This window comes from Vulpes vulpes, chromosome 5 (genome assembly GCF_048418805.1).
Source record: "Vulpes vulpes isolate BD-2025 chromosome 5, VulVul3, whole genome shotgun sequence".
Taxonomy (NCBI): Eukaryota; Metazoa; Chordata; class Mammalia; order Carnivora; family Canidae; genus Vulpes; species Vulpes vulpes.
In genome coordinates, this window is record NC_132784.1 from 64,660,216 (window position 1) to 64,728,018 (window position 67,803).

The following is a 67,803-nucleotide window of genomic DNA, read 5'->3' on the forward strand; positions in this document are numbered from 1 at the left end:
TTTTCCTTCCTGCCATATTGCAAGATTATAGAAATTCCCTTCCCTTCCTGACCCAGAGCTCCCCAGGCTATTCTTAGGGGAAATGGTATCAGGGCCAGGGTTCAGCCTCCCAGACAGCCAAGTGTGGAAGAGCAGAGGGGACCATGGGCTGGGGTGTAACAGAGAAGAGCCATGGCAACTGGAGAGCCCCAGGGCCTGATGTTCCTACCCAAGGACAGGTGGCTGTCACTGAAGGCCTGTCGCAGACAGAGCCAAGGGGGGCAGGGTGGTTGCCTCTGCCTCAGGTGGAGCCCCACAGCTTGCGGCTTGGGGTGGGGGGGTGGCGGGGACATGGCACTCTTGGATCCTGACACCTTTCTCTGTCATCTTCTCCCTACTCAGTTTGTGGAAAACGTTACAAGAACCGGCCAGGCCTCAGTTACCACTATGCCCACTCCCACTTGGCTGAGGAGGAGGGTGAGGACAAGGAAGACTCGCAGCCACCCACCCCAGTTTCCCAGAGGTCGGAGGAGCAGAAATGTAAGCTGACAAGTCAAGCAGGAATCATCTGCTCCTGAAAAGCCTTTCCTGTAGGGCCACTGGGTGCCTAGAGGTCCCCATGAGCCTCGTCAGAACTTTCTTCCTCTCTGTAGCCAAGAAGGGTCCTGATGGACTGGCCCTGCCCAACAACTACTGTGACTTCTGCCTTGGGGACTCCAAGATCAATAAGAAGACGGGGCAGCCTGAGGAGCTGGTGTCCTGCTCCGACTGCGGCCGTTCAGGTACCTCCAGCCTGGGGCCCAGGGCCTGCCCGGGAGCCCTCTGCGTGCCCCAGCTGCCTGTGTGACATCCCCTCTCCCTCCCGCCCCTAGGGCACCCTTCTTGCTTGCAGTTCACCCCAGTGATGATGGCGGCCGTGAAGACCTACCGCTGGCAGTGCATCGAGTGCAAGTGCTGCAACATCTGTGGCACCTCCGAGAACGATGTGCGTGTCCCCTCGCCATCCCCCTCCCCTCTCTCCCCTCCGTGCTGTCCCCCACACCCCAGGGAGGACTTGCTTGGCCAGTGTCTCTTGTGTGCCATCTTGGCTTCAGATGCCGTTCCAGGTGCTCATCGTGCTAAACAAGACCAACAAAGTCCCTGCCTACATGGAATTTACCTCCTTGTGGGGAACAAGCAGTGGGTGAGGAAAGGAGCGACGGTTTTGTGGCATGCTGTGAAGAGAAGGACAGCAGCAGTGGGGCAGTCATCTGGTACCTGAGGTAGATAGTCAGGACTGGCTTTTCCAAGGAGGTGGTCTTGGTGTTGAGATTTGGATGAAACAGAGGAGCCAGTCCAAGGAGATTTGTGGCCACAGCGTGCCCAGCATGCCCAGGAGACAAGCAACCAGGATGGGGCCCTCAAGGCAGACGGGCCAAGTTTACCAAGGCTTTTTGGCTGGCTGGGGCTTCCTTGCAGCAGGAGCACACTAGGAGAAGGGATTGGAAGGCAGCCATCACCAGGTCTGAGGGTTTCATCGAGAGTGATGTGCTGTCTTAACTTTTTTTTTTTTTTAAAGATTTTATTCATGAGAGACACAAGAGAGGCAGAGACACAGGCAGAGGGAGAAGCAGGCTTCGTGCAGGGAGCCTGATGTGGGGCTCAATTCTAGGACTCCACTTAGCCACCTGGGCCAAAGGCGGCGCTAAACCACTGAGTCACCCGGGCTGCCCTGTCTTAACATTATTTTTTTTTTTAAGACTTTATTTATTTATTAGAGACAGAGAGAGAGAGGCAGAGACATAGGTAGAGAGAGAAGTAGGCTCCAATCAGGGAGCCTGATGTGGGACTCGATCCCAGGTCTCCAGGGTCACGCCCTGGGCCGAAGGCGATGCTAAACCGCCAGGCCACCAGGGTTGCCCATGTCTTAACATTTTTATTTTTTTTTTATTTTTAATTTTTTTTAATTTTTTATTTATTTATTTATGATAGTCACAGAGAGAGAAAGAGGCAGAGACACAGGCAGAGGGAGAAGCAGGCTCCATGCACCGGGAGCCCAATGTGGGATTCGATCCCGGGTCTCCAGGATCGCGCCCTGGGCCAAAGGTAGGCGCCAAACCGCTGCGCCACCCAGGGATCCCCTTTTTTTTTTTTTTTTTTTTTTAATTTTGTCTTAACATTTTTAAAAGATAACTTCACTCTTCTGAAAAATAGAATGTAAAGGATGAGTGGAGGCCATGAGCTGAGTTCGGATGCTGGTACAGTTCAGGTGGAATGACAGCGACTCATTCTGGATGGAGAAGGACAGCAGCCTGAATTTCCTATCCAGAAATTCCTGAATCTGCTCTTCCCTGCCATCTGCCCCCCCCCCCCCCCCCCCCCGCCCAAAGCAGCAGTGTCTGCGGAAGCCCCCATCTCTGCCCACCCCTGGTGGGCCACCTGAAGCCCACCAGTCACTCACCTGCCTCTTCCTCTTCCATCTGGCCTTTTCTAGGACCAGCTGCTTTTCTGTGATGACTGTGACCGTGGCTACCATATGTACTGTCTCACCCCGTCCATGTCTGAGCCTCCTGAAGGTAGGTTGCCCTAATCTCTTATCAGAACAAGTATCTTATCAGTAATAGGAAAGGAGTTCTCTTACTAGTAATCTGTTCTTTCAAAATTGGGAATAGATGCTTTGCCTTCATTCAGAATGCTTTCCTAGTATTTTGACTTCCAGGGTCTAATGTTTGCACATTATCACCAGATGCATTTAGAAATGCAGAAAATCAGCAGCCCTTGAGACGACTGGTGTTGAGTGGAAAACAGTTACCAGAAGGAGCGGTTTAACTTCCTTCAACCAGTCCAGGAAACTCAGTTTGTAGTTACATGAGGCTTTGGTAGCAGCTCTTTGAACATGACAGGTTTGAGTGTCCCATTTCTTCCTATTTCCCTTGCCCACTCTGGAAAGGTGTTGAACCTAGAGCCTGAATGGATCACTCTGCCCTTCCAGCAATTTGCTTAATAATGCTCCAAGTTTGTGGAAGCTCTTTAGCCACACCAGTGGTGGCACCAGAAAGTGGTGGTCTCTCTGCAGGTCCCCCTCCAGCCAGATCTCTGTGCCCCAACCCCTCCTTTATAGAAATTCGGGAGCTTACTCAGGAGGATGTGAATGCCCAGTGGCTTTTACTGTGCACAAAGGATGTGGGCCAGCATTACAGACCAGAGAAAGTGGCTCACTGTGTGGTTAAGCTGACTTGTAATATAGGTCAAACTGCTGTCAACCCCCTAGGGAAGGAGGCATGAACAAAGTCTGAGAGTCCTTTGGCAGCTGCAGGGGAGCACACAGCTATTGTCATCTGTCATGCCCAGTTTATAAATCTACTTTGGGGAGAAGTAGTGTGTTCTTTTATTTTTTTTAAACCATAAAATACCAATTTACGGACAAAATTCTCCATGAACTGTAGAAGGGCTTTCCTATTGAAGTACTGTCAGAGGCCAGTGAAGAGCTACAGGCGGCTGAGGGAGAGCCCTCTAGAAGCCACGAGATTCTTAAGTCAGGGTGTCAGCAAACTATAGCCTGCAGCTAGTGTGTATAGCTCATAAGCTAAGAATGGTTTTTACATTTTTAAAGGAGATTTAAAAAAAGAACATGGAAGCAAGACTATATGTGGCTCACAAAGCCTAAAATATTTAACACTCTGGCTGGCTGTTTACAGAGAAGCCTGCCAGCCCCTGTGGTATTGACTTTTGGGTTAGAAAGGACCTCCTTACATTTTGAGAGCCCTGTATCTCTGAAGAGCTTATAAAAGTGTGGATTCTTGCCCCCATATGCATCCACATAAACATATGTATAGTTGCACTTAAAATTTTGAGGCATTAAGAGCTAGCTTTGTTTCTTTAAAAAATACGGGAGAACGCACCCATAAGCAAATTATGAAATGCTTATTTTTCTGGCCAGGGACATTTTTCCCAGTTTTCCTGAGGGGCAGACCGTAACACACTGGGTCATCAGAGTTCATCCGTCCCCTTTTCCTGTCACTGGTCCTCGGCCTCTTCTCAAGCACCTGGTGATGGTGGAGGGGCCCCTCTCATCTTTCCATGATTTTCCCAGAAAACTATCTTATGTGGAGTCAAAACTGGTTTCTCTAAAACCACTATTTGTAATCTTTCTGACCTTGGGGGCCATGAGAACAAAGTTGTTCTTCTGTAATCACAAGTCCAAAGCTGAGATGCTTTTAAAAATTCCATCTGTCCAGGCCCTCATAGAGATTCTGATTCAAGAGGGCCTAGGAGTGTATTTGGAAGTAGTCCTCCAGATGATTATTTCCCTCATCCCTACTGAAAATTATTTTTCATAATCTTTGAAGCCCTAGAGGTTTCTTCTGGCTCAGGATAACCATGAAACTGTGCTGCTGCAGAACATCTCCCACCCTTCTGTAGCTGATCCTGCTGGAAGTGAGGTGGGGAGTAGAAGGGCAGCACATTAGGGTTGTGTGGGACCCATCCTGACCCCTTTGTGCTTCTCTGCAGGGAGTTGGAGCTGCCACTTATGTCTGGACCTGTTGAAGGAGAAAGCTTCCATCTACCAGAACCAGAACTCCTCTTGATGTGCCCGCCCCCACCCCCTGCTCCCCCCATACATCTAGGGCTGTTTCTCTCTTCCTCTCTTGTTTTTCATACCCACCTTTCCCCTCCCCCTCTTTCACAAGTCCAGAGAACCTCGGGTGGTCGTGCCAATCTGCCTTTGGCAGCAGTAAGCTGAGGTGGCAGCTTTGACCGCCTCTGGCCCTAGGCCCTCAGGGAGAACGGAGCAGCACACTGCCCCAAGGTATCCCGTGGCCCAGCTTCTCACTGCTCTCCATGAAGTGCATTCACTCTGCCTGCCTTGGGCCCCTGGCCTTGGTAATCACAGGGTTCAAACAGTGTCCTCCAAGAAGGAGTGGGAGAGCAGCTCACTTTCCTCTCAGCTCCACCTCCACGCTGGTCCCCAGGGCTTTTCCTTCCCCTGGAGGTAAGCCAGACCAGGGCCTCTCTGCTAGAAGCATCTGGGAGTGAGCAACTGAGCAAGCTGAGGCAGCACTTGCAAGGAGCCTCCCAGGCCTCTGTGCTGCTTCTGCCTCCTTCCCCCAGAGTGGCTCTCTACAGTCCTCTTTTCCTGCTACCCAGAATCCTTTGAGCCAGGATGCTCTTGGTCACTCTCCTTGCTCTGCCCTGACCCACTGTGTCCCACCCCACAGGGAGTCACAGCTTCACCCGATTCTTGTGCTCACCTGGCTCGCTCATAGGCGGTTTCTTAATGACCGAAGCATTCCCCGCCCTTGGAATTTCTGCCTCCTCCTTATTCCCTTTGGTTTTGTGGGGAGAGGGGAAGAGTCAAGGGGCCAGGCCAGCAGCTTGGGGGCCACAGGGAAACGTTGGATAATGTGCCTGTTTTTTAACTCGATGAAAAAGCCTACCTCCGAAATCCCCTTTTTGTTCTTCCTGGACCTGGACATTCAGCTCCTGTCCTTGATTGAATTGGGAGCCACTGGCTCCTGGATCATAGGGAAGCCACATAGACATCCCTTTCTTCCCTTGCACGCTCGCTAGCAGCTGCTAAGGTCTTCACACTCTGATTCCTCAGTTTTTTGCCTGGTGACACTGACATGAAGTAGTGGGGGAGATAGTCCATGCCAGGACCCCCTGGAGTGGCCTTCTCCTTGGGTTTGGGCAGGCCCTAGTTCACTGTCGCTTTGGAGTTGAGGTGTCTTTCTTTCTTTAGTTCCTGTATTCTAAACATTAGTACAAATAAACATTTTTACACAGAACTCCCTACTGGATGGTTTATCTCCCGACTCCCTTTTCCTGCTTGAGAAAGTCATTTCATCCTAAAACTTTCTTCCTTAGGACAGTGGTTTTTAAGTGGTTTGAAATAGAGCTTTTAATCCCAGATTGAAATTTTTGCTAAAGCCCAATATGTAAAGCAGATATAAAATTGAGTACTTTGTTGTAATTTCCTGGTTTTAAGATTTTATTTATTTGAGAGGGAGAGCGAGCACGAATGGGAGGAGGAGGAGAGGGAGAGGGTGGGGGGAAAGAATCTCAAGCAGACTCCACACCCAGCACGGAATCGGAGACAGCTCAATCCCATGACCCTGAGATCATGACCTGAGCCAAAATCAAGAGTCTGACGCTCAACCAACTAAGCCGCCAAGGTGCCCCTGTTCTAATTTCTTAATGTAAATTTATGTTCTAACAACTCTTGTTATAAAGGATAGGTTGTTTTAATGTAAACCTTGGGTTAAAATCAATTCTAGCAACCTGGTTTTTTTTTTATATATTTTGGTTGGTTTGAAGGTAATTCTGCTAGACATATGCAAGTGGTGACAGTTCTATAGTAGTTGATCTTAGGATTTCAGATACTTTAAATAGGTTCAGAAGCTTAGTTTTACATAAATAGAAAAGAATGACAAGACAACGTCACGGTGAGACTTGTAAAAGCTTTGTGCACAAGGAGCATGGAGACCCCTCCACCTTGCTTGCCTGGCATTCCTTCCTTTACATGTGTGTGTATGAACTCAGCCCACCCTGCCACCTGCCTCCAGGCATGTTTATATGTACAAAAATGAGCTTCCTCTCCTTGCAGCCAACTTTTTTTTTTTTTTTTGACAGCTTCCATAATGGATCTGTATCTCACTTGAAAGTGTGTTTTGTAGTTCTTAAACTTTTTAAGACTTGGATCAATTGATTGTGAAGCCCCTGAGGTGTCCTCAGGGTTATTTGAAACATTCTGAAAACCACTGCACCCATTGTGGTCTAGGCCATTGCAATAAGTAAGCAGGGTTCTCTGAGCTGAGAATTTTGTTAGTAACAGCACATCCCCTGTCCTTAGGCTTTTACATGGAAGTAGGCCAGAAGCAGAGGGAGCAAAGCAATGATCCTTGGTGGCTCAGTCAGTAGTCTAGAAGTCAGGAAAGAAATGAAGAAAACTGTAAAACAAAGATACTGTGGCAGGCATAAGAAATTTGAGAAAGGTTTGCAGGAGGTCGGATTTAGAAGGGGACATGGAAGGATGGAAGAAGGATCAAACATAGATTGGTTTGGGGAGGGAAGCCTAAGAGTAAGGCAGAGAGATGGGGACCTACCTATCTGTGGCCCTGGGCTTCTCATCAGAGCTGGGAATCAGGAAGTGGAAAGCAGGCTGAAGTTGAGAGTGGGGAGCACTTGACCGCAGGTTAAGATCCCTACATTCAATTCCTAAGAACAGGCAGGACTGAAGGTTACTAAGGAAGGGACTGGTATTAGAGTTTAGAAACTTGAATCTTGGGGCACCTGGGTGGTTCTGTCTGTTAAGCACCCGACTCTTGATTTCAATTCAGGTCATGATCTCAGGGTTGTGAGATGGAGCCCCTTGTTGATCCCCAAATGGGCTCTGCACTGGGCATGGAGTCTGCTTAAGATTCTCTCTCTGCCACTGCCCCAACTCTCTCTCTCCCTCTCAAAAACAAACAAACTTGAATCTTGCTAACAGGTACCCAAACTAATAAATATTCGTCCTTATTCACCCTACATCAGGGGGAATCAGGGCCGTGGGGCAGGTGGCTGTCTCAGTCTCTAGAGCATGGGACTCGATCTTGAGGTTGTAAGTTGGAGTCCCACCTTGGGCATGGAGCCTACTTTTAAAAACTGGCTCCAGTTTTAACCGGATAACTACAGGCGCCAGGCAAGTAGTTATCCCTAGCTGGACAGATCAACCCTCGGCCAGCGCTGTCCATGGTAACGGCTTTCGTGTGGCTTAAAGCTTTCATCCATTTTCCTCACAAACACTCCGTGAAGGGTCTTAGCCCTGTTTGGTAGATGAGAAAGCTGCGACTGCATAGGTCAGGGCCAGGAAGGCCTTGAGACGCCAGGTGTGCTCTCGGCCCGGAGCCTCGGAGCCTCGGGGACTCCCGCGGGGTCTCGGCCCCGCCTCACCGCCCCTCGCGCCGGAGGCCCCGCCCCCAGGAGGGCCCCGCCGCTTCCCCGACGTCCAATGAGGCTCGGCCGGGGGGCGGGACGGGACGTCATTGAGGGCCAATCCGGCGGGGCCGGGGCGGGGCTGCGGCGGGTGGGAGCCGGGCGGCCGCAGCGCGGTCTCCCCAGCCGGGAGAGAGCCCGGCGCGGGCGGCGCGCTCGGGGTCCTGCTGTGCGCGCGCCCGCCGCCCGCCGCCCGCCGCCCGCGCAGCCCCTCGGCCCACTCCGGGCCGTGGCGCCCGTCCCTCCCCTGCTCTCCCCGCCTGGACAGGGGCTCCGAGCCAGGCCAAGCCGGGGCGGGGCGGGAGCCGCGGGATGAGCGCCTGAGGTGGGTGCGGGCCGGGAGGCCGGGGGCGGGGAGGCCGGCCGGTCGGGCGCCCGGGTACGCCCAGCCAACGGACCCCGCGTCGAGGTGGGGAGAGGCCGTCCAGGTTGCGGAGCGCGGCTCCCGGCCTGCCTCGGCCCCAGGCGCTCGTGCCCGCGTCCTAGTGTCCTTCCCAGGCCACCACCCTCCCCTCCGGGGACAGCCGTCCCTCTCGCTGCCCGCGGCCTCCTCACCCCTCTTGCTGTTTGTCGCCCGTGCACCTGCCGCCTCGGCCCTGTGCTACCACTCCCTCTCCCTCTCCAGGTCGGACCCCCGCCCAGTCTTACCTCCTCAGGACCCGGGACCAAATAAGCCTCCGTCCTTCTGCCCCATCTGTCCCTCTTTGTCGTCTGTACACTTGTCACTTCAACTCTGCTCATCCACTCGTCACCCCGCCCCCAACATCTTCATTTAAATACCCCCCAGGCTGTCATCCCCATCCCCCTCCCAGGGACTCCTCCCTCCACCCCCCATTATCCCCTACACCTGCCCCACTCAGCCTCAGTCCTCGGTCCTCCCCCATCCATACTCCTTTGTTGTCTCTGCAGCTGTCCCCATGGCTTTATTCATTCTTCTCCCACAAACCCCAGCCCTCTCTCTGACCAGTGAGCCACCCCCTCCCCAGCTCTGTACTGGCATTCCCCCTGGTCCGAGCCCTGCCCACTGCTCCCGCAGCCATCCAGCCCAGCCCTCTGAACACCTACCCAGTGTACCCTCTCACCCTCTCCCAGCTGGCCTGGTCTTCCCTGTCTCTCGCACACACCAGCCTACTTCCCTGTCCTCAGATATTCTCTTTTCCTGCCTGCACTCCTTTCCCCTTCGCCTGGCCTCGGCCGTCTGTACCCCGCTCACCATTTCCTCCCGGACAGGTGCTGCGGAGAAGCCATGGAGCTGAGCAGCAAGAAGAAGCTTCATGCCCTGTCCTTGGCTGAGAAGATCCAGGTGCTGGAACTCCTGGATGAGTCCAAGATGTCCCAGTCGGAGGTGGCCCGGCGCTTCCAGGTCTCCCAGCCTCAGATCTCACGCATCTGCAAGAATAAGGAGAAGCTGCTGGCAGATTGGTGCAGTGGCACAGCCAACCGGGAGCGCAAGCGCAAGCGGGAGTCCAAGTACAGCGGGATTGACGAGGCTCTGCTCTGCTGGTACCACATTGCCCGGGCCAAGGCCTGGGACGTGACAGGGCCCATGCTGCTCCACAAAGCCAAGGAACTGGCTGACATCATGGGCCAGGATTTTGTACCCAGCATTGGCTGGCTGGTCCGCTGGAAACGCCGGAACAATGTAGGCTTTGGGGCCCGCCACGTACTGGCGCCTCCATTCCCCCCTGAGCCACCTCCCCCGGGCCCCACGTCCCAGGCCCAACCTCCTCTTTCTCTTAAAGACTTTTCCCCAGAGGACATTTTTGGCTGTGCCGAAGTGCCCCTGCTGTATCGGGCAGTACCTGGCAGAGGGGGCAGCACATGTGATCGGGTACAGGTGCTGCTGTGTGCCAACAGCAGAGGAACAGAGAAGCGCCGGCTGTTGGTCAGTGGGCTCCAGGCTGCGCCAAGGTGCCTCTTTGGAGTCAGCAGTGAGGCTCTGCCTGCTTTCTACCACCCTGACCTGGGCATCCCCTGGTCAGAATGGCTGGCACAGTTTGACAGGGACATGGGACAGCAGGGCCGACAGGTGACCCTGCTGCTGGCTGCCCGAGTGCTGGAGGAGTTGGCAGGCCTGCCTGGACTCAGCCACGTGAGGCTTCTGCCTCTGTCGGCCGAAGGTGGCGCATCTTCCCTGCCCAGCTCTGTGGTCCGGGCCTTTAAGACCCATTACCGGCACCGTCTCCTGAGCAAGCTGGCCGCCGTGCAGAGCAGGAGGGCGGGCATCTCACTGGCCGAGGCTGGGGCGGGCATCACGGTGCTGGATGCGCTGCACATGGCGGCGGCGGCCTGGGCCAAGGTGCCCCCCCAGCTCATTGTAAGCAGCTTCATTCAGGAAGGGCTGGCTCCCCGCAAGATGGCCCCGTCCCCAGAGAAAGCCTCTGAGATGCCGCCAGTCCCCAGTGGGCTGAGCCTCCAGGAGTTTGCCCGCTTTGTGGACCTGGAGGGTGAGGAGCCTGTGGCCGGAGTGTGCAAAGAGGAGACAGGCACTGAGGATGAGCAGGGGGCCGGAGAGGACAACTTCCAGCCCCTGCCCACCAAAGCCGACGCCCTCCAGGCCCTGGGCACGCTGAGGAGGTGGCTTGAGTGCAACAGCACCTCCCCTGAGCTATTTGAAAAATTCTACGCCTGTGAGGAGGAGGTGGAGCAGCTCTGCTGCTTGTGAAGGGCCCCTTGCTGCTCGCAGAGCCTCTCCTGTTTCCCATGGAAACGCCCTCTCTAGGAAGGCACACTGGAGGCTGGTCTCTTTCCCGTGGAAATGGAGCTCTTGTGAAAGTTGTAGAAGGGAGACAAGTGGGGAGACCAAGTCTAAGCTCTGAGAGAAAGTTGTCCAAGCCTTGAGAAAGAGGGGTCTAAAGGTGGGGCTCCAGGCGAGGGTGAAGCTAGCGTATAGTTTCTGGACCTCTAGGGAGGCTGGGACTTGGGAAGGTGGAATTGGGGCTTTACAGACAGGCTGATCCCCTTGAACTCTGTGTTTGAAACAGTTCTGCTTCTGGAAATAAAGTTTTTAATCAGAAAAAAGGTCAGGGTGTTAATTTCCTGGGAGGAGGGTGAAAACTTTCAACTCAGATTCTTTAAATCAACCACTGAGGCTTGCCACAACGCAGCTGTCTGGGCTGTCTGCTGTGTCTGGCAGATGACCAGCAGACTACCCCTGTTCCAGAATTCCAGCAGGAAGGCTTCCCAGGGGAATGGGGACTCCTTACCCGCTGACAGATCCCGAGTATGGCCCCAGCACAGATTCAGATCCCGGCTGGGCCGTGGTGTCAAGAAGAAGGGGGACAGGCTAGGGAAACCGAAAGGAGCCAGAACTTGGAATAGTCATTTATCCATCTGATCATTTCACAGCATCTCCAGCAGGCCTCCTGTGTGTGAGGCTATGAAAATGGAGTCTCTACTGGGCAGGACCTTGCACACAGTGACAATACAGCATGATTAAAGCCTGTCACGGGTGTGTGCAATGTGCTGTGGCCCTGCAGAGCCTGGGGAGACTCCTAGAAGGGTTACACTTTGAGCTGCAGCTTGAAGGACAGATGGAAGAGCAGGAAGGACAGTTCAGGCCCAGGGGTGGTAGGTGTGAGGGCCAACTAGGAGGGAAGGCCCACAGTGTGGTGGACAAAGGCCAACGGTCCCTCCAGAGCACATGGGGAGGCCTGGAGAGTGGTGGGGCTGGTTAGCTCACCAAACTTGGTTGGGGGGCACCCCAAAGTGTCCCCATCAGGGTGGGGACAGGTCATTCATAGAGGTTTTAGAATAACAGACGTCGGGGGTGGATCAAAAATGTGAAAGTTACAGGCAGAGAGAGTCCAAGTGGTCCAGGTGAGAGATGGGCAGCATGAGCCAGATCGGGGAGCAGGAATTGAAGAGGATGGATTTGCCTGGAAAGGCCATGGGCTGTAGACACAGACCCCGGCATGGTGAAGAGTCGAGCTTGGGCCAACATCCTGCTGTGGACTAAGGAGCCAGTGTGGTGCAGGTTTCTAGGGGGCATTGTGGTCCAGGACTCAGCTCCCTGACTCTTAGGCGTCTCCTCACTAAAGGCATTGAGTGGCACTTTCTCCACTTCCAGAAGTACCTTTCACCCCAGCTCTTCTCTCTCTCCCTTCTGTGGTCCTTAAAGAGGCAGGAGCCTTTTATTTGGGGTTCCCGACAGATCACCCATATGCCCTGCACATTATCCGACCCTCACCCAGCAGTGTCTAGTTGGGGAAGATAGAAGACTGGGAATGGTGCCTCTTTTTGCGCTATCATCACCTTCAGTTTGGCTCATTGTCCTAACTGACCACCTGAACACCTGGCAGCTCAGTGATTGACTATTTGCTTTTCTTAAAAGATTTACTTATTAATTTTAGAAAGAGCGCACAGCAGGGGATGGGGGTAGAGGGAAAGAGAGTCTTAAGCAGACACCCTGCTGAGCATGGAGCCTGACATGGTGCTTGATCGATCCCACAGATCCCAGGAATCCCAGGATCGATCCCACGACCCTGAGATCATGACCTGGGTCCAAATCAAGAGGCGGACAGGACACTTAATTGGCTGAGCCACCCAGGTGCGCCCCTGACAACTCACTTTTAAACAATTCTGAGGCCAACTGCTGATGTTCCAAATCCCAGATCATGTAGAATTTCCTCACAGATTCTAGTTTTCCTATCTGTGTTAATTTAAATTGTCCCTTTTCTTGTTTATCTCATTAAACTTTTGTGGTTTTTTTTTTTTTAATTTTACTTATTTATTCATGAGAGACACAGAGACAGGGAGAGACACAGGCAGAGGGAGAAGCAGGCTCTCTGTGGGGAGCCCGATGTGGAACTTGATCCAGGACCCGGGAATCATGAACTGAACCAAAGGCAGATGCTCAACCAGAGCCACCCAGGTGCCCCTAAACTTTTGTTTTAATGGATCTCAAAATTCTGTGACAGATTTTTGGTCAGGTTGTTTCCATTAAAAAGTACTGATTTTTAAAACTAATAAAACTGCCCCCCCCAAACTCCAAATGGTCCACAAAACATTCTCCTTTCATTCTGAAGGTTTAACAGTGTATTGGCTTTTTTTGTTTTTTAAGATTTTATTTATTTATTCACGAGAGACAGAGAGAGAGAGAGAGGCAGAGACACAGGCAGAGGGAGAAGCAGGCTCCACCCAGGGAGCCCAATGGGGGACTCAATCCCGGGACTCCAGGATCACACCCTGGGCTGAAGGTGGCGCTAAACCGCTGAGCCACCCGGGCTGCCCTAAAATAATCTTCTAAAAAAATAAACTGGGGCACCTGGGTGGCTCAGTGGTTGAGCGTCTGACTTTGGCTCAGGTCGTGATCCTGGGGTCCTGGGATTGAGTCCCACATCGGGTTCCCTACATGGGGCCTGCTTCTCCCTCTGCCTATGTCTCTGCTTCTCTCTGTGTGTCTCTCATGAATGAATGAATGAATAAATAAATAAACTTAAATGGTCACAAACAGTTCTGAGACCATTCTTCCACGACTGATTAAGACTGGGGTGGCAGGTATTGGGGATAATATTCATTTAGCCTTTTGAGCTTTCTGGGCAGACTTGGTGACTTTGGCAGCTCCAGGTGCCTTCTTGTACACTGCTTTGATGACACCCACATAAACCGTCTGTCTCATGTCACGAACAGCAAAACTGCCCAGAGGAGGATAGTCAGAGAAGCTCTTAACACACATAGGCTTCCCAGGAGCCATATCAACAATGGCAGCATCCCCAGATTCCAAGAACTTGGGACCATCTTCCAGCCCTTTTCCAGTACAATCTATCTTCTCCTTCAGCTCAGCAAACTTGCAAGCAATGTGAGCTGTGTGACAATCCAGTGCAGGTGCCTAGCCAGCACTGATTTGGCCTGGATAATCGCCTGAGCTGTGAAGCCAGCTGCTGCCAGTAGTGGGTCATTTTTGCTGTCACCAGCCACATTGTCATGGCAAACAACTCTGACAGATATGTACTTGACATGGAAGCCCACATTGTCCCAGGAAGAGCCTCACTCAAAGCTTCATGGTGCATTTCAACAGACTTTACTTCAGTTGTAACATTAACCAGAGCAAAGGTGACCACAAGCCAGGCTTAAGAACAGCAGTCTCCACTTGACTCACTGGGACAGGACCCATACCACCAATTTTGTGGACGTCCTGGAGAGGCAGGCATAAGGGCTTATCAGTTGGATGAGTTGGTGGCAGAACGCAATCCAGAGCTCGAAGCAGTGTGGTTCCACTGGTGTTCCCATCTTTACGGGTGACTTTCTGTCCCTTGAACCAAGGCATGTTAGCACTTGGCTCCAGCATGTTGTCACCATTCCAACCAGAAATTGGCACAAATGCTACTATGTCAAGGGTATAGCCAATTTAATGTAGATGCTGACTTTTTTTTAAAGATTTTATTTATTTATTTATTCATGAGAGACACACACAGAGAGAGAGACAGAGACACAGGCAGAGGAAGAAGCAGGCCCCACGCGGGGAGCCCGACACGGGACTTGATCCTGGGTCTCCAGGATCATGCCCTGGGCCAAAGGCAGGCACTAAACCACTGAGCCACCCGGGCTGCCCAAATTTTCTTAATGTAGATGCTGACTTTCTTAACAGTTTCCTCATATCTCTCCTGGCTGTAGGGTGGCTCAGTGGAATCCATTTTGTGAACACCAACAATTAGTTGTTTTATACTCAGTGTGTAAGCCAGAAGGGCATGCTCAAGGGTCTGCCCATTCTTGGAGATACCTGCTTCAAATTCACCAACACCAGCACAATCAGGACAGCACAGTCAGCCTGAGATGTACCTGGAATCATGTTTTTGATAAAGTCTCTGTGTCCTGGGCCATCAGTGAGGGTCACCTAATACTTGCTGGTCTCGAATTTCCACAGGGAGCTATCAATGGTGGAACCACGTTCACGTTCACCTTTCAGTTTATCCAAGACCCAGGCATACTTGAAGGAGCCCTTTCCCATCTCAGCAGCCTCCTTCTCAAATTTTTCGATAGTTCTTTCGTCAATCCCACCACGCTTGTAGATCAGACGGCCAATAGTGGTAGGCTTGCCCGAATCTACGTGTCCAATGACGACGATGTTGATGTGAATCTTTTCCTTTCCCATTTTGGTTTAGGTTTAACGGTAGATTTCACACCTGCATTCTGGCAGCCAACCCATTGCGGAAAAAGCTAAATTGTCCCTTTTCGAAAAGGTGGCCCTATTACCAGCTTCCTCCCAGAGCTTTTCTTTTAAAGCCACAAGGGGCCCCTTCCTTTCGTGCATCGCTGTCCTACGTCATGCTTTGCCTGTCTGTGGGAGACTTTATTGGCTCCTTCAAGCAGTATTTATTGACCTTTTTGCTTGTGGGTCAGGCAGGCCCCGTTCTGGGACCCTGCAGCTCATACAGAACAAGACGGAAGGATCCCTCCTCTCCAAGCCCTCACTTTCTGGTAGAGGGAGATCAAGAAGAGACAAGTAGGGATCCCTGGGTGGTGCAGTGGTTTAGCTCCTGCCTTTGGCCCAGGGCGCAATCCTGGAGACCCGGGATCGAATCCCACGTCGGGCTCCCGGTGCATGGAGCCTGCTTCTCCCTCTGCCTGTGTCTCTGCCCCTCTCTCTCTCTCTGTGTGTGACTATCATAAATAAATAAAAATTAAAAAAAAAGAAGAGACAAGTAAACAAACTAAGATGGTCATTTTATTTATTTTTTAAAAAGAGTATTTATTTGTTCATGAGACACACACTCACAGAAGCAGAGACACAGGCAGAGGGAAAAGTAGGCTCCCTGCCAGGAGCCGATGTGGGACTCGATTCCCTGACCCAGGGATCACGCCCTGGGCCGAAGGCAGACTCTCAACTGACTGAGCCACTCAGGCACCCCACAAATGAACATTTATAAGATGTTTACTGCTGGGGCACCTGGGTGGTGCAGTCCATTAAAGCGCTGACTCCTGGTTTCGGTCGGGTGGTGATCTCTGGGGTTGTGAGATCGAGCCCCAGATGCTCAGTGGGGAGTCTTGGAAATCTCTCTTCCTCTCTCTTGGTCCCTCCCCATCTCTCAAATAAATAAATAAATCTTTAAAAATTACAAAAATAAAAGCAAAACTTTCACTGCTTAGTCATCACCCTGGGTCCTGAGAAGATGATAAACTGGGTGCAGGAAGCCCACAAGCCCACAGACAGGCTCCCTGACATGTGTCTCTGCCCTGCACGCTGAGTAACTTCTTCCCACCTAAGCTTCCAGCTCTCTTCAGCCACGATTGTTTTTTTTTTTTCAAATATAAATAATCAGGACAGCCCCGGTGGCTCAGCAGTTTGGCACAGCCTTCCGCGTGGGGCATTATCCTGGAGACCCGGGATCGAGTCCCTTGTCAGGGTCCCTGCATGGAGCCTGCTCATCCCTCTACCTCTCTCTCTCCCATTAATAAATAAATAAAACCTTAGGAAAAAAATATATGTATATAAATAATCACATTTATACTCTCTTGCTTCTTCTAATGTTTTTATATATTCAAAAATTTCATGAATGATTATCCTGACATGCTGTATCTGAGAAATCTAGTATCTGAAATCCTTGGTGGGGGGCTAAATCTGTTGCTTTTTGTTTCTTTTGATGCTTTAACTCACGGTGGCTTTTTTTTTTCATTGTGTGTTTGTTAATTTCTGGTTGTGGGAGTAATTTTTAAAAATATTTCGTCAGGAGATGCCTGGGTGGCTCAGCGGTTGAGCGTCTGCCTTCGGTTCAGGGCATGATCCTGGGGTCTCGGGATCGAGTTCCGCATTGGGCTCCCCGCATGGAGCTGGCTTCTCCCTCTGCCTGTGTCTCTGCCTTTCTCTCTGTGTGTCTCTCATGAATAAATCAATAAATAGCATCTTTTAAAACTATTTTTTATCAGTTTATTTTTTATTTTTCATCTCTGGAAAACCTAAAGGTTTGATTTAGGAAATGCTCCTTCAAAAAAATCTGTAGTTACTCCTAACAAGCACGAGAGGGAGCTACTACCATAATCAGTTAAGTTCTCGGAGAAAAATGTCTCAGACCTGAAGAACCGCAAGTAGGTGTATGGTTCCTGGTTCACAGAGACTATCTTATTCTTAATTTCTTCTTTTTTTTTAAGATTATTTATTTATTTATTCATGAGAGACATGGGGAGAGAGGCAGAGACAGGCAGAGGGAGAAGCAGGCTCCATGCTGGGAGCCCGACAGGGGACTCGATCCCGGGACTCCAGGATCGCGCCCTGGGCCAAAGGCAGGCGCGAAACCGCTGAGCCACCCAGGGATCCCCTCCATGAAGTTTTTTAACCTCCAAGGTCTCAGGATTCATGTGAGCCGGAAAGGTAGCTCTAATTTATCACCCTGATTTACACTTACTTCCTTGATTTGAAGGGCCCTTGGGAAGTTCCCTTACTTCTTGAAAAGTTAGCAATGGTTTTAAGATCATATGTAATAATGGATCTGTAATCTAGTTGCCTTGTAGTAGGAGGCCTCGGTTAAAGCCTAGAGCACCAGCCTGCCAGAGGGGAAGTTGGGAAGACCAGTTTTCTTTCTTTCATTTACTCATTCATTCATCTGTTCAAAGCTCATTACTGAGCAACTCTGTGTGCCAGCTAACATTTTGATGATGAACAAAAGCAGACAAGGTCTCTGCTTGACGGGGCTCATAGCTTAGAGGAAAGACAATTATAATAAAAGAATCACACACACAAAAGTGTGTGCTTACAGATGAAGAGGGGATTACACGAAAGTGCAAGCTACTGGTTCTCAAGCTGTGGCTCACACCGGCAGCATCAGTAGGAACTTAGTGAAGCACAAATTCTTCTCAAACCTACTGAATCAGAAATCCCAGGATAAGACCCAGCAATCTGTATTTTAATAAGCCCCCCAGGTGATTCTAAACCACTGGCATAAGCCAAAGGAACTTGACCTAGACAGAGGTGCTGAGGAAAGTTTCTCTAAGGAAGTGGTGATGACAGCAGAAGGAGGAGTGGAAGGCACACAGGCAGTGAGAACAGTGAGAACGCAGATGTCCTGTGGTGCGGGGGAATGTGGTTGTTTAAGGAACCAAGAGAAGGTGAATGTCTGAAGGCCTTGAAGGTTGTAGAAGGAGCTTGCTCTGATTCCTCAGAGTGATGGAAAGCCATTGAGGGGGACAAGGAAAGTAGGAAAAACTTATTTGTTCAGATTCAGGGCAGGACCAGGCTGTGGTTTGAGGACAAAGAAAGAGGGAGTGATTCCTAGAAAACTTTAAGAGCAGGGTTTAGCAGGAGCTGGGGACTCCTTTGATTTGGAGGAGGGGAGCTGCTCCGAGACATCTGGCCTGACGACATAGCTGTGCCACACAGCACTGCAGCAGGAGCAGGCTGGGAGGACATGTGAGGCACTTCTGGGATGCTCAAGCATGTGTGACCAGGGACAGCCAGCAGTGTGCACCTGGAGCTCAGGACAGTGGTTGGGCTGGAAACACCAAAGCAGGCACATTTGCAAAGTGAATCCGCATGGCTCAGCTGTTTAGTGAGTCTGGAAGCAGTGATCTCAGCCAGAATCGTCCCAAGGTGTGTCCTTTCCCCCGACCCTGCACGTGGAGTCCTCGTGTCACTATCCATGTAAGTTAGTCACCTGTAATTTCTCCTACTGTGATCACTGCTATGAAAATAAGTGTCATGTTTAACAGCACGAAACCAGTGATATGTTATTTACATTTGCCCAAGTCACAGGCTCCTTACACACAAGCCTCAAACACTACCCCCACTGGCAAGCTCAAAGCAGGTACATTTGCTCTTTGGTTCTCAGGGATTTATGTTCTTTACTCCTATCCTACTAATCCTTCCATCTCAGTGAGCTCTCAAAAAGAATGATGACCTCTAACAACACGTTAATTATTTGAGGAATTTAACATGAGTATTATGAGACCCTGCTGATACAAAAACATGTGGCTTTTAAAAATATCCTTGGCCACAGGGGCACCTGTGTGGCTCAGTCGGTTAAGCATCTGGCTCTTGATCTCAACTCAGGTCTTTTTTTTTCTCCCTTTTTTCCTTTTTTAAAGATTTTATTTATTTATTCATGAGAGACACACACACACACACACAGAGGTAGAGACACAGGCAGAGCGATAAGCAGGCTCCACGCAGGGAGCCCGATGTGGGACTCGATCCCCGGTCTCCAGGATCATACCCTGGGCCAAAGGCAGGCGCCAAACCGCTGAGCCACCCAGGGATTGCCCTCAGCTCAGGTCTTGATCTCAGAGTTGTGAGTTCAAATCTCATGTTGGGCTCCATGCTTATTTTTTTTAATTTTTTTTTTAAATTTTTTTAAATTTTTATTTATTTAGGATAGTCACAGAGAGAGAGAGAGGCAGAGACAAAGGCAGAGGGAGAAGCAGGCTCCATGCACCGGGAGCCCGATGTGGGATTCGATCCCGGGTCTCCAGGATCGTGCCCTGGGCCAAAGGCAGGCGCCAAACCGCTGCGCCACCCAGGGATCCCGGGCTCCATGCTTAGAGTGGAGCCTACTGAAAGAAGAAAGAAAGAAAGAAAGAAAGAAAGAAAGAAAGAAAGAAAGAAAGAAAGAAAGAAAGAAAGAAAGAAAGAAAGAGAAGCCCTTGGCCACTTCCTGCCTGATCTTTGTCTTTCCACCCTCTTTCCCAAGCTGTTGTGACCTTTTCCTGGGCCCCTGAAAGTGAAATGAGTTGTTTTCTCACTAATCACGTCACACTTAACCCTAGCCTCACTCCAGCTCTGTGGCAGCAGCCCGTGAGCCCAGCTAGCAGTGCTGGTCAGGGGAGTGGAAGGAGTGGGCCTGGAACTGAATGGCCGGCCCCATGGGAGGCCTACATTCCCTCTGGTTGAAAGTGAGGAGCTAGAGGGGAAGAGCTCCAGCCCCCAGAGACACCTCTGGAAAGAACCCAATAGGGAAAGCTGACAGTACAAAGGCAGGCTTATGGGTGTAATTACTACCCCCAAAAGAAGATTTAACTAAAACCGAATCATGAAAGAATTTTTAGGGGCGCCTGGGTGGCTCAGTGACTGAGTGTCTGCCTTGGGCTCTGGTCATGGTCCTGAGGTCCTGGGACCTAGTCCCACATCAGGCTCCCTGCATGGAGCCTGCTTCACCCTCTGCCAGTGTCTGCCTCTCTCTGTGTCTCTCATGAATAAATAAATAAAATCTTTTTTTTTCTTAAGGATTTTTCAGTTTTATTCTCTCGCTGACTGGTAATGTGACTAAGGGAAAACTGCAGAGACCACTCTGACCTCTGGCTCCCTTCTTGCCTATTTGTATGTGCCACCTCCTGTTTCACACGCACCCCCTCCCCCAATGACTCTATGACTGTGGTACCATCACTGCTTGTATCCAGCCCCAAACCTCTGGCACTGCAGCGATGCTGGAGAGCCACTGGGCTCACAAACTGACCAGACATCAGAAGAAATTGAGGCACAGAAAGGGCAGTGACTGGCCAAGATAGACCCTGCTTTTCCATGCCGGGAACACAGGCTTCCTGAGTCTGAGCAGGAGGAGAGGCCACCGGAGTTAGGAGTTCATCACTTCTACTGGATTCACAGCTCCCTTAGCTCAAAGGGGCAGCACATTTCTGCTAGGAGGAGCTCCTGAACACCATTTCTTAAACTTTAGCGTGTATAAAAGGCACCAAAGAGCTCTGCACAACATGGATTCCTAGGCCCTAATCTCAGAGATTCTGATTCGGTCAATCCCCCAGGGGGACTCAGGATTCTGCATTTCCAGCCAAATGCCCCTGCTCCACAGACCACACTGGATTCATCCCTGACCTGGAAACCGGCAGACCCCTACCTACTGTGTCAGTAAGGGCAAGACGAAACTAGCAGAGCAAGCAGGTGCCAGAGTGCAGGGGCCTGGGTGGTCAGATGGGCTGTGCTCCCCTCACCCAGGATCCCAGCCAGGGAAGTGTCTCCCACATCCTCACCAGAGCCAGTGAGGAATCTCCTCAAGGACAAGAGAGGGCAATTGCACACATTACACATTTCTCGAGCAAGAGTCCACATATGTGGGCACATTGAGTTGCAAGGGAGGTTAGGGAGCAGAGCCTGGCTCCCCATCCACAGCCCCTGTGGGCACACTGTGACAGTAGAAGAAGAGGGGACTGATTTGGGGGCCACCCATAGTTGGTAGCCCATGATCCAGTGAAAGAGGGCTCTGACAAGCACACGTGGGGGCCAATGCCATCAGGCCTAGGCTGGGGGAGTCTGAACTTTGATGAGAGACTGTCACAGGCCCCAAGTAGACCAGAGGAGCAGAGTAAGGGCTCTGGAGCTGGAGGCTCAGATGTGTCCAGGTGAGATGTGTGACCCTGGACAGGTTACACACTGTCTCTGAACTGAGGCTGTGATCATAGCTATAACCTTATAAATGATGATAACAGTGTGGGTTTTTTTTAAGATTTCATTTTAGTTTTTTTAAGTGTGCCCAATGTGGGACTTGAACTTACAACCCGAGATTCAGAGTCTCATGCTCCACCACCTAAGCCATCTAGGTACCCCTATTGTCACGATTTTTATAGGGAGCCCCCAGCAAATGGCAGGAATTCCGGGCATTCAGGTCATCATAAAATGGGCCAAGGTTGATCTCAAACCAGATCGGGACATTGGTGGGTACAAACTCTGCTCATCTTTATTGCCAATTAAGTAAACCTTCTTGGCCAGCTTTTAATTGCCACTTAGCAGTTGAGGTGGGTAAGGCAAACAAGCACCATCAATGAGAGTGGGCCAGGCAGACACCCTGGAAAAGCGGCCCCGACTCCTGGCACCACGCCACCAGAGATGACTCCGAGAGGGGCCAGGCAGGCAAAACTTCTCAGTGGAAAGGTGGGGGCGGAGACAGGACCCAGGGAACAGGTGTGGTGGTTGGAGTAGGGGATCCCATTGTAAGTCTGACGCCTGACCTCAAGGAGCTCTCGGTATAACGGGGTTAGGTTGAGAATCAAATCAACAGCCCAACAACCACGGCAAAGCACAGGGAGGGCTGTGATCTTGGCCTGTGGGAGATGTGGGAGGGATCAGGGGCCCGGTGGAGGTGGTATGAAAACCCACAGCCAGTGGGGGCAAGGGAGACTCCTGTGCTTGCCAGGAAGGACTCCAGGAGAGGTGCTCAGCCTGGGCCCAGGAGCGGGTTCAGCCAAGGAGTGATGGAGTCACCGTGTGGGCGCTGCCCCCTGCCGGCCAGGAGGGAATAAGCCTTCCAGGCCAAGGCCAAGGATAGTCCAGTTTGCAATCCCTGTGCAGGGCTGGGCTGCCAAACCCCCCAGGGAGAAGAGGGGGAATAGGCAGGGAGGGCCCAGGGGGTGGGGGAGGTGGGGCTTGTCCCCAGAGGCCAAGGGAGCCGCTGAAGGATTCTGGACCAGAGGAGACTGAAGGCTGCTCTCCAGTGGGGGTGAGGTGGAGCAGTTAGAAAGGAGGTGAGGTGGGGGGCAGGGGAGGATGGAGTGCTGCCCAGGAGTGCAGGCTCTGAGAACTCTGAGGGTGAAGTCTCTGGGATGTCACCAGCACCGCTGGCCAATGAGTGTGCTTCACGGGCTCTCCGGGAGCGTGGGAATCCAGGCAAGTGCAGCTGGGTGGCTGAAGCCAGCCTTGCCTTCCCGGAGTCCAGGGCCCTGGGCCTCCTGCTGCTCCCCGCCACTGCCTACCCTTAAGGAAAGGCCAGGCCCCTCGAATTGGAATTGCAAGGTGGTGCTTTCACCTTGGCTTCCAATCTGGGCGGCTGGGCAGTGGTCTGGCCGGGAGCTACAGGCCTCACCTGGCCACGCTCATCCCCATGAGCTGAGGAGGTACTCGTAGGTGAGGAAGGTGACAGCGTTCACAGGAAAGGCGCGGGCACTGTTGATTGTAAGCCCCCGGAAGAAGACCCCCAGTCCTTCCTGCCGGGCACTGCTTACCATGCAGTCCAGCACCCCCCGGTACACCCTGTGCTTCAGCCCGCCCATCTGCATCCGGGACTTGATCACGTCCAAGGGGGTGGCTACGGCCCAGGAGGCAATGCCTGCAAAGCCCCCTGCCACCAGGACTGTGGCTGCGCCTGGGGTAGAGGAAGCCCAGGCAGGTGTCAGACTGAGGAGCAACAGCATCCTCCCATCCCATCCCATCCCCAGCATCCCTCTGCATCCTCCATGGCCTGGGCCAGCTCCCCGCCCCCACTCCTCTCTGTCCCCCACCCTCTCATGCCACTCCACTCACCGGGGTTCTGGCGATCTGGTGTAGACTGGCGGCAGAGCCACTCATAGGTGACAAAATAGATCCCCAGTGTGGGGGTGTCCCTCAGCGTCAGGGCCCAGGCTCCCCGGAAGAGCCCCCAGGGCCCGTCCTCCCGGCAGATAGAGACTGCACAGTGCACAGGACCCCGGTACCGGGGTGGGGGGCTACCCGGCCGAGCCCTTGGCTCCGTCTGGTTTTGTAGCCGGACTTTGATGAGGTCAAAAGGGGCCAAGCAGTAGGCCTGTAAGGGAGGAAGCACGAAGACCTGGGTAGGGCTCTGGGTGAGAACAGCGGCCCATTGTAACAAGAGGAAGGGAGTGGGCAGAGAGGGTTGCATCTTCCCAAGGGGCCTCGCCACCCCCGTGGCACCCAGGGTGGGTCATGGGCTAGACCGCTTCCCTTAGTATCAGACCCCTGATGGCGGGTGGCACAGCCCACCCCCTGGATGGCACCGAACCTGCCTGGCACCTACACCGTGCTTGGAGACAATCCTGGATTATTTCTCCAAGAGTAGGTAGGTTTCTAGCCTCCCAAAAGCCAGAAGTGAGAACCCCCCTGCAGTGATTGGGGATTCAGTCCTCAACCATGAGACAGCTCTGACACCTCCCCAGAGTGAAGGAGGTCACCTCAGTACTGTTGGGGACTCAACTTCATAGATTCTCACTCTCCAGCTTCCTGTAGGACACCTCTCAGAGGCACCTGAGGGGGTCAGGTGCTGGGCCAGCCTTTCCTGCATCCCGCAAATCCCCAACCACTAGTGCCCCAACAGAAGACAGGTGGGTGGGGTCTGTGGGTCCTAGGACTCATCACCTGGCTGAGGCAGATGGGACAAACATTTTGGGTAGTATCAGGACTGAGGGTGGTTCTGGGTGGATGCAGAGGGAAATGGAGCCAGGGGCTAATGTGAAGGTCAGGGATGCACTAGGTCAAGGTCAGCTGTTAAAGTTCAGATGAGAAATCAGGCTGAGGCTAACATGTCATGAGGGGTTTCTGTGGATTTTGTTTCTTTTGTGGAAAGTACACAAGCTTAGCTCTACAGCCCCGGAGATGGCTGATGGCAGAGGCAGCTGGAAGCTGGCTCTGGCTGTGATGTTCAGAGGTGGCAGGCCAACTTTGCTTACTTCCTCCCCTCCGGGAAGGGCAGTGGACTGGGCTCTCTCTTTCTGAGGCAGGATCCAATGTCATCCTGCAGAGCCCATGGGCAGCACCAAGCTCAGGGCTTCTCCAGGGGACATGCCCTTGAGCCCAGGGCTCCTGACTGAGGAAATGGCTGAGCTAGAGGTAGGGTGGCTAGCAGGGACAGGTTAGGGCCCCTCCCCTCCCCATCCCGGGTCCATGGCAGAGTGGGGATGGCAGACGCTGCCACGGTGTTTGCCAGGGTCAGCTTTTGCTGAGCCAAAAGCAACTTTCGCACATCACAGGTTGTCGTTCCCTGCCCTGGACTGGCCAGAGTCACACCATGCCTCTTCCTCCCCGTCTCCACACTAAAACACAATTTCTGCCCCAAGACCTTGTTAAGCTGAATCCATGGGCTTGATGGCAAACTGGGTTCCAGTTGCCTTGAACCTGGTCCTCATCAGTGACCCTACAGTCCCCAGTGGCGCTATCTGTTCTGCTTTGCAAAGAGCTGGAGGGGAGGGTGACTTAGGACCTGGGCCTGGCTGGGCCAGCCACTAGCTTAGAGTCTCAGTTCTCTTCCCTGTTTTCGTGGGATGCAGGTCTCAGGGACTGAGAAAAATGCAGGCATGTGCCCTGAACAAGAAGGGGCAGAAGAAAAGCCAGAACCTTTTGGGGTCTCATGAATCACTAATTCACTTGCATGATCCCTCTGAGTCTGTCTTTTGCCCTTGCTCTCCACCCCAGGAAGTGTGTCAGGGGCATCAGGGCAGGTGCCAAACATAGTGTGACCCCCCCCCCCCCCCCCGCACCTGACTGGGGTGCAGGGTGGAGCCAAGCACCAGTCCCTTGGCCTCTATGCTCACTCTTCCCCCATCAGCTAGGTTCCCCCTGCTGCCTGAGGCCCCTCTTTCCTCCACGCCACCAATCAAAAGCTGGATACTTAAGTGCTCAGAACAAAGACCAAAACAAATGATGGGATCTATTTAATGATTAATACCCTGAGCCCCTCCCAGTGAGATCTGTGGACTGGGGCCTGATGAGGCTCGGAGATCTCAGCCAGCTGCATGCTGTGGGCCAGGAGAGGCTGGGCTCAGGGGTCTGGGAGGGCAAAAGGTCACCTTAGAGGCAGCACTGAGGCTGGCAGACCCCTCCGGAGGTGGGCGAGCCCTGTCAGCCTCAGCATGGGGCATCAACTCTGCTCCATGGTGTCCTCTTGGCACCATCTCCCCCCATCTGACCCCCAGCTCTCTCAGCCTCCTGCCCCCTCTGCTCTCTGTGACACTCCCCTCCAGACCTGCAGCCCAGAAGGCCACAGATCAGCCAGGCCAGGTCACTGGGAGCAGCCAGGAGCTGGCCATTTCCCCACAGCTCCTCATGTACTCTTAGGAAGGCCTGGAGTCTACAGGGTGCCCCTGTGTGCATGTGTGTGCATGTGTATGTGTGCATACTCACAGCTGTTTGTGTGCTTGACAGCACCTGTGTACACATGCCTCCGTGCCTGCCTCTCACCTGCACGAACCCTCCAGTGCAGCCAGCTATGAAGACATGCGTGTAGCTGGGTGGCTGGGCCCACCGCTCCTGGTGGGAGGTTGTTGTGAGAGCCAGCAGCGTGTTGCTGTAGACTCCAAACAGGACGGAGTTGACCACAGCTATGCTCGCAATGGGGAAGCTCATTCCCTTGAAAAAACCCAGAAGCTGTAGGAAGACATGGTGGCTATAAGGCAAAGGAGCCTCCTCTTTGCCCTTTCCAGCTCTGGCAGGGTCTCCTTTGTCTGGAAACCACTCCTGAGCCCTGACACAGGGAGACTGAGGCAGGCTTAGGCTGGGGACAGCCTCAGCTCCATCATCGGGGTTACTAAGCTCTACCACCCAGCCCCGGGTAGCCCCAGACTCTGGGCTTCTCTCTTCCAGGGGCAGCACCCTGCCAGGGGAGAAGAAAGCTGCTTCTGACTACCCAGATGCCTCCCATACCAAAGCCCCAAAGAAGCAAGACACCCACCGACTCATGGCGGTAAGTCTTAACCATGCAGTCGATGATGCCCTGGTATGTGGTCTGGGTCTGTAGCCGCACCTGGATGAGGAAGACAGGGCAGGCAGCCCAGCAGGGAAGAGCAGGGATGGGCAGGGATGAACAGGGTGGCTCCATCCCAGCTCCTCTCCCAGCCCAGCAGGATGCCATCAGGGCAGGATTGATGAGATAGATCCCCCATCAAAGCTGGGCCCTGCTCTCAAGGCATCCTGCCCTACACATCCTGACATCTAGCTCAGGTAACATCCTTCATGCTTTGGGAGCCTCCCCTTGACTCACCTTTACAGTGTCAAAAGGGTGTCCCAGAACCAAGCCCAGAGCTCCTGTGTGATAAGAAGATGCTATGAGCAAGGCCCCTTGCATCTGGCTGAGGAAAGAGGGATTTGGGCAGGAGAAAACGGGCCAAGGCCTTACAACCAGACTCCAAAGAAACTCCAGCTGGCCCCTATGCATCCTCCTCCACACCAAGCACTGGGCTGGGAAGGTGTGGGGACAAGGGGAGAGCCCTGGCCCTGTCAGGAGGACATATAGGCAGAAGGGAGGAGCCAGCCACAGACACAGTGTCCTCACAGTGTCCAACCCTGACTGTCCTGCTTGCTTATCTAACTGTGGAGCTGTGGAACAGATTCTCTGGTGCTCCTGCCTCCCTGCCAGCCTGGCCTCTTCCTTCCTTCACCTCACCACTGCTGTTGAGTACGGAGCCTTGATCCAGACCAGGTCCTGCTCTCCCAGCACTCTATCCCATCAGCCAGCAGTATGGGGCTGGAGGCCCCGAGGGGAGTCTTGCTGGCCACAGTGGAAAAGAGTCAGCCCCCAGGCCACCTCCCCACCTCTGGATCTTGCCTTCCATAGCAGACGCTGGTCCTGGAGCCTGGAGTGGAGGTCATAGCCCCAGGAGGCAGGTTCAGAATGTCCCCCTCTTTCTTCTGAGAGAAATATCACCCAGGAGCTGGGGTGGATCTATGACGTACCAGGCCTCAGTGCCAGAGCATGCAGGCCACCACCAGGTAGGGCAGAGGCCCAAAGGGGAACACAGTCCAGCTGCTGGGGTCAAAGGGGAAATTCCCTCATGAGCCCCACAGGGCAGGCCTAGAGAGTGGGGTTCTCAGTGGAGGTCTGCAGGTGTGTCTGGGAGAGTGCTCACCTCAGCTCCAGAGGTGAGGGCAGATGGCTCAGGGACCTGCTCCCTACTTAGGCAACTGCCAGGAGGCTCTGGGAAAGCTGGCTCTGAGTGCTCCAGGGCCATCAGGACTTTGGTCTCTGCTCCTTCTATGTCCCCAGGAAGTGACCTACCACTAGGGGTGATGTGATGGAAGGAAGAAAAATGTCTCACCAGAGATCCAGCCGGCCACAAACTCCTCCACAGGCATTGTCTGGCAGGGGCGGGAGCTGGTGGCTCCAGCAGAGGAGACGCTGGAGAGGGAAGGTCCCTGATCTCCCTCCCCCCAGCCTGCCTGATAACCTCCCACTAATGTTTAACTCTGCCTGCAGGGTGAGCAGTGGCCTGGTGCCCAGACCTCAGCACCAGGAGAGGGGAGGGAGACAACTTGGGTGGCCCTGACCTTGGAGGAGTTGTGCAGCGTGTGAAATCTCAGGACAGGGATGACGCACCCTCCCTCTCAGGAGGCCTACCCGCCCCTGCCAGCCAACGATGGCCTTGCAACCTTGCTTCCTGACCAAGCATGGCAGCCAGGCCCCAGCCTCTAGGGCTGCCTTACCCAGCATGACTTTAAGGGGGACCAGGCCCTGCCCACCCAGCCTGGCCAGCCCAAACCCCCTGCGTCCCCACAACACCACAAACCAGGCTGTCACCCACCCCGGACGGGCCAGCAGAGATGGAGTGTGGCTGCCAGGGGACAGGGCCAGTGAGGTCCCCATATCCCTGGAACCCCAGAGCCTATAGGGTGGGAACAACTCAGAGAGGAATGACTCCCAGGGCCTGAAGCCCTGCCTTCCCCCAGGGTAGTTTGCAGCTCCCCCAGCTCCCTCGCGTGAGTCATAAACAGCCTCCCTCGCTCGGCCTTCTCTTCCCTGGGCCTCCTTCCCAGGGGGAAAAGCTGCAGATATGAGTGTATAAAGGGCTGCGTGTGTCCCAGCTCTGGGGTGACAACTGCTCATTTTTCTGGACAACAACCCAAATGGACAAGGCAGGCACCTGCATCCCTTTCTTTTCCTCTCTGCTTCCTTCAACCCACCTTCTCTGTTGCCAATAGTTTTTTTTTTAAATAATTTTATTTATTTATTCATGAGAGAGGCAGAGACATAGGTAGAGGGAGAAGCAGACTCCCTGAGGGGAGCCTGATGTGGGACTCTGATCCAGGACCACGGGATCACAACCTGAGCCAAAGGTAGACGCTCAACCGCTGAGCCACCCAGGCATCCCTGTCGCCAGTAGGTTAAATGAGTTACAGCCTGAATCATTAACTCCACTCACCCATTGGCTCCTTACGAGCCCAATATAGTTAAATACCCTCACTCTTCAATGTTGAGAGTGATATTTTACATCATTTTAAAATTTGTGGCATCTTTTAACAAACTAGATGACTGCTCACGCCCTGTGTTTCTCACAACTGTCTGGTACTTTTATTTTTCCTGCTTCCATCTTCTCTGTCACCTGAGAGGGGGCCGTGTACATCACAGAGGCAGTGGGGGCTTTGGTATTGTCCACACTGGGGTTCCAATGTCAGCTCTGCCCCCACCAGCCGAGGGATCTGTGGCAAGGCACGTGCTTCCTGAGGCTCTTTTCTCCTGTGTCCTTTGGGAGGCTCTGGAGTTCATCTGAGGGGGTTCCTTGAAGGGGGGACTGGTATCCGCATTTAGGATCACATGTCCATTATACTTCGTGATTCTGATGCAGTAGGGCACAGGAGCACAGTGGCAGTCCCGTATACTTCGAGCAGGACTCGGATGCACATGTGCAGCCAGGACGCCGGGCAGGGCATCAGAGCAGACCTGTGGATGCGGGCAGGCCAAGAGCTGAGTTTGCTGCAGATGACAAGCATCCAACGTTAAAAGAGTGTCTGGGGTGGGACGCATATGTGGCTCGGTGGTTGAGCCTTTGGTTCAGGGTGTGATCCTGGAGTCCCAGGATCGAGTCCCGCATCGGGCTCCCTGCAGGGAGCCTGCTTCTCCCTCTGCCTGTGTCTCTGCCTCTCTGTGTGTGTCTTTCATGAATAAATAAACAAAATCTTAAAAAAGAGAGAGAGAGTGTGTGTCTGGGGTGCTGATGTAACGTCTTGTTTGCATCAACGGCCACAAGATCCGTCAGATTCTATTCTTAGGTATGCTGGGAAGTGGGACAGGGGTGGGGTCCTCTTTCCAGGGCACAGAGACTAGAAGAGGGCAGGGGCGGAGACAGGGAGGCCAGGCAGGAATCTGAATGGAGGCGATGGTGGCATTAGGCCAGGGCGGTAGCAGTGGAGGAGTGTAGTGTTAAAAAAAGATTTTATTTATTTGACAGAGAGAGAAAGGGCACAAGCACTGGGGAGGGGCAGAGGCAGAGGGAGAAACACATACCCCACTGAGCAGGGAGCTCGATGCAGGGCTCGATCACAAGACCCCGGGATCATAACCTGAGCCAAAGGCAGATGCTTAACCGACTGAGCCACTCAGATGTCCCCATCTTATGTAGTTTTAAATATGCATTTCTTTCTCCCGGGCTTCTTTCTTCCTCTTCTCTACCTCCACTCCCTAATTGAACCATAAGATAAGCTTCCTCAGGGTAGGGCAGTGTCTCACGTGGGTCTCCATCCCCTGCCCCAGCCCAGATCCTGCACCGAGTAAGCACTCAACCACACTGGACTATGTTCCTGCTTTGATCCAGCTAGTTAAGGGAGGCCACCAAGCCATTGTGTCCTGGTCTGAGGGTCCCAGAACTTAGAACCTGGAAGAAGAGGCATCTGCGTGGCTCAGTAGTTGAGCATCTGCCTTTGGCGTAGGTCATGATCCCGGGGTCCTGGGATCAAGTCCCATATAAGGCTCCCCATAGGGAGCCTGCTTCTCCCTCTGCCTGTGTCTCTGCCTCTCTCTATGTGTCTCTCATGAATAAATAAAATCTTAAAAAAAAAAAAAAAAGAACCTGGAGATGCTTGTTTTATAGCACACTCTTGTCTCCAGCTCCCATCTGAGCTTCCTTGAGTCTTTAGTTCACACGAAGAAGACATGTTGTAATGGGCTCAAGTGTGGGGTAGCGTAGATCCTGGAGGGCTGGTAAAGAGCTGTTCCTACTGAGGAAACTTGGCCTGGGTTAGGAGATGGGCCTGCCTTCCAAAGCCAGGAATGAGGGCAGGGTGAGCCCACTCCTTCTCTTGCACCCCTACCCCCATCCTTGATCATCTAGACCATTGTCCTGGCTAGAACAACTTCTGGTTCTTCTGGCTCAGGAAGGTGCCCCATGGACCTGTTTTTCTCCCTGAGATCTACACCTCAGGCATACACAGGCTGGCGTTGCCAGGACATGTTGGTGACGTGACCCTGGGAGAGGTGGTTTCACACCTGTCTCTTCCAGGCCCCAATGCCTCTTTCCAGGCTGGGAATGGCTCAAGGTCTCCAGGCTGTGTGTCTAAGATAGAGAGGGCTCATGTGACTGCTCCTTGGAAAAATCAAGTGTGCCTAGCTTGGGTTTCCAGCATATAATTGGGGAGTCGCTGGAGATCATTGAGTTCAACCTCTTCACTTTACAGATGGGAAACTGGGGCCCGCTGGAACAGGGGCTTGTCCCGGCTAAGTCTCGACAGGGACCCAGTCTTCTGACCGCAGCGAAGAGTCCGCATCACCCATCATGGCCCAGGGGCGCTACATTACATGCTGCTGCCTGAGTCACCTGTACCCAGCACCCAGAACGGTGTGCATCCCTGATGCGTCCCAGGAAGCATCTCCCTTTTACGGGTGACGGGACCAGCCGCAAACCACACGCGAGTGCCCAGAGCTAGGCCACCACTCCCGACTTCTTGAACCTTCGCTACAGCTTGTCACAGGCCGGCGGGCAGTCCTGCGGGGGGCGGCGGGGGCCACCCGCTGACCACGAGCGAGAGCAAACGCGCAGAACCACCGTGCGGGGCGTCCCAGGCGTGCGCGGGCCCCGGGCAGGGCGCGTGCGCAGCAGCCCCGAGCTCCCATTGGCTCCCGCGGACCGGGAGGCGGGGCCGTGCGCGTCGCGCTTCCTCCGCCCCAGCTTCCGCGTCGCGGCTGGGGCAGCTGGACCCCCGGTTGGTGGCGGAGTCCTGGCTCACTTTGGGGCGGGAGGCGGAGCTGGAGGTCGGAGTCAGGCCGGGAGCCTGGGCTCAAGCGGCGGGCGCTTACTCCCTCCGAAGTGAGAGCGCGGCGACGCCCTGCGCGGGTTCCCGCCCCGGACGGGAGGGCGGCGCGCCCTCCCGGGGCATCCCGGCCAGCCCCAGCCTCGACCCCCTCCCGACTGTCGGCGCCCTGACCCCTCCCACCGGCCTCGACCTCGAGTTGGGTGAAGACCCGCTAGCCTGCGCACCAGTGCCTCCAGCTAACGCTGTTCACCTTTGCAGATGAGCGGGGACTCCGCCCTTCCCTGAGAACTTGAGGGCTCCCCAACCCCGCCATCCCTGGATCCCCCCAATAACCAGTTCTTTCTCTTTCCCTCTGCAGATGGACGGGACAGAAGGCAGTGCTGGGCAACCGGGCCCCGCTGAGCGGTCCCATCGAAGCAGCGTGTCCTCCGTGGGAGCCCGAGGTGGGTCCCTGTCCCCGCCACCTACTTCTCTATACCCAGCTGGGGCCCTAGCCCTGGGGAAGTGGCCGTGGCTTGTCATCTCTTTCATTAGAGAGAATGTTATATATTAACAGGCAAAAGGTCTGTGAAGGTGTAGAAAAAAAGACAGCACCTGGCCTCTGTCACTAGGCTGTCGGCCAAGGTGGGTACTGTTCTTTAATTTCCCTTTTCTCATTTGTAAAAGGAGTATGCCTTGCAGAGCTGTGAAATTCAAATGAAATCTCATGAATGAAGAGTGACACATTCACGTTCTCTGATTTCTTTCTCACAAACAATGGTTTGGAAGCAGGGATCATTATCTTCATTTTATAAGGAGGGAAATTGGGCCCTAGAGAGGTTAAGTCACTGGGTACTGGAGCCTGCAGTGCCTCTCAGTTGCCCCTACCTGAAAAGTGAGTGTGAATCACAGGCTCCTGGAGATGATTTTATGGTCCGTCAAGAAAATAGCAGTTACAGAACAGACTGGAAATCCAAAATGCCCTTTCACTTGTGTTAGTGATAAACTATGCCTTTGCCTTTCATTGGCTTCACTCCATTTGATCCACAGCCACACTTTGAGAGAGGTGTGTTCTCCCTGCTTTAAGATGAGGCAACTGACATTCACACTTGCTGAAGAAATCAGCGTGTTAGCGGGGGCCCAGGCTAGGATTGGAACCCAAGTATATTGGCCTCCAGGCTCGGTGCTCCCCTATGGTTCCTGCAGCTCCAGGGATGGGGATTTGAATCTGGCTACTCTTCCAAGGGTCTTCCTTCAGCACCAGACTCCAGATAAGATCATACGGGCTATCACAAGTAACCACTCAACGTTTTAGGTTGTATTTCTCCTGGCCTGTTTAGACAGTCCTGAAAGCCCATAGAATTGGGTCCTGAGGCTTGAAGAATCCCGTGGGAGCTGAACCCTGGAAATTGCTTTACCTTGGGGCTGCCTTGGGAATCCTCTATTCCATCTTAGCCCGGGCCAGAGAGAGACAGCTACTTGCCTAAGGATAACAGTGAGTTTGGCAGCTTTCCTGCCTCACAGGCTGATATACTCCTATAATCTCAGGACAGATTCAGCCTGTTTCTGCCTCAGTACCCACCTGTGGAATGTTCTCTGTCAAGGAAGAAGCTGAGCAGAGTTGTTGGGGCTGCCAGGAGAGTGTGTGGGGGTGCAGTGACCAGTCTTAATTTGAACCTTTGGGAGTTAGGGTGGGGCTGGTCCCTGGGCCAGAATTGCTGGATTTCTGGGTAGTTTGAAGGTCTCAAGTAAGTCTTAACAGCACCCTACACAGGATCCTTTGGGGATGCTGGGGCTCTGTATCTGCAGGGTAACCTTGGTCACCCCAGGGGGTGTAGAGTGGGAACTCCAGCCCCAGTGGAAGGTAGTGAGTTCCTTGTCAGCATATGTATGCTTAGGTAGCAGGCTCAGCTGACCCTGCCCTGCCTCCATTGCAGCAGCTGACGTCCTGGTGTACCTGGCGGATGACACAGTGGTGCCCCTGGCTGTGGAGAACCTGCCCTCACTTAGCGCCCACGAGCTGCACCGAGCTGTCCGTGAGGTCCTGCAGCTCCCGGACATCGCCCTAGATGCCTTCGCACTCTGGCTTGTGTCCCCTCTGCTGGGTAAGCCTTGGCAGTGAGAAGCCCATGCTGGAGGGTCGGGAGGGCAATGAACCAGTGGGAAGGGAAGGGGCAGCTTCCAGAACTTATGCCCGTTCTCCATAAGAAGAAGGTGGGACCTCTGTATGTCCTGGAGCTATCCCCCACTTTGAGGCCCTAGAGCCCTAAGAGAACACCTGGCTCTTCTGCCCCCACCTTCTTTCTCTCCTAGTGGCAGAGGAAGGGTCAAGTCTGACCCTCAACCTGGATGCTGGAGTCTGGGGCACAAGGTGTAGCAGGGAGGAAAGGGATCCACATTCAGTGAGCATGTAGTAGGTGCCACAACCTGAGCTGGCATTTCTTTCTTTCTTTTTTATTTTTTTTTTAAAGATTTTCTTCATTTATTCATGAGAGACACAGAGAGAGAGAGACGCAGGGACACAGGCAGAGGGAGAAGCAGGCTCCATGCAAGGAGCCCAGCCTGGGACTCGATCCCAGGACTCGATCCCGGGACTCCAGGATCACACCCTGGGCCAAAGGCAGGTGCCAAACCGCTGAGCCACCCAGGGATCCCCTTGAGCTGGCATTTCTTGAGCACGATTTCTCCTTACCCTCACGGCCCAGCCCGGTGTTGCAGATAAGGCCATTGAGGTTTGGAGTGGCAGGTTCACGGAGTAGTAGGACTGAGGCCAGAGTGGAACCTGGGGGTACCCTCAGCCAGCCTCTTTGAACTGCATTCTGCTCCTTGGGGGAGGGAGAAGGTGGACCTGGCCTAGGGGAGTGGCTACTCCTGAAGGCAGGGAGGGTGGAACAAGTGGGAGCCCCACTTTTCTGCAGCCCTGCAGGAAGGGAGTCAAAGGAGAGGATGCCTTGCGAGGTGCCAGGGCCAGGCATATCTGCCAAGCTTAAATATTCTCCTTTCTTGTAGAAGAACAGAGGCTAGAAGAGGGGTGACTGGTTCCTCGGAGGCCCTAGCAGTTACCTCTTTCTTGAGACCAGTAGAATTTATGCCTCTACCATAGAGGGAGGATCTCTGCCAGCCTGGTGGGAAAGGGAGTGCCCTTCCCATATGTCCCTGTCCTGTCCTTGTCTGTCCTTCCATGTCCCTTCCCATATGTCCCTGTCCTCCCTCCCATTGGAGCTTCCTGTCCAGCTGCTACTCTCGCCTACCCTCTTCCTGCTGACATGTCTCCTCCGCCTGCTTCCCACCCAGGTCAGCTGCCCTGTCGTCCCCCCCACACCTTGGGTGTTGGTCAAAACTGTCAGTACCTTGGTTTGTGTCTTTGGGAAGCTGGGGGTGGCTGGCCTCTGTCCTGCCTCAGGCTCCCTGTTCCTGCAGCTGGGCGGCTGTTTCTTCCTCCTCCTTCCTCCGCCCCCACTTCCTCCTCATCACATTCCTCTTCCCCTGTGGCAAGAACATGAATGGGCCGCCTGTGTGGCCAGCAGGGTCATCCTGGGGCACCACCCTATCCAGGACGAGGGTGGCTAGAGGCCCCAGCACAAAGTCAGCGCCCACTTGGTTCCCAGGCTGGGTTCAGGAAGGCTGAAAGGCTGTTTCAGCTTTGACTCGGTCCCTCAGAACTCTTGGCTGCTCTCGATCCCCCAGAGTGGGTTAAGCGGGGAGCAGGTGGCCCAGGGCTAGGCGGCCGGGGCAGGGTGCTGTCTGCTAGAGCCACCCTTCAAGCTGGATGTGTGGGGAGTTTTGTCCTTCACAGTGCCCTTGTCACTGCACGGAATAAGCTCCGGGGCACACGAGTCTCACTTGGGTGAAAGCCTCCAGACAGGAAGGGCCCATCTGATAGTGTGTGGGACCACAGGATCAGTGCTCTGCTCTGATCGTGGGAGTCCTCGGAGCTGCTGGGGCACAGGGTCGGGATGGGCTGTAGGCAGAGGGAAGGGCACCGTTGCCCAGGGTCCCCTCTCCTCCTCTGTGTCCAGGGACCAGCTCATCAGGTACCTTGTTCATCTCACGAGTATATGTAGAGCCACCTCCTCCACCCCGTTTTGGCTGGTAATCTCGATGCTTGGGGACGCAGTATCCTCGCTCTCAGGGACCTCACGGTCTAAAGTGTGCTACGGGAGCTCTGGTCCTGGTTTAGCCACTAACACTTGGTGGCCTTAGGCAGGCACTGTCCCTCTTTGGGCTTCAGTTTTCCACCTGGCCAGTGGGTGGCCTCATGCACTCCAGCGCTGACATCCTGTGAATGTCCAGGCAGAGAGCAGGTGGAGGCCCTGCTGAGTGGCCTGGCCAGTGGGGTTGCAGAGGGAGCCTTTCCTGGAGAGGAGAGGACACTGTCACTGGGGGCTTGTGGCCAGTCCCCCTCCTGGGGAGTGGTGAGGCAGGGCTGGCAACAGATGGGTGCGGCAAGCACCTAGGTAGGAAATGAGGGCTGAGGAGAGGTCAGAAATCTGATTCTGAAAAACGTTGGCAGAGAAAGGGATGTGAAGAAGCTGGATGCAGGATTGGATGGGAGAGGCTGCAGGCAGGAGGGAGGCCAGTTTGGGGGCTGTGACTACTGTTTTGGGTTAAGATCAGGAACCAGGGGATCCCTGGGTGGTTCAGCACCTGCCTTTGGCCCAGGGCATGATCCTGAAGACCCGGGATCAAGTCCCGCATCGGGCTCCATGCATGGAGCCTGCTTCTCCCTCTGCCTGTGTCTCTGCCTCTCTCTCTCTCTCTCTTTCTTTCTCTTTCTCTCTATCATGAATAAATAAATAAATCTTAAAAAAAAAAAAAAGATCAGGGGCCAAATGGAAGCCTGAAGAACAGAGATGAGGACCCTTGACTTCAAGCTGGGAGGATAAGGCTCTGGGGCTCACAGTGGGAGATTAAGCAGGGAGAGAGGGGTCCAGAGAGGGGTCAGACGGCAGGGGAGGTTAGTTGATGGGATAGATGTTGTCATTCCCATTCCTCTACTTCCGCCAGCCACCCTTGTTTATCACCTGTGGCTTAGAAATGGCGTCTGACTTCTTAGAGGCTGTGGTTGCTGGCACATGAGATGAGAGCACTTTCTCATTACTGGCCCAGGTTGTCGAGTCTGGGGTCCCGCTGGCTGCCCAGAATCAAGAGACGGGCATGAGTGGTGCACTTAGCCATTCTGCCGACCTTTGTGAGGACCTATGGCCGGCCAGGGGTACAGCAGTGAATGGGACAGAGCCACTCATGCTGGAGTAACCTGAGGGCTCACCAGCTCGTGGGGCATAGACCAGGAGATGACATCAGATAGTGGTAGACAGTGTCAAGACAACCAAATGAGGGTGTAGTTGGTGTGGTGGAGGGTGACGGAGTGGGGGTGCTGCCTCAGTGGATGGTCTGGGGAAAGAGACACTTGAACCAAGACCCAAGCCAGTCAGCCATGTGAAGACCTAGTGGAGAGAGAGCCCGAGGCAGGAGGAACAGCAAGTGCAAAGGCCCTAAGGCACTGACAAGCTGGGAAGGTTCAAGGGATTGAAGAAGGCCAGTATGGCAGGAGCAGAGTGGGAAGGGAATGAGGTGGGAGAGCTGGATGGCATGGAATGAAGGTCAGCTGGAGCCCCTGGGGGAGATGCTGGAGGTGGGGCCTGGCGAGGGAGAGGTCCAGCCTCTGCCGGGGGCAGGGGAGGGCAGCCCCTTGGGCCTCTAGGCTTCAGTTACCAACTTTGAGCTCTGCTTCCTAATGGCCGTGCTGCAGGGTTCATCTGTACCACCATCCCTGGCACCTTCCATCAGCCACAGCCTCTCCACTCCGGGCCACCCCCATGCTTCAGGGAGTCTGAGGCTGGCACTGTCTAGAGCCTCATCCTCTCTCACTGTGTGACTTTGGACAAGAAACTTAACCTCTCTGAGCCTCATTTCTCCCAATGAGTGAAATGAGGATAGTGTTTTCATGGGGCAGATGTACATAATCCACTTGAAGTGCTTCTGACCACTGATACCTGCTCAGTTAACACTGGCTGTAACTGGGGTGCCTAGTGGCTCAGTTGGTTGAGTGACACTCTTAGTTTCTGTTCAGGTTGTGATCTCAAGGTCATGAGATTGAGCCCCACATCGGGCTCTACACTTAGCAGGGGTTCTGCTTGAGTTTCACTCTCTCTCCCTCCCCCTCTGCACCTCCCCTCCCACCCTGCCCCAAGCATATGTGTACGCTCTCTCTGTCTGTCTGTCTCTCTCTCTCAAATAATAGATAAATAAATGTTAGAAAAAAAAAATTCCTGGCCATGACTTGCCATCGTCGTTGCTGTGTTAGTGGGCGGCAGTCATATCACTCAGAGGCCGCATACACAGGCCGCTTCCTCTCTCGTCCTGCAGAGGTGCAGCTGAAGCCCAAGCACCAGCCCTACAAGCTGGGCCGCCAGTGGCCAGAACTGCTCCTGCGCTTCACTGATGCTCCTGACGATGACGTGGCCATGGGTTAGTGCTGCTGCCAGTGTGCCCCTGTCTCAGGCCCACCTAGGCCTCCCCTGGCAGGTGGGGCTGCCCTTGCTGAGGGGTGGGACCAGCATCTCCCCTTGGGCACCATCAGCTCAGGATGCTGGAGGTGGGGCCTGGTGACAGGGAGGCCCAGCTCTGCCAGGGCCAGGGGAGGACAGCCCCACAGGCCTCTGGGCCTATTACCAGCCTTTACAGGTTCCTCGAGGGGAACCCAGGAGAGGGTGGCCTGGGGGACAGCTATGCATCCCCCTCTCTGGACAGTCCTGAGGTTTTGTCAGTTATGGTGGGTGAGGGAGCACTGGGCCTGTCAGGGGAGATGGTGAGGCTGGGCCAAGCCAGGGGGGCCAGGCAGTGACCCCAGCCTCTCTCCTCAGATGAGCCTTCCCTGCAGTTCCGAAGGAACGTGTTTTTCCCAAAGCGGCGGGAGCTCCAGGTGAGGCCGTGAACCCCAAGTGGGACCACCCATCTCTGGTGCCCTGTGTCCCTCCTCCCCTTGTCCCTAGACCCCTGAACACTGGTCGTTGAACCAGCTGAGCAGCCCCTCCCTACCACACCGGCCTGTAGATCCATGATGAGGAGGTCCTGCGGCTGCTCTATGAGGAGGCCAAAGGCAACGTGCTGGCCGCACGGTACCCATGCGACGTGGAGGACTGTGAGACCCTGGGCGCCCTGGTGTGCCGCGTGCAACTCGGGCCCTACCAGCCTGGCCAGCCCACTGCCTGTGCCCTGAGGTGAGGGCCAGTGGGACCTGAGGCAGGGGCATGGGGTGGGGAGGGTTGCCCTGGAATCCTACTTCCAGGAGGAAGTCAGGAGGCCTAGGCCCTAGGGCTGGCCCTGACACTGTGTGACCTTTGACAAGTCACCCTACCTTTCTCAACCCCTTTCCCTCATCTGCACTGGACCTGAGAATTAGGAGATTTGAGTGAAGTGACATCTGTGAGAAGAGCCCCAGGTGTGCATGAGGGTGGAACCCAGCCTCCACCTAACGTCAGAAGGGAGTTGAGCTTGTTCTTCAGGGGTCACAGCCCAGGACTGACCAGATACTGACCCCCACTCACCAGGAACAGTCCAGCTTTGTCCCAAACTCCAGGGACGAGGCCCTATTCCTCAGACACCATAGGATGCTGGCTCTGTGTCTTCCATCTCAGGAAGCCATGCTCCTTGCTCCGTGAATTGAATCTGCCGTGGAAGTAGACCAGGCTATTCTCTGACCTCCTTGAACAATGATCCTGAGGCTCAGAGATAATCCCAATGAGGATGAAATTTCAGCACAGCCTGCTCCTAGACCCTGGGCCCATCCCCACCCCAACACTGCAGTGGACAGTGTGTTGGAGGGAGAGGCTGTGCAGAGACAGGGCCCTGTGCCAGGTGACTTAACAGCTGGGACTCCGCAGGGACCACCCAGCTTAGCTGAGCCTAAGGGCTCCCACCGAGCCGGCTAAGGCTGGTGGCCATAGGAATCCTGGCTCTGGGGCGTTTCTATTCTTGCTGTGACTGATGGCAAACGCAACCCAGACTGTTTATACTTGAGGGACTTTGTCAGCCAGAATCATGGACAGGTCCAGAGGTGGTCGAGATGCAGAGGTTCTCAGATCTGCAGACACTTGTCCTCTCTCTCCTGGGCCAACCCTGTGTCCTCTGGGCCGGCTTACACTCAGACAGGCCAAATGGCCCAACAGTTGTGTGTTGGCAGGGAGAGGCCTCTCCCCTTACACACCAGTCCTCAGACTCACTCTGACACCTCCTTCCCCTGACTGAACCTCAGATCCACCCAAAGGAGACCCAGTGGCCAGGGCATGGATCGGCTTGCCTTGAACCTACACAGACCCCGTGCATAGGAGAGTGGGGAAGGCCAGATTTCCAGATGACAAGCGAGAGTTGTTGCTGGAAAAAGGGATGTGGGGGCACAAGCAGTGGAAATGCCCACAGCAGCCCCGAGAAGGATGGTTGGGCCTCCAGGTCAGCATGGGTTCTTTCCTCCCCTCAGCCCTCCGGAAGCTCCAGCAAAGCCCCCTTCCCTTTGTTGAGAATGGCATCCTCAGCAATAAGTGTTTGGTGCCAGGCCCATGCTGGTGCCCTTCCATGCAAGTAGCTGTCTGTGCCCTTGTTTCCTCTGTGGAGAAACTGGGCCTCTGAGAAGGTGCTCCCCACTCCCAGACAGAGCTCTGGCTGCAGGCCCCCCAGTGGCCCCGGAAGCAGCGCTGTTACCTCGAGATACTTACTGTAAGGTTGCCTGTTACTGGAAATCTTTCCTTCTTGAACCTGTGCTGGTGGATTGTGGGTTGCTGTTTTGCCCTGGCCTGCCCTTCGGGCCTCTCACCAGCCAGGCTTGCTATTGGGCTCACAGCCGTGGGCTCTCTGGTGGTTCCCATTCAGGACCTTACCTGCCTTTGCTGTGATCGAGCCGCACCCTGAGGACCTCAGCACCTCCAGCCGGGCCCCCAGCCCCAGAGCCCCTCCTCATGCTGGGCACCCACCTTCCTTCCTTTGCAGGGAGAAGCTGGATTCCTTCCTCCCTGCCCACCTCTGCAAGCGGGGCCATGGGCTCTTTGCGGCACTCCGGGGCCGAGGGGCCAAGGCGGGGACAGGTGAACAGGGCCTGCTAAATGCTTACTGCAAAGTGAAGGAAGCTGGCGATGGTGAGCACAGGGCCTCCCTGAGCACCCACTACCGTGCCTACCTCCTCAAGAGCCACGAGCTGCCCTTTTACGGGTGAGTGATTCCCTGGCGTTGTCGCCATGGGCGGCCACAGCCCTGGGGTCTCTGCTGTCCCTTTCCCCTGACATCCCAGCCATCGGTCTTGGCCTTTGCTAGCACGGCCTGCCAGGGCATCAGTCTCTGCTCCAGCCAGGCTCTGTCTTCACATGAGCCAGCACTGCAAGCCCCACGGGTACTGAGCTAGACGCCTGTTCTTGCCTCATTCCTGTCACAGGCCAGACCACCAGACAGCTCTTCCTCTTCCACCTGCCAGTCACTTGGTCGGTAGGCCTGCTGACCTCCCATTGAGCCCACTCTCCCTCTCATGCCTGTTCACGTCTGCTTGGTAGCTCTTGGGCACCTGCATGCCAGCGTTCTAGGCGCCAGTAGGACCTCAGTGAGCAAAGGGACCTGGTCTGTGCCTGATGGGGCTAACGATCCAGAGGGAAGAGAGACAGCAGCAGAGGTTGAGAACAGACTGCAGGTGGGCAGAGGCACCAGCCAGGTGACCAGTGAGGACAGTCACCAAAGGGGACAATACTCTGAAGGGGAGCAACGGCTCAGGCCAGGCGGTGATGATGCCAGAGGTGAGACATGGTCAAGTGTCGGAGATGTTGAGGTGTAGAGTCAACAGAATTTGCTAGACAGGTAGTGGAACAGATGAAGGAGAGGAGACGGAGCTCCCAAGGTCTGGTCAGAGGCAACTGGAGGATGACGTTGTCATCAAATGAAGTGGGACCGTGCCATGGAGCAGATTGGGGAAGGTTGGGGGTTTGGTTTTGGATGTGTTGATCTTAGATGCTTGCTGGATATCCAGGTGGCATTTCTGAGCGAGCATTAAAGTTTCTGAGTCTAGAGGCAGGTAATAATTGGTGGGCATCAGCATTTGGGTGGTTTGAAACCTGGAGCTCCAAGACATGGCCAAGGAGGTGAGTGTGGACTAGACGCAAGGAGACCCTGGGCCAGCAAGGCAGGTAGGTGGGTCTCTACAGGCCAGGTAAAGGGGCCTTCCAGGGCAGGAGAGAGTGATTGAGCCTCCCATGCTGCTACTTCCAGGTCAAGTTCAACCTGTCCTGTGCGGCTGGTGGTTGACCTCCAGCATCAGGGTGGCAGCGGGTGAAGGAGAGTGAGAAAAGACTGGAGACAGCGAGTGTGACCAACTCCTTCAGGGGTCAGTGCTGTGAAGTGGAGTCGAAAGATGCAGCATTTGTGGGTGGGGTCGGGGCAGAAGATCATTAATTTTCCTGATGGAGGAAATGTGTGGGTACAGACAGGGATGATCCTCTAGAGGAGGGGGTAGATGAGGCTAGGCAAGTGGCTGCTCCCGGTTGCTTCAGTGACTCAGTGAAGTAGGAGTCCCAGCCATTCGCTGGGCTCATAGAAGTTCTTCCAGGAGTAGGGACAGGAGTGAGGCTGCTTGCGGGAATCAGAGGGAGCACATGCTGGCCTCCAGGCCAGGTCTGGGGTGAGGGTACAGCAGCGCGGAATTCGGCAAGGGCTCTGGCTTCGCCTGCTGCCAGGGGGCAACAGGCCAGACTGCCAGAGGAGGAGGAAGGACACAACAGGTAGGGGAGAGGGCGGCAATTCAGTGGGTCGGCGTGCCAGGGCCACATCCTTCCCCGGTATCAAGCCCCAAAGCCTCCTTCATGGACCTTGAGCAAGTGTAGCTTGACCCCACTGCTGCTGAGGGGCCTTGGCCTGACAGACAGCAGGCCGAGGGGCTCTCCCAACCCTGACGTGGCCTGGCCACCTCCACCTCTGCCCCAGCCCCTACAGCCCGAGTCCTTGGGCTCCTGGTAGTTCCCTGAGCACCGCTTGCTCCATCCCACACCCACATTCACGCTCTTCCTCTGTCTTCAGTGGCCGCCCTCCTCTGTGCCACTCACTTCCTCCTCCCCCCTGTTCAGACCTTCCTGTCTGGTGAGACCAGCACAGATGCCGCCACCTCCAGGAAGTCTCCCTCCTCTTCCCTCACGATTTCTCCCTCCCCAGGGTCAGGTTTCATTGAAACTTCAGGTCATCAAAATGGCTTAAACTTCTCATGTGCCTGGGGCAGGCCGGGCCAGAGCATTGTGGTGGTGGAACCCAGACCCTGGACTGTCGGTTCTTAGTGCCAGAGGCGACAAATTAATAGCAGTTCTCTCCCCAGGTGTGCCTTCTTCCATGGCGAGGTGGACAAACCGGCCCAGGGCTTTTTACACCGGGGTGGGCGAAAGCCAGTGGCCGTGGCCATCAGCTTGGAGGGCGTGCATGTCATTGACAGCAGGGAGAAGGTACTTCCAGCTCCTCCAGGGCGGGACCTGGGTTGGGGGTGGAGGGCCTCACTGGAGAGGGAGTGGGGCCCTTACCCACGCCTTCTGGTTCTCTTGGGCCAGTGGTTGGCCTGGAGGCAGACTGGATGGCTTGCTGACCTCCCTCCCTCAGATGTCCCCACGGCCTCCAGTGCCACCCCGGGGGCTTCCTTGGGGTCTGTTCTACATCAGCTTTTCTGCCTAGCGTGTGAGGTAGGAGCGTGGCTAGGGCAGGGGGAGGTGCAGCTGGGGTGAAAGCCTCTGAGTGGAGGGAATCTGGCATGGCCTGGCTCCTCTGTTGGACCAATGGCTGAAGACTAGTTATTGGTTTTCCAGAAAAGCCTCACGACTAGAAGCCTTCCTTGGCTGCCTGAGTCCTGCTTCTCCCACTCCTGCCCTGTGGGGCGATTTCTCGGCACTTGGGCAGGAGTCTCTCCTAAGCTAGCAGGAAAGTTTTAGATGACTGCTGCTTGTCCCCAGAGTGGCACCCCAGCCCTTCCTTGCGCCCAAATATGCCGGGCCCAGAGCCCAGCTCAGCTTCTTGCTGAGTTGCTACCTAGTTGATTTCCAGGAAAAGGTTGTCCTTCCCACCTGCCTCTTGCCTCAGGTGACTGTCTCAGCTGTCAGGGGCCTGGCTGGCTAGTGAGAAGTGCTGTGGGTTAGGAGTTGTCAGCCTCCCCAGACCACAGCCTCCTCTGAGGGTCTGATGAAAGCTGCCACTCCTCAGAGAAATTCACACAGGAATTTAGCCTCAGCCTTACAGGTATATAGCCTGGTAAGGTGTCCCCTCCTGGTGGCACCTGAGCAGGATGGGGTAGGGGAGTGGACTGCTCAACCGAATCCAAACTCTGCATCTCCCTCTGGCCAGCATGTCCTGCTGGGCCTGCGCTTCCAGGAACTGTCGTGGGACCACACCTCCCCCGAGGAGGAGGAGTCTGTCCTGTGGCTAGAGTTTGATGGGGACAACGAGGGCACACCGGTCAACAAGCTCCTTAAGATCTACTCCAAGCAGGTAGTGGGCGTTGCCTACATGGGGGTGGGGATGGGGTGAAGTGTGGTAACCCTGAGCTTACGGTGCCCCAGGCTATGGGAGGCTCCAGGCTGGCTGACAAGGAGGTGAGAGGGCTGCTGAGGGCCTGGGGACCAGGGAAGCTGACATCAGCTTATCTTTGGCCACCCTTGTGAGTCAGAAGGCCTAGTTTGATGCCACCCTGGGCTTCCTAGTTCTGTGTGATTCTAGGAGTTGGGTGCTTTCAGAGCAGGAGCAGGCGTGGCAGGGTGAAGGCCCCACGTGCCTTGGTTTTGCTCTGTTCAGCCAGCCCCCACTCCTGCCCCTCCTGCTCCTGCCCTGGTCATGGCACAGGCCTTCCTCCCACACTTCCTCCTTTCTTTCAGCAGACACTGGTCAGAACCCCTGTCCTTGAAAGCACACCTCCACCCCTGCTGCCATCTGGGGTCCCTGGACCCTCCATAGGTGCTCTCCTTACTCTGGCCTCCCCTCCCACTTGGCCACACGTCTGGCCACAGCCAGCCTCTGCTTTGCCACACATCTGTCCTCCATCCCCACTCAGCTTGACCTGGGGCTCCTGGACACTCCACCCCTGTCCCCTGTGGTGGCTGCCCTGACCTCCTGCCCTGAGCATCCACAAGCTCTTCCCTCTCACAGCTTTGAATACTCAGCTGGCCCCGCCTTTTTGCTGATGATTCCATAATTTTTGCATTACCAGGCTAGACCCCTTTTTAAAGTAAATGTTTTATTGAATTATAGAGAAAAGCGCCCAAATCCCAAGTGTAGAGCTCAACGGGTTTTCCCAGAATAACCCACGTAATACCTTTCAGGTTGCAAAATAGAACCAGGACCCCAGGAGACCCCTCGAGCCCCCTCCCCCACCTCCCCCCGACCACCACCAAAGGGACCCCCATTGTGACTTGTTTCAGCCATGAGTCGTTCTGCCTGTTTTTGAACCTTCTGGTGGCAGGTCTGCACCATGTGTTCTGTCCCGTCTGATTTGTTCTGCTCTGCGGTGTGTTTGTGAACTTCATCCTCACTGTAGGTAGCAGTGACTGGATGTTTTGGGGTGCTCTCTGATGTTCCAGCATCAAATTCACCGGTCTTGACTTTCCATTCCATTGCTGAGGGACGCTTGGGTTTCCGGTTTATTATGACTATCGCCAGTGACACTCGTGATCGCTGCCATGCGTGTCCTTTGTGCACATATGTGGGTGTACACCCGGGAGTGGAACGGCTGGGCCAGCAGGTCAGTGCATGCACCCTCGAACAGACACTGCCCATTGTCCACGAGAGCTTGCTGCTTCGCATCCTCTCCCTCGGCCCGTTGTAGCCGCTCTGGAGGGACAATCGTGCTATCTCCTTATGGTTTTTTCCTATGTTTTTTAGTCTATTTTATTGAGGTATAATTTACAGTAAGCACCCATTTTAAGAGTAAGTTTTGATGCATTAACGTGCCTGTGTAACCACCACAGTCAGGCAGCAGAGCAGCTTATTTGCTGAGTTTTTATCTTTCTAGATGTTAAATGTCTGTTCACACCTTTTGTCCATTTTTTATTGGAGTACTTGTATCACCCCCAAATCTCCACCTGGCTATTGTTGGCCTCTCCCCGCTGCCTAATGAGATTGGCAACTTTTTTTTTTTTTAAGATTTTATTTATTTATTCATGAGAGACACACACACAGAGAGAGTCAGAGATACAGGCAGAGGGAGAAGCAGGCTCCATGCAGGAAGCCCGATGTGAGTCTCAATCCCAGGACTCCAGGATCAGGCCCTGATCAGGCTGAAGGCAGCGCTAAACCACTGAGCCACCCGGGCTGCCCCAGGTTGGCAGCTTTTATGTATTTATTTGCCATCTGGGTGTCCTCTGTTTGTTGAAATTTTTGCCAGTTTTTCTTTGGGGTTGCCTTTTTTTTTAATTCATCCTTTAGTACCTTTCTTGTCTGCTTTTAGAGTCATCTCCCACCTGCTACTTGATGCTTCCCACAAGCTCTCCCTAGAGTTTCGCTTTCTCCAGAGCTCGCTATAAATGTACTCCGCTACACGTGTACATGCACATAACCCTGCATATTTACCCAAGCAAAATAAAGACATATGTCTACAATGATACTTGTACTCAGGTGTTCATGGCAGTTCCATTTATAATAATTGAAGCATCAGAAACAGCACACATGTCCATCAGCTGGTGAATAGGGAAACAAATTGTGGTATACACACACTATACGTAACATGTGCAGCCTTTGCAACTGGCATCTTGCCCTAACTTTATGTTTTTGAGACCCATCCATTGTATGATGTGTCAGTTGGTCTTTATGTTGTCAAATTGTACTCCACATTGTGCGTGAACCTCAGGTCAGCTCTTCATCCACTGAAAGATACTTGAGTTGTTTCCAGTTTAGGGGCTTTTGTGAATAAAGCTGCTGTAAACATTTGTGTGGGCATATGCCTTCATTTCTCTCGTATAAGTCCCCAGGAGTGGGATTGCCAGATTGTGTGATAAACCTCATATCGTCCCTATCAGAAACCAAACTGCTAAAAAAAGAAAAAGAAAAAGAAAAAGAAAAAGAAAAGAAAAGAAAGAAAGAAAGAAAGAAAGAAAGAAAGAAAGAGAAAGAAAGAAAGAAAAGAAAGAAACCAAACTGCTTTCCAAAGTGACCGCACCATTTTGCATTCCCACCAGCACCATCTGAGAGTTCCAGGTGCTCCAGTCTGCCCAGCACTTGGTCTCTGCCAGTCTTGTCTGCCATTCTCATAAATGCAGTGGCTTCCATTTGCCTTTTCCTAAATTTCATGATGTTGATCATCTTTCCAAGTGCTTATTCTCCATGCACATATTGTCTCTGACAGAGGGTCTGTTCAGATCATTGGTCCATGTTTTCATTAGTTTCTTTTTCTTTTTCTTTTTTTAAGATTTTATTTATTTATTTATTCATGAGAGACACAGAGAGAGAGGCAGAGACAAAGGCAGAGGGAGAAGCAGGCTCCCTGTAGGGAGCCCGATGTAGGACTCAATCCGGAACTCCAGGATCACGCCCTGGCGGAAGGCAGGCGCTCAACCCCTGAGCCACTCTGGTGTCCCAGTTTCTTTTTCTTTTAAAGATTTTTATTTATTTATTTGAGAAAGAGCACAAGGGGGTGGGCAGAGGGAGAGGTAAAAGCAGACGCCCCACTCCCCAGGACCTGGGATCATGACCTGAGCCAAAGGCAGAAGCCACCTAGATGCTCCCTCATTGGGTTATTTTCCTATTGAGTTGTGAGTGTTCATTCTATAGTCTGTATCCTTTATCAGATATGTTTTGCAAATCTTGCAATCTGTGATTTGACTTTTTACTTTCTTAATTTTTTGAAGAGATGTTTTTAATTTTGATAGAGTCCATTTCATCAGGTTTTTTCTCCTTATGGTTCCTAAGAAATTATTGCCTTAAAAAAAAAAAAGAGGGGGGGATCCCTGGGTGGCGCAGCGGTTTGGCGCCTGCCTTTGGCCCAGGGCGCGATCCTTTTGGCCCCGGGATCGAATCCCACATCGGGCTCCCGGTGCATGGAGCCTGCTTCTCCCTCTGCCTGTGTCTCTGCCTCTCTCTCTCTCTCTGTGACTATCATAAATAAATAAAAATAAAAAATAAAAAAAAAGAGGGGATCCCTGGGTGGCTCAGCAATGTGGCGCCTGCCTTTGGCCCAGGGTGTGATCCTGGGGTCCCTGGATCAAGTCCCACATCGGGCTCCCTGAGGTGAGTCTGCTTCTCCCTCTGCCTGTGTCTCTGCCTCTCTCTCTCTCTCTCTCTCTCTCTCTCTGTGTCTGTCATGAATAAATAAATAAAACCTTTTTTAAAAATTAAAAAAAAGAAAAGTAATTATTGCCTAACCCCAGGTCACAAAGATATTCTGTATTTTTTCCTAGAAGTTTTATAATTCTTAGTAAAATTTCAGAAACTAGACGTTTTATAATTTTGGGTCTGTGATCCATTTCAAGTTGCTTTTATACATGAGGTGTGATATATAGATCAAGATTCTCTCTCTCTTTTGGTTTGGTTTGGTTTGGTTTCAGTGTTATTTGTTGAAAAGACTGTGCTTCCATCATTGAATTGCCCTTGTGTCTCTGTCACAATTCAATTGGCCAAGTGTGTGTGGGTTTATTTCTTGATTATCTGTTCTATGCCCTTGATCTATGTGTTTGTCTTTCACTAATAATCATACTCTATTGATTACTGAAACTTTATAGTAAGTCTTGAAATCAGATAGGATGATTTCCAGAACTTTGTATTTTCCAAAATTGTTTTTGACTATCCCAGTTCCTATGCATTTCCATATAAATTTTAAGATAAGCTTGTCGATTTCTACCTTTTCTTCCCCAAAAAAGCTTCTGGGGTTTAGACCAAGATTGTGTTGAATCTGTAGATTAATTTGGAGAGAATTGACATCCTAAGTCTTCCAGGCCATTTATTTTTATGTCTCCATTTATTTGTCTTTGATTTTTTTCACTAACATTTTATTGTTGTCAGCATACAGATGCTTTTATCATATTTTTCTCTAAGTATTGCTTTGCTTTGCTTTCTCTTCTTGGTGCTAGCCTAGGTGGTACTTTTTAATTTATTTTTATTTACTAGTTTTATAGTGACATAAAAGTTTATTGCTCTCTGAATAACATTATAGGTAGGCAGTCTAGTCTAGATCTGTTATTGTGGACTCACAATCCTTTAACCTTATTGCTCCAGCATGTATATTCCCTACTCTTATTGTTTTTTTAGGATTTTAATTATTTTTTTTTAATTTTTTAATTTATTTATGATAGTCACAGAGAGAGAGAGAGAGAGGCAGAGACACAGGCAGAGGGAGAAGCAGGCTCCATGCACCGGGAGCCCGATGTGGGATTCGATCCCGGGTCTCCAGGATCGCGCCCTGGGCCAAAGGCAGGCGCCAAACCGCTGCGCCACCCAGGGATCCCTTAATTATTTTTTAAATTAAAACTTTTATTTATTTATTAATGAGAGACAGAGAGAGAGAGCAGCAGAGGGAAAAGCAGGCTCCATGCAAGGAGCCCGACGTGGGACTCCATCCTGGGTCTCCAGGATCAGGCTCTGGGCTGAAGGCGGCGCTAAACTGCCGAGCCACCCAGGCTGCCCAAGGTTTTAATTATTTATTCACGAGAGACACACAGAGAAGCAGAGACCTTGGGAGAGGGAGGAGAAGCAGGCTTACTGCAGGGAGCCCAATATGGGTGGGACTCAATACTGGGACTCTGGGATCACACCCTGTGCTGAAGGCGGACGCTCAACCACTGAGCCATCCAGGCGTCCCTATTCTCTACTCTTAAGTTCACTTCATGGTCCAGGATAGCTGCTTCAACTCCAGCCATCACATCTACATGCTAGACAACAGGAAGAAGAAAAAGGAAAGGACAGGCAATCCCCCCTTTTAATTTCAATTTTTAGTTGTTCATTGTGGTATGTAAAAATACAGTTGATTTTGTTATCTACATATTCATATGTCCTGCAACTCTGTTAAACTCACTCACTGGTTCTCATAGTTCTGTTGCAGATTCTTTGGGGTTTTCTCTGTAGACAGTTGTGTCATCTGTGAACAGGGATAGTCATGTTCTGGCTTTCCAGTCTGCATGCCTCTATTTACTTGGCCTGATTGCAATCCCTTGGACCTCCAGTACAGTGTTGAGTGCGTGTGAGCAGACATCGCAACTTGCTGCTAACCTTAAGGGGGACATATATCCAGTCTTGCTCTCAATAAGTATGGTATCAGCTACAGGTCTTTGAAAGACACCCTCACTGGGATCCCTGGGTGGCGCAGCGGTTTGGCGCCTGCCTTTGGCCCAGGGCGCGATCCTGGAGACCCGGGATCGAATCCCACGTCGGGCTCCCGGTGCATGGAGCCTGCTTCTCCCTCTGCCTGTGTCTCTGCCTCTCTCTCTCTCTCTCTCTCTCTCTGTGACTATCATAAATAAAATAAAATAAATTAAAAAAAAAAAAAAAAAGAAAGACACCCTCACTGCGTCGAGGAAGTTCCCTTCTATTCCTGGTTTGCCAAGCTTTATTTTGAATGGATATTAATTTTGTCAAATGTGGTATAGTTTTAATGGCAGGCAGCATCACACCATGATTGGGGTTTTGTTCCAAGGAACTTAGAGGGCTCCCCTGTTGTGCTTTCAGCCCAGGGGCCTCTGTTCCCACTGGCCCTCCTGTTTACCAGCCTAGTGCCTGCCAGCTCTGCTTGGTGGAGTCACTCAGTGAGAAAAGGAGGCAGGGGTGGAGAGTAGATGCTGGCTTCTGCTCCTGGGCCTGGGCTGGGTCTCCTGCCCTGCCCGCCCCCCCCCCACCCCCCAGGATGGGTTGTGTTACTTCAGAGAGGCCTTGGAATGCACTGGATGGGGGCAGGTACCAGGCCACTTGCCACTTGTCTGTCACTTGGGGGCCATTCCCTTGGCCTCTGACCCTGCTCTTCCTATGAGTGCTTTTTGAAGCACAGGCAGGTATTGATCCACCTCCGTCCCTGCTGCATCCCACTGGCCTATAGCAGCACCTGCCACAGGGTAGGTACTCAGTAAATGTGTAACCTGACTAAAGGATGCCACGTGCTGACGGCATCCACCAGACTCCCGGCATCCCTGTCATACGGTGTCCAGACCATGCTCACTGACATCCGGTCACTTCTCCTTTTTTGTCAACATGTGTTATATTTAAAATTTGTTGAGAAGGTAGCACTTTGGAAGAATGTGCTCAGAGGGAACCCGTCAGTCTGTGGTCTGACCACCATCTTCTTCATAGGCCTGCAAACTCTTCTCTCAGACAACTCCCCTCCATTCTTACAACCCAGAAAGCTCTGTCCTGGGTCCTCTTCTTCATCAGCCTCCTGTGACTGCTGAGATTCCTCCCCTATCTGGCTTGACTGCTGCAGCCCCTGGCACTCAGCCTTCCTGGCCTGGGCCTTCTGCCAGAATGTTCTTTCTTACCCATCCCACCTCTCAGACCTGAGACGGGAACTCATCCATCAGGCCTGACCTCCAAATTCAACCCAGACGGACACCTCCCCTGTCCCCTGGCCCACAGAGCACCTGACCCCCTCTTCCTTTTTTTGTGTTTGTTTCATCATCTGCCTCCCCCAGCAGAAAGCAGGGGCTAGTCCAGCTCATCCATCTCACTCCACAGAGCATGAAAAGGCTGGGCCTGGGCCATACGTAGCTCACCACCCAGGCCTCAGGGTGGTCCCTCTGTCCTCCCCAGGCCGAGCTGATGAGCAGTCTCATTGAGTACTGCATTGAGCTGAACCAGACTTCAGAGCCTGCTGCCTCCCAGGAAAATGTGTCTGGCATCCCCTCAGCCGCTGGTGCCCCACCACCTCCCATTCAGCGCCCACAGCTGCGGAGACAGGGCAGCGTGGTATGCAGCCGCCTCCAGCATCTCTCCACCATTGACTACGTGGAGGAAGGTGAGCACATGTTCACGTGTACACACATACACACACACATATGCACACCTAGGGAGCCCTAGGGACAGGGAGCTGCTAAGTGATTGCAGAGGCATCGAGTTAGGGTCCAGCTGGAAGGGACCTAATTGGAGGATGGGGGTGAGGTCAGGGGAGGTTCGCATCTGTGAGTTCTGTGATTGGGAACGGGCCTTTGGGACCCTGGCAGGAAGGATCCCTCCCTGTCCCTGTCCACAGATATGTTCCCTGTGGCTGTGTCCAGTTGTGAAAAACTAGAAACTCCTGAAGTCTGTTCTTTCAAGTGTGGATATAGAAACAATGGGCCACATCCGGTGGACTCAGGGCAGGTGGTAAAAGGGCAGGACCCTTAATGCAGTGTGGTGTCTCACATCAGGCCCCGGAGCAGACAGACATTTGTGAAAGAGCTGGTGAAGTACTGAAGTCTGTAGTTTAGTTAATCATGTTGCATCGATGTTTATTTTTTAGTTTTGGCAAATATACGATGGTAATGGAAGATGCCAGCATCAAGAGAAGCTAGACGAGAGTACATAAGAACTCTTTGTATTATCTTTTCTTGATAAATCTAGAATTATTCCAAAATAAGAAGGTTTAAATGTAGTAAGGATGACCTGCATTTAGATAGCAAAATGTAGGGGATTCCTGGGTTGCTCAGCAGGTTAGCACCTGCCTTCAGCCCAGGGCATGATCCTGGTGTCCCAGGATCGAATTCCACATCGGGTTCCCTGCATGGAGCCTGCTTCTCCCTCTGCCTGTGTCTCTGTCTCTCTCTGTGTGTCTCTCATGAATAAATAAATAAAATCTAAAAAAAAAAAAAATAGATAGCAAGATGTAGAGGTACCTGGCTGGTTTAGTCAGTGGAGCATGTGACTCTTGATCTTGGGGTTAGGAGTTCAAACCCCATGTTGGGTATAGAGATTACTTAAATACAAAATTTTTAAAATAAATAAATAGCAAGATGTTCACAATAAGGTCAAGTAATAAAAATCAGGTAATAGGACCACCCACGCAAGACTGCATCTGTGTATAGGAGGGACATGTGCCAACTGTGGTGGTGAATTGCTGTAACTTCTACTTTTTTCCTTGTGTTTCTTTGTAGCATTTACATTTTTGATGACAAACAAGCATATCTTTTTTTTTTTTTTAAGATTTTATTTATTAGAGAGAGGGGAGAGGCACAAGTAGAGGGAGAAGTGGGGAGCCTGATGCGGGGCTCAATTGCGCAACCCTGAGATCATGACCTGGGCTGAAACCAAGTGGGCCACTTAACTGACAGACACCCAAGCGCCTACAAGCATGTCATTTTTATCATCAGGAAAAGCAAAACAATATTTTTTAAAAAGGTTTTATTTATTTGACAGAGCATGAGCACAAGCAGGGGGGAGCTGCAGAAGGAGAGGGAGAGAGGGAGAAGGAGAAGCAGGGAGCCTGACACGGGGCTGGATCCCAGGACCTTGGGATCATGATCCGAGCCAAAGGCAGATGCTTAACCAACTGAGCCACCCAGGTGCCGCGTGAAACAATTTTTCTGTAACGTGACCGTTTCTCCATTTCTACACCTTGGTGTGGCTAGCAGGCGTGTCACCCAGCTCCCTATTGTGGGACATGACAGTTATTTCCAGTTTTCAGCCACTATAGACAACACAGGTATTGCTAAATCCTTGCTTGGAATCTGAACCATTTCCTCAGGATCATTCCCTAGAAACAGGGTTGCAGTGTCAGACGGCATGCCTGCTGGCTCCCCTCCTGGGAGGGCATACACTCCAGTCATCTAGCCACTCTCCAGCACACTAAAAGAGAACTTGTTTGGGTTTGGTTTGGTGTTCGAGCATTAGTGAGGTTGGACCGATTTTGTGTGCTTGATCATTTTTCTTCATGGATCATTGTTCACTTATTTGTGTTGTCTATTTTTCTTTTGTTGCTAGATTTTTTTTTTTTAAGATTTTATTTATTGGGCAGCCCCAGTGGCTTAGCTGTTTTGCGCCGCCACCTTTGGCCCGGGGCGTGATCCCAAGGACCTGGGATCGAGTCCCACATCAGGCTCCCTGCAGGGAGCCTGCTTCTCCCTCTGCCTGTGTCTCTGCCTCTCTCTTCTTCTGTGTCTCTCGTGAATAAATAAATAAAAACTTAAAAAAAAAAAAAAGATTTTATTTATTTATTTGTGAGAGACACACAGAGAGAGAGGCAGAGACATATGGAGAGAGAGAAGCAGGCTCCCTGCAGGGAGCCTGATGTGGGATCATGTTCTGAGCCAGAGGCAGACACTCAACCACTGAGCCACCCAGGTGCCCGTTGCTTGATTTTGTTAATTAACATCTTACGTTAATGTGGTGTATTTGTTACAGTTATTGAACAAATAAGGATACAGTATCATTAAACTCCTTTATTTTAGCCTAATGTTCTTTCTAGTGGTAGGCTCCCATCCAGAACGCCACACTACATTTAGTTGTCATATCTCCGTAGGCACCCCTGGGCTGCGACAGTTTCTTAGATTTCCCTTGTTTTTGATGACCTTGGCAGTTTGGAGAGGGACTACTTGGGGATATTGTAGGATGCCATGTAACTGGCATTTGCCTGGTGCTTTCCTCATGCTCAGGCAGGAGTTGTGGGCTGGGGAGGAAGGTCCCAGAGGTAAAGTGCCATTTTCATCACACCTGTCAAAGGTGCATTATCAACATGACTTAGGACAGTTGATGTTGACCTTGGTCACCTGGCTTGAAATTTAACTTATATGAATTCCTTTTTTTTCTTATGGAGGCTCACCTTCAGCCAGCCTCCTGTGCTGTAGGTGTTTTATTTCTTTGGTCTGTTCTTGAACTGGGTTGAGCAAAAGCTCCTGGGACAGCAGAGCTGACCCAGCATCAAATGCAAAACCCAGATTTGCCTCTGATGCAGAAGGCTAACCGCATGTCTTGCCCTTAGCAGCACTGGCAGACGAGCTTCGGTGGGGTCTGAGGCTCAGACAGTTCGTGGATGCAACGAGGGGGACCCAGTGTGAGTAGGTTCTGGAAGGAGCCAGCCCCTGGTGCCAGAACCCAGGCTCCCAGGGGCCTGGACCATCACACCCCAGGAAGCCCTCCCTCAACACGTTCCTCTTATTCCTTCATAGGTCAGCAGATCAAGCGGGTGAAACCAAAGCGCACCACATCCTTCTTCAGCCGGCAGCTCTCCATGGGCCAGGGGAGCTACACCGTGGTGCAGCCCACCGGCAGCCTGGAGCAGGGCTGAGGGTGGCAGTGCCGGGCAGGGGGAGGGCACAGGGAGGTCCTCCCTGGACCTAGCCCAGCGCTCTTCTCCCAAGGGGCAGGACCAGGCTGTGGCTCTGGTGTTGGGTAGGAGGATTACCTCGGAGAAGAAAGAAGCGGCTTCTGTGCCCGTGGTGGTACATGGGCCACGCAGAGCTGGCTGGGGACTCCCGCAGGGTCTTCCTTGCAGCCTGCCTGCCTTTCCCCTGGACTCAGCCCCACTGCTGTCTCAGGACCATCTGAGGAGGTTCTGGCCACCTCCTCCCAGCCAGGGATGTGCCCTTCTCAAGATGGACGGTGTCCCCGGCTCTGAAGTCCTCAGTGACAGACCTGATGGCAGGTGGCCGAAAATTGGGTTCAGGACTATAGGTCCAATGTGTGTCTTTGGTCTTTTCCCTGGACTTTGGTGACCACATCCCTGCATTTCTTCTGCCACATTCCACCCACGCTGCCAGTCTGGGCATGGCCCTGAGGGGTGGGAAGGAGGCCTCCCTGGATTGAACCACAGCAGGAACAGAGAGAGTGAAGCCTCCCACCCATACTCTCTGGCTGGATGGAACTGGAGGGAACCAGGCAAGGCCTGGCTCAGGGAGCACTCTGTGCCCCTCACTCAGGCCTCTTGTGGTCAGGACACATTCTGACTGGAGGGAAAGTGCCTTTTTGCCAGCTTTTGATGACAGCACTGTTCCAGGAGGTGGCTGCCCTGTGGACCAATGTGCCCACCAGATCCACACTCTACACTTACAGAGGTTCCCAAACCACCCTGCGCTTCAGGTTCTAGTTTTGCTCTTTTTTCATCTGCTTCAGTTCCACAAAGCCTGTGAACTCTGGGGTAACGAGAAGATGCCCCCACCAACCTCAGAGCTGCTGGCTCTCCTTCAAGATGGCGCCATGGTGTCCACCCTCCTGACCCTGGGGGTGGCCCATGCAGGGAAACGTCCTATGCGACTTGGTCTCATCTTTCCAGGGACATTGTAGGGAGGCTGGATGTGGCACTGGGCATGGTTTTTAACCTGCTTCCCCCTCCTGGCATCTCCCAGAGGAGCCGTCCCAGCCCCTCTGCTCCTCCATGGTGGGTCCATGGCCCTCAAAGCGCTTCCTGGGACTTTCCACAGGAAGAAGCAGGCACAGCTCAGCACTGGATTCTGCTTTGTCCTCCGTCTTCCCTCCCTGCTGAGAGCCTTGGCAGAGGAAATGCAAACTGGTCTCCAGGGTCAGAGCCCATTCCCTCCTCTTCCTTATGGTGGCTTTTGAGCACTCCAGATGTTCTGGGGCGGGCTAGCCTCCAGCAGTAGGGACTTTGTTAATTGTTATAATAAGTAGGTGTCCCCAGCCTTGTGGAATGTCCCAGCCAGAGGACATCTTGTCTCCCCTCCTGGAGTCACTGGACCTGAGTGGCTGACAGCCCACCTGGCACCCAGCCCCCTGGTTATCTCCTCCTCTCGCTCTTTTGACCCAAGTGAATGTTTATCTGCTGGGCTTGAGGGTGTCGGGCGTGGACACACATTACTTGTTTTTATCCTTCAGTCTGTTTTATCCTTCAGTCTTCTGTTCTCTGAGCATCCTTTGTGCCATGACCTTTTCTGCCTGCCCTTTGGGACAAAGCAGTATTTTACCAAGTGCCCTTTGAATATTCTCATTCTTTTGTATCATGTGACTTCTTAATAATAAAATAAATTTCTAGCGAACTTTGGGTGGTTTATGTTACTGAATAATGAGGGTGTGTTGGTTGCACCCTGGGAGTTGACTACAGGCTGCTTGTTTGCTTTTTTTTTTTTTTTTCCTTAAGATTTTATTTATTTATTAACAAGAGGGAGACACAGGCAGAGGGAGAAACAGGCTCCATGCAGGAAGCCCAACATAAGACTCCATCCCCGGTCCCCAGGATTATGCCCCGGGCTGAAGGGAGCGCTAAACCGCTGAGCCACCCAGGCTGCCCTTGGTTGCTTTTTTATTAAACACACAGCAAAAGGGCAGTCCGGGTGGCTCAGCGGTTTAGCACCGCAATTGGCCCAGGGCCTGATCCTGCAGACCCGGGATTGAGTCCCATGTCAGGCTCCCTGCATGGGTCCTGCTTCTCCCTCTGCCTGTGTCTCTGCCTCTCTCCCGCTCTCATGAATAAATAAATAAAACATTAAAAAAAAAAAAAAAAAACCACAGCAAGGTAATGCAGCTTTCTGGGCTGCTGAGCTGAGTTCAACGGAGAGCCCAGAGTGCGGTTTTCCAATGTCAGTGATTGGTCAGGGATGCCTTTGGTAAGAAGGTCCAGGAGGGGGTTGGGGATTCATGGTGGGACCAAGGTGGGGGGTTGTGCAGGGAGGCCGGGGGAGGAGGAGTCGGTAGTGGGCAGGCTAGAGCCTTTGTCCCTGTCCCCTGAGCCTAAGCCATACAACAGTGGCCTATAGATCCTATAGATCCCCCACTGCCCTGTTCTTCCTCACACTGAGGGCTTGGGGCTCTGGGCAGAGTCTGGATGCCAGCACATCAGCCAAGAGGCCAGAGAACCCAGAACCCTTAGGTGATTCTTATGTCCACCCTGGGGGCTCTTTGTGGCCTGGGCCCGGCCAGGAGGCAGTTTGTTCCCCACAGATCCTGTTGTGGGTAGCCACGGGCTTTGGCCCTGTAGGGTAAGCACCATATGGGGTCTGGAGCTCCCATTGTGAACGATTTGGGAGCGTCTCTGTGGCAGCAAGACTGGGACTAGGGCCCCCTCCCCTAGTCATGCCTTCCGTGGGGTCCTCTGACAGGGCAGCATGATACCTTGATTGTGGGCCCTTCGTGACCCTCCACACCTTGACCTTTAAGATGGGAGTGATAATAATACCCACCTCATAGGGTTGTTGGAGTGCTTTGGGGTCTGGTGGTGACGAGGCCCTTGGTGGCTCTTAACTATTTTCACCATCATCTAGAAGTCCTGTGTCTGGAAGCTGGCAGAGATGCCAGGATCCCCTGAGAGGCCGGGGCCTGCTGACTGCACACACACACCCACTCCGGTGGATTAAGGGAGTACCAGCAGCCTGGAGCCTGGCCCACCTGGAGCCCCTTCCTCTTACCCATGCTGCATCCACCCTCGCCACCTGTGACAGCCCTGAGAGGCAGGCACAACCTTAATGGCTGAAAACCACACACACTCATTATCTCACAGTTGTGTAGAAGTCTGAAACGAGTCTCCTCTACAAAGGTCAAGGTGTCGGCAGGGTCTCTCAAGGGTCTCATTCCTTCTGGAGGCCCCAGGAGAGAGTCCCTTTCCTTTCCCTCTGCAGCTTCTAGAGGCCACCTGCATCCTTAGCAGGTGGCCCCTTCCTCCATCTTTGCCTCCAGCCAGTGAAGGCGAGTGAGGTCCTCACATCTCTCTCCTGCTCTGCCCTTCCAGGCTTGGGGTCCCTGTGATTACCTTGAGCCACTGTGGATAATTGGGGACCCTCTCCCTATGAAAGCTGGCTCACAAGCACCTTTAGTTCCTCTTTGCCACATAACCCAACAGCTGCAGGCTCCAGGGGTCAGGATGCAGACATGTTGGAGGGACCTTGTTCTGCCTGCCTCGCCACCCTCCCGCCACCACGGCCCTGCTCCACTTTGTGCACTGTCGGCCACGTTGGCCTCCTCTGCCGTCTCTGACCCAGCCTCGTCCCACTGCCTGCCCTGGGAGCCAGGTGAGCAAGCGCGGCTGCCTGTCCTGTCTGTGGGGAGGCCTGAGCTCCCCGGGGGCCTCCCTCCAGGACCACCACCCAGTCCCCTCTGCTAGTTCTCCAGTTGACTCGTAGGCATAAGTTCAGAATGTGTCCCCCCAGCCACACACACACATACACACGACACACACCCCATTTCAGTCATCAATGGGCTGTCGCTCCCAGAAGGGATTTTGTGCTCTCTCTGGCCACCCAGCATGGAGAGGGAGAGGACACTTGCCCTCCCCTCACCGTGTGTCCTCCCCCACCCCCCACACTGACTCATACAAACCACCCCTTGTGATCTGTACAGACACCTGACCGTGGTCAGGGTCTCTTAGTCGTCTGAGGGCTTGGAGCCTGTGCTCCCAATCCCAGGCACTCTTGAGATGACCAAAGAGGGTTCAGGGGAGGGAACCCAACTAGAACCAAATCCCCTTGGGGAGAGCACCTCTACATGGCAAGGTGGCTGCTGAAGCTCCCTGGGAGTCAGCTTCCTGGTCTGTGAGGTACTCTGCCCCCCTTTTCTGTGCAAGTCTGCTGCCCACACTGTGTGTGGGGGGGTCCCACTGCCTCTCCCATGATCACCCTGGGGTCAGGTCCTGGGTTACACATGCCCCTGAGAGGCCATCAGCCCAAATCCCTGCTCCGAGTGGGTGGTCAGCAACATCTGATTGGATGGTGAGGGCCGCGATATACACTCCAGGCCCTCGGCCATGTCCACCCCCACCCCCCCACCCCAACCTTCTATCAGCACACAGAAGGCAGCCTGGGCGGCCTGAATGAAGGTCAAGCTTCACAGCCCTCCCCTTTGCAAGAGCTCCCCACTTGCCTCCAAGGCTCTGCTAGCGTCATGTTCAATGGTTTTGTGAAACAGGCAAAAGAAGGATTTAAAAGATTATTTTTTTGGAAAAAGAAACCCTAAAACTAAGCTTCAGTCCACACAAACCCTAGAAGTCCTTGTCTTCCAGAGGGATTAGATCTTTCTCCTCCAGGAGGCCAAGACCTATTCACTGTCTGACTCCTCCCTGCTGTGCAGCCTTAGGCAAATGTTATCACCTCTCTGGGCCCTCCATTGGCTCATCTCTAAAATGGGACAGTAGCAACATCTACTCTTCTCGTGACTGGGGGAGATACGAGGCCTAATGATTTCTTCCCCACGCTCAAGAGCAGAGCACAGTGTTTTGCACACATCCACAACTGAGAGGCAGGCACCTGTTTGCAGAGGCAGGAGAGGTGGTCAGAAAGGTCGGGATCCCCCACCCTTGTCAGGCTAGACGTCATCTCTGCGGGGCCCCAGTCTCTTCACGTGTAAAGTGGAGATAATCAGCCCTGCTTTATGAGGTTGTGGGTGATGCTGGGGAACGGATATGGAACCATCCGCAGCCTGTGTGACTGTATCTGTGATTGTGTCAGGCTCCCTCATTCACTCATCTTGGAAGAGCATGTTCCGGAAGTCATTTTCACGCATCTCTGTTCGACCTTTATTAGGTGCCTGGAGCTGCTTTGTAACAAAGCATCTTGGGCTGGGGGGCCTAAGGCAATGGAAATTTATCGTCTCACAGTTCTGGAGGCCAGAAGTCCCAAACCAAGGTGTCGGCAGAGCCACGTTCCCTCTGAAAGCTACAGAGGAACCCCTCCTCGCTCCTTCCTGGCTTCCGGTGTTTTTCTGCAATCGTTGGCATTCCTGGGCTCAAAGCTGCATAAATTCAGTCTGCCTTTGTCATCACATGGCTTCTTCCTGTATGTATGTATCTTCATAGGGGTGTCTTCTTCAAAGGACACCAGTCACATTGGATTAGGGGCCCACCCACCCTAGGCTTCTTCATCATAACTAATTATATCTGCAGTGACCCTATTTCCAACTAAGGTCACATGCTGAGGTCCCAAGGGTTGGCACTTGAACATATCTTTTTGCAAGGGACACAATTCAACCCCTAATACCATCCTAATGGTTTACAGTCTCGGTCTTCGTTGGGGCTATTTAGTGCATCAAAGGTGGTTATTTTAAAATACCAGCTGCCCTTGGGTTGCATAGTGGCTTACCTCCCCCAGGCTGGCACACACAGACTGCCTCAGCCAGCACCTGCTCCAGAGGCCCTAGGCCAGAAGAGGTTCATGAGGGTCAGTGCAGCAATACAAGGATCTTCAGAGTCCCTCAGGACCCCTAGCTCTTCCCAACTCCAACGGCAGAGATCACTGGAATAATCAGCACAAGCAATCCCTTCAGAGGTTAGGGCATTTCTGGGCCATTCTCCACCACTTAACAGCATCCGGGACCTTTCCACAAGCCTTCCCAATCCCAGCTTCTCAGTGAGTCAGGCATGGGTGGCTCCTGTCACAGCTGCAGCCAGTAGGCTGCCTCAGATCCAGCCACAAGAGGAGGGCTTCATGCTGCTAGTGGGACAAGATACCCACAGGAAGCCGGAAGCCCCACTGGACTCAGAATACAGCAGGGCAGCCAGGAAAGCTTCCATGCTCAGTGTAAGAAGCCAAAGGTCGGGCAGCCCCAGTGGCGCAGCTGTTTAGCGCCGCCTGCAGCCCAGGACGTGATCCTGGAGACCCTGAATCGAGTCCCACGTCAGGCTCTCTGTATAATGCCTGCTTCTCCCTCTGCCTGTGTCTCTGCCTCTCTCTCTCTCTCTGTGTGTGTCTCTATGAATAAATAAATAAAATCTTAAAAAAAAAAAAAAAAAAGAAGCCAAAGGCTCAAGGTACACAGATAAAGCTGGAAAAGTTCAGAGTGACCATCCCAGGGTGGCCATGGGAACACACATGACCAGGAACACAAGCCACTTTGCGGCTTCTTTTTTTATTTTATTTTATTCATATAGAGAGAGACAGAGGGAGAGGCAGGCTCCACGCAGGGAGCCCGACATGGGACTCGATCCAGGGTCTCCAGGATCACACCCCAGGCTGCAGGCGGCGCCAAACCGCTGCACCACTGGGGCTGCCCCACAAGCAACTTTGTATACATATGGTTGCCCAGGCAGATGAGCTGGCCATACCCAAACTCAAGAAGACAAAGGAACAGACAACAGATGGGGAGGAGAGTCAGTGATGAAAGAAGGCTTCCTAGGGGAGAGATCCTGACAGGTTCCATAATAATAGAGACAGTGAGAGGGTATGGGGGTGAGGGGCCTCACAGGGAGCCACACCCAGCCTGGCTGTGACCTTAAGCCTGACAGGCTCTGACAGCCCAGAGCCAAGGGAAGTGGGAGACTTCAGGGCAGATTCTCATGGCTCCTCCTTCTCCCAGGCAAGGAGGACATTTTACAGCCACCTGACACACTCTCCCTGCCCAAATCAGAGCAGGCAGGCAACTTACCCCAGGGTCAGCCAGAAGGCGGTGGTAGGGTTGGGCCTGGGTCAGGACTTCAGTTTTAAGCAGCAAAGTCAGGTGCTCCAGGGTTGGCCGCCTCTTTTGGCCTCCACCAGGCTGACAATTTGGCAGGGGCAGAGGTCTGTGAAACTGGGGGAGAGTGGACAAAGGTCACTGCCTGCAGGTCCAGCTATGGCCAGAAGGGGGCAGTTGAGCCCGCCCTTTCCTCCTGCAGCTGCACCGCTGAGGCGGTATCCTGGCATTTACCGTCCAGATCCCTGTAATCTGGAACCTGAGGCAGAATCTGGGAGGCCTTTCACCTGGCGCTGCATACGTCCCTCGTCTCCAGGCAGGGGCCGTGCCTCCTGACTGCCACCACCTTCCTACAGTCCATGATAGAGGGTCCTGGACCTGCAAGGGCACCAATGGGTGAGGCAACCCACATTTTCCAAACACCAGGATCCATGTCCTGCAAAGAGATTTTGCTTTGGAATTTCTGTGAAATGATAATCGCGTCAAAAAAAAAAAAAAAAAAAGAAAGAAAGAAAAAAAAGAAATGATAATCGCATCAAAATATTTAAAACTAGCTTTTTGGGGAAATCCAGGAGGTGGGGTGGGCACACCCTGGGCTAGTCATCTCCCTCCTGCTCCACCCTGTGCTCACAGGAGCTGACTGTCCCAGGTCCCAGCCCGGTGGGCCCCACCCCCATCCCAGCTATCTCTCTGGCACCTGCCTCCCGGACCCATACTGAGCCCGCTGGTTATTTTAAAACTACTTGTCATAAATACAGTTTGCAAGAAGGAGAATAATAGTAGTCCTGGCTCTTCCTCAGGACTACAGTGTCCCCTGCCTATTTGACCTTGGCATTTGGTGAGGAGGGTGATGGTAACTGCTGATACTCTAGGCCAGTGAGAGCATGGCCTCCCTCATAGTGTCAAGGTCAGCAGCCTCCAGGGCCAGTGGCACCACTCAGAGGGTTTCTATTGTACCTGCAGAAGCCCTGGTGCCATGCACGCCTTGTTGGGGGAGCGGAGGCGGTGCACAGCAGAGGTTAGAGCAAAACACGCTCCTTCAGAGGTTCAAGGACAATTTAAATTACCAGTTCTGGGGATCCCTGGGTGGCGCAGTGGTTTAGCGCCTGCCTTTGGCCCAGGGCACGATCCTGGAGACCCGGGATCGAATCCCACGTCGGGCTCCCGGTGCATGGAGCCTGCTTCTCCCTCTGCCTGTGTCTCTGCCTCTCTCTCTCTCTGTGTGTGACTATCATAAATAAATAAATAAATAAATAAATAAATAAATAAATAAATAACCAGTTCTGGGGATCCGTGGGTGGCTTAGCGGTTTTGCGCCTGCCTTTGGCCCAGGGTGCGATCCTGGGTCCCGGAATTGAGTCCCGCGTCGGGCTCCCGGTGCATGGAGCCTGCTTCTCCCTCTCCCTGTGTCTCTGCCTCTCTCTCTCTATCATGAATAAATAAATAAATCTTTAAAAAAATAAAAATAAGTTACCAGTGCTCTGGTGGAGTCACTGTAGGGACAAGACTCAGGCCTGAGAACAAGGACTCTAGCAGCAGGCACCCTAGTAGAAGTGGGAGCCTTGGCAGTAGGGGCTGCATGCAGCCCGGAGAAGGAAGAGGGTTTACTCGGGGGTTATGCAAACCTAGTAGGATGTCAGCGTCCCCCAGCTCCCTGCCCAGAGGAACTGTCACCAGACAGTTCCTGGTGGATTCCTGGTGGATGGGGACCAGGAACAGGCTGGCAAGGTGAGTACAAGCCAAAGAGTGATGCCTAGGAAAGCGGGACCTGCTCAGCCAGCAATAGGGAGGTTGAGGAAGTTTGGGGGCTACTGGTAGGACACAGCCAGGGTCAAAAGAAACAAGGCTTGTGGGATCAGGTCTCTAGATCCATAGGATTTCCCTCTGCTGGGGGCTGAGGAGTGATGACACAGGTGCTCAGATTTGGGGGGGTAAGGGGGATGGGGAACCCTTGGGGGCAGGGGCTGCAGAACACAAGGAGGTGACAGTGAGCCAGAGAGAGTTGGCAGGAGAAGGGCAGGGCAAGTTCTAGGCAGCAAGTCAGCTTGGGCAAGACTCAGGGAAAGCAGGAAGTGGTCAGCAGGACTGGGCCACCAGGGCCCTGATGCCAGGAGTCTCGGGTATATGTGGCAGAGTATCCAGGAGCTCCAGAGGCAGGAGACTAAGTCTCATCCTCCAAGTTGTTTCCCCGGAGGCACAGCCAAGGCATAAGTAAAGTCTGGCTCGAGCAGCAGGGAGGCCTCAGGAAAGAGCATCAGGGACTGAGAGCCCACAGGCCCCATGCCCCGACCAGACACAAGGGTCAAGTATGTAAGGACTTGTCCCCTAACCCCTCCCCTAACCTCCCTGCTCCCCCCCACTGGCTGCCTGCCTTTTAGTCCATGTGGGCTTAGAAAGTTCAAGCATGGGGATGCCTGGGTGGCTCAGTGGTTGAGCATCTGTCTTTGGCTCAGGTCATGATCCTAGGGTCCAGGGCTCCCCAAAGGAAGCCTGCCTCTCCCTATGCCTATGTTTCTGCCTCTCTCTCTGTCTCTCATGAATAAATAAGTAAAATCTTAGAAAGAAAAACAAAAGAAAAAAAGAGGGAAGGGAAGGGAAGGGAAGGGAAGGGAAGGGAAGGGAAGGGAAGGGAAGGGAAGGGAAGGGAAGGGAAGGGAAGGGAAGGGAGAAAGTTAGTTCGAGCATGAGATGTAGGTAGGCATGTCCAACTCCTCTCCCTCGTGAGCCAGGGTCTGGGGAGTCCGAACCCTGACACTCTCTCCCTCAAGTGCCTTCTGCCAGCGCCAGCAGACAGGGACCCTCTCAGTTGGGCCCAGGCGTTCAGGGTGAGAAGCTGGGCCCCACCCACAGAGAGCAGCCCCTGATGCTTTCTCCTCATCTCCTGACCTGGGCATCCAGGCTGGACAGGCCCCTAAATCTGGGCCTATCATTGAGTTTGTGGGACTGCTGCTGACCTGGGCACTTGTTTCCTTCCTTCTATCCACCAATATCACAAATATTTGTTGAGAGCCTCACAGTGAACAGTGACCTTTATAAAAACATAGACTGCTTTTTTTCAACACACTGAGGTCTGCTGTGTGCCAGGGACCGGGGAGCCAGCGGAGGGCAGAACAAACAGAAACCACCACTCCCTCAAGGAGCCGAAGCCCCAGTGCAGTCCACGACCCACTGCGAAGGTGACCTCCAGGCAGAGGCCTGAGCCCTCAGCGGCTGGCCCAGATGGGCAATGGGCGAAGAGCCTTCCAGGCAGAACCGTAATAGGTCAGAATTACCTAAGTGAAAATGAGAAAAGAATGTCTGGGAGAGGTTAAGAGCCGGCCCAGGACCACATTGTGAGATGGGGGCTGTCGTCCTGAGCCCGGGCTGCTGGGGGTGGGGGTGGCATGTGTGTAGGTTGTTGATTCTGCAAGGGCTGCTGTGAGGTGGGGCCTGGCAGGGCAGTTAGGGCTCCTGGCCAGCACACGGTGACTGTGCAGCTTCCTCCTGGGCTGAGACACGAGGCCTCATGGCTCAGAGGGTAAAGGGCCCAACTGATAGGTTCTTGTGAGCAGAGGGCCAAGGTGACCCAGGAGGCCACAGCCCTGGAACTGGACCTGTGGGGAGTGGGAGCAGAGTCTGGCACATTCTCTGGTCGCCTGCCCTTGGTGTGAACCTGAAGTACAACCCCTTTTTCTCCCCTCTTCTGTTTTCCAGTGGCTCATGCAGGAAATCTGGGTGCTTTCCTAGGCTGGTGTGTGTTTGGAAGCAGAGCTGAGCTGGCTTCAGAATAAGGTGGAGAGACAGCCATGGCTGTATGAAAGGACTTGGAACCCCAGCCCTGACCCTTAAAAATCCAGATGTTGCCCAATGGGTCCTTTCCTGTTCTCCTTTCCCCTCCAACCCTAAGCTCTCAAGTGGGCTCCCCAGGGAGGAGAGGGCTTCACTCCGGTTGGGTGGATCCCTCACCAGCCCCACGGAGTTCCTGTTTACAGCTGTTTCCTGGAATAGCTTGTTTTGATCCAAAGAAATCTGCTGACTGCACTGCCTGCTCTCTTCCTCCCTCAGGGTGGAGGTATTTTTAGCCTTATTTGCAGAAAAAGAGGCAGAACCCAAGCACATTTGTCCACCTCATTTTAAGACTATCTTGGCCTTCCCTAAGGCAGGACAGAGATGCCCCTGTGTGGTTTTCTACTGTTAAAAACACACACACACACACACACACACACACACAAAATTCAACTGAGTAAATGTAAAGACCTAACTGGCTGTATTCAATGATTCATGAATTGGGTGTAACATCCGATAAATGGAAAGGAGCTGCAGAAAATAGAAGGATTTTATAGACCGAAATAGGGTATGACAAGGAGGATCTTAGCAAAAGAAAAATAGTTCAAGCCAAGGTCACCTTACTTTAGGTGGAAGAGCAGGGGCCTTCTAATGCAGGCTGCCTCACTAGAGTGAATCAGGAAATTCCAGACTGATTGGTCCGACACTGCAATTAAAGTTAGGCATTAAGTTTTGGTGGGGTTTAGCAGACGTGACTCCCATTTTAGATATGCCATTTCTTTTTAACACTATCCTCCACTCCTCTCAATAAGTACATTCCTTTCCCAAAGAACACCAGCTGTATAGAACTGGAGGCCAGGAGAGCTTCTAAACAAGACCCCCTGAAACTGCCATTTTGTCCTTGCAAATGGAGTCAGTGGCCAGAGCAGCTCCAGACACCAGGGCACACAGGGCTTTAGGGCCTTTTGTGATAGAGAATCCTAAGCTTAGTAGAATCCTAATGTTTTATGTTGCTAATTGCACCTACTACTACTTTTTTGGGAAAAAAAAAATCTAAGGAAGTTTGTTTCTGGAACTTGGGAATGATAACGTTGAAGGACGATTTTTAAACTACAGGTAGAGAAAAGCAAGGTAAGACTTCAAGTGGGCCCAGGAAGCAGCCACAGAGCCATGGAGACTACCGCCTCTCTGGCGCCTTGTAGATAAATATAGGGCTGACTCCACAGCCTGGCACTGTGACGCAGCAGGAAAGGAACTTGCTTAGTATTATACACACCTCAGAGCTTCTAGAACATTCTGATAAATCCCTCTTCTCACATTGTTCTTTCACGCCAAGTCTCACCAACCCACCCCTGGAAACATTGTCAGAACAAGACTGAGGGGGCAGATCTAGATGAAGGTGTGCTGCAGGAATCTTTCCTTGGCAGAAGAGCAGCTGCTAGAGGACAAGCCTGGACTTGCCACAAATTGTTTTCAGTGCTGAGGGTCACATGAGAGTCATCAGTTTTGTAAGAACCACAAGGAGGGGCCCAGCCCCACCTGCCCACGCCTTGTTGCAGAGACTGGGGAATAGTTCTCTCCCAGTTTCCTCTCAGTTGCTAAGGGAACCTATTGTCAGGGAACGTTTTGTTTTGGGGCATGGGTGGTTACTTTTGGAGGAGACTTTCTGGCAGAGAGTTGGTCAAGTCCTCCTCACTTCGGTTAATCTGACCACAGTCCCTCCACCCTATACTTCAGAGGGCCAGGGCTGAACGGAGGCCACATGGTCTCAAGCTGTGGTTCTCCCCTCACCCTGACAAGGAGATGCCAACTGCCCTTTGCAAAAGCCTCACCAAGCACTCAGGCCTGGCCTTGGTGGAGGGGCTGAGAGTCTGAGGGTTTGCTTTTACCTCTGCTTTAGAAGATCCACACAGCCGGCACCTGAGTTGCTGAGTCAGTTAAGTCCCACTCTTGGTTTCTGCTTAGGTGGTGCTCTCAGGGTCATGGGATGGAGACCCGAGTCAAGCTCCACGTTCAAGGAGGACCCAGCTTGAGATTCTCTCTCCCTCTCCCTTGACTTGTGCTTTCTCAAATGAAAAAAAAAATTTTAATAAAGATTTTATTTATTTATTCATAGAAACACAGTGAGTGAGAGGGGCAGAGGCACAGGCAGAGTGAGAAGCAGGCTCCATGCAGGGAGCCCGACGTGGGACTCGATCCAGGGTCTCCAGGATCACACTCCAGGCTGCAGGCAGCGCTAAACCGCTGCGCCACCAAGGGCTGCCCTCAAATAAAAATCTTAAAGAATAAAAGACCCAGTTTGGAGGCCTGCTGTATGTGAG

The 67,803-nt window shown here is 53.1% G+C and overlaps 4 protein-coding genes and 1 long non-coding RNA gene across 15 annotated transcripts in view; 3 read left to right on the top strand and 2 right to left on the bottom strand.

Moving 5' to 3' along the window:
• DPF2 (double PHD fingers 2) overlaps nt 1-5,747 on the top strand; it is a 14,765-nt gene extending 9,018 nt beyond the window's left edge. For both annotated transcript variants that reach the window (XM_026004451.2, XM_026004452.2), the window contains 5 exons: nt 382-519; nt 633-761; nt 852-964; nt 2,453-2,534; nt 4,471-5,747. In XM_026004451.2, coding sequence (XP_025860236.1) covers nt 382-519; nt 633-761; nt 852-964; nt 2,453-2,534; nt 4,471-4,547 — 539 coding nt within the window. In that variant the 3' untranslated portion in view covers nt 4,548-5,747. The remainder of the gene's footprint in view (nt 1-381; nt 520-632; nt 762-851; nt 965-2,452; nt 2,535-4,470) is intronic.
• A 2,306-nt stretch (nt 5,748-8,053) lies between these two features.
• On the top strand, nt 8,054-10,956 carry TIGD3 (tigger transposable element derived 3). Its single transcript, XM_072760273.1, has 2 exons — nt 8,054-8,260; nt 9,166-10,956. The coding sequence occupies exon 2, from the start codon at nt 9,182-9,184 to the stop codon at nt 10,598-10,600; it is 1,419 nt and encodes a 472-aa protein (XP_072616374.1). The 5' UTR covers nt 8,054-8,260; nt 9,166-9,181; the 3' UTR covers nt 10,601-10,956.
• Nucleotides 10,957-21,526: 10,570 nt separating this feature from the next.
• SLC25A45 (solute carrier family 25 member 45) lies at nt 21,527-27,793 on the bottom strand. 2 transcript variants are annotated; one of them, XM_026003903.2, is made up of 6 exons: nt 27,607-27,793; nt 26,553-26,596; nt 26,244-26,315; nt 25,754-25,939; nt 23,108-23,366; nt 21,527-22,949 (listed from the first exon to the last, which is right to left on the bottom strand). In XM_026003903.2, the coding sequence occupies exons 1-6, from the start codon at nt 27,641-27,643 to the stop codon at nt 22,681-22,683; spliced, it is 867 nt and encodes a 288-aa protein (XP_025859688.1). In that variant the 5' UTR covers nt 27,644-27,793; the 3' UTR covers nt 21,527-22,680. The 2 variants fall into 2 exon arrangements, with proteins under 2 accessions (XP_025859688.1, XP_072614505.1); XM_072758404.1 differs by lacking the exons at nt 26,553-26,596; nt 27,607-27,793 and having other exon boundaries at nt 26,244-26,527.
• Nucleotides 27,794-31,387: 3,594 nt separating this feature from the next.
• FRMD8 (FERM domain containing 8) lies at nt 31,388-56,382 on the top strand. 6 transcript variants are annotated; one of them, XM_026004447.2, is made up of 11 exons: nt 31,388-31,480; nt 31,890-31,974; nt 33,448-33,615; nt 37,880-37,981; nt 38,377-38,435; nt 38,567-38,733; nt 40,496-40,714; nt 42,849-42,972; nt 43,859-44,002; nt 51,230-51,434; nt 54,559-56,382. In XM_026004447.2, exons 2-11 carry the CDS (start codon nt 31,890-31,892, stop codon nt 54,675-54,677), a joined length of 1,392 nt encoding a protein of 463 aa, XP_025860232.1. In that variant the 5' UTR covers nt 31,388-31,480; the 3' UTR covers nt 54,678-56,382. The 6 variants fall into 6 exon arrangements, with proteins under 6 accessions (XP_025860232.1, XP_025860231.1, XP_025860233.1 ...); XM_026004446.2 differs by having other exon boundaries at nt 31,399-31,584; XM_026004448.2 differs by having other exon boundaries at nt 31,420-31,731.
• Nucleotides 56,383-59,819: 3,437 nt separating this feature from the next.
• Nucleotides 59,820-67,803, bottom strand: part of LOC112923974 (uncharacterized) — a 9,012-nt gene continuing 1,028 nt past the window's right edge. The window contains exons 2-7 of one of the 4 annotated variants that reach the window (XR_012001878.1): nt 67,372-67,548; nt 62,785-66,188; nt 61,952-62,095; nt 61,691-61,834; nt 60,409-60,561; nt 59,820-60,103 (exon numbers count right to left, since the gene is read on the bottom strand). This is a non-coding gene — a long non-coding RNA (uncharacterized lncRNA). Of the gene's footprint in view, nt 60,562-61,690; nt 61,835-61,951; nt 62,096-62,784; nt 66,189-67,371; nt 67,549-67,803 lie in introns of all 4 variants that reach the window. The other 3 variants (XR_012001877.1, XR_003235806.2, XR_012001879.1) reach the window with 3 other exon arrangements.

Bases quoted from the DNA above. Each gene is read 5' to 3' on its own strand.
- TIGD3 (XM_072760273.1), top strand. From the start codon at position 9,182: ATGGAGCTGAGCAGCAAGAAGAAGCTTCATGCCCTGTCCTTGGCTGAG.
- SLC25A45 (XM_072758404.1), bottom strand. From the start codon at position 26,423: ATGGCATCCTGCTGGGCTGGGAGAGGAGCTGGGATGGAGCCACCCTGT. The intron at 25,940-26,243 runs GTGGGTGTCTTG...GTCTTCCTACAG, and splicing joins AGACTTACCGCCATGAGTCG to CTTCTGGGTTTTTTCAAGGG. The intron at 23,367-25,753 runs GTGAGAGGCAGG...CCTCCCTTACAG, and splicing joins GCACTGGAGGGTTCGTGCAG to GCCTACTGCTTGGCCCCTTT.
- FRMD8 (XM_026004447.2), top strand. From the start codon at position 31,890: ATGGACGGGACAGAAGGCAGTGCTGGGCAACCGGGCCCCGCTGAGCGG. The intron at 31,975-33,447 runs GTGGGTCCCTGT...CCTCCATTGCAG, and splicing joins GTCCTCCGTGGGAGCCCGAG to CAGCTGACGTCCTGGTGTAC. The intron at 38,436-38,566 runs GTGAGGCCGTGA...ACCGGCCTGTAG, and splicing joins CAAAGCGGCGGGAGCTCCAG to ATCCATGATGAGGAGGTCCT.